Genomic DNA, 72,089 nt, shown 5'->3' on the forward strand with positions numbered 1-72,089 from the left:
ATACAAATAATATATAAACTTATATACAAACGATGATATATCACAATGTAATTGAGTGATTTTTAATTAGAGATAAAACAACATTTAATTACATAATAATATATTATTATGTATACATAAATTTATACTCATTATTTGTATACATAATACTACCCTTAGTTTTTAACCTTCCCACAGGCTTTATTGAAAAACTGACCACAACAGCAAAAGATCCCTCTGCTTAACTATTTTTCTTATCTCTTCATAATTATTGATCTTTATAATGTTTACAATTACGCATGGACAGAGTGGGATAATGAGATTATTATTATTATTATTATTAGACGTGTATAAAAATTAACTACAAAGAAAGCAAATTAGTTTTTCAGTAATGCACTCTGAAATAAGCATTTAAATCTATATGGAATTAATTAACATAACTTTTTTTTAATTGGATTAAACGATTTTAACCTAGTTTGTTTTATCAATTATACAAATGAAGTTACAAAAACAGTGTTTTGCTGAAATTGCCTACACGCCTGCTCATCTTGGTGCAATGCCTTGGCACTACCCCTACACGCCTACTGCTCAACTGTTTTCAGAAAATTAAAGTAATTTTGATTCAATCGGTTTTTCACAAAATTCAGTTTCAATTTTCATGTAGGATTTCTTTAAAAAATTTTAAACTGATTTTTAGATAAAAACATAGATTAAATTGTATTTAAGAGAGGCTAGTAATTAGAATAAAACAGTTAGTAACTTTGAAATCTTAATTGTATTAGTATAATCAACAAAAACTAAGTTTAAAATTGTTTAGTCCATATAAAAAAATTTATTCAATTAATTTAAAGGGAAATTAAAGCACCTCCCCTAATGTTAAGCTAAAATGCCCCACGTCTCAAATCCCAAGTAAAAATGTCCTCTTTTCAAAGGTTTAAGCTAAAAAGTTCCTAACTTTTTTTTAAAATATCAATAACACATTTCATCACTTTTATATAAACTCTTACCCTTATACCTTTCTCACACCATTCAAATTTTCACTTTTTACTCAATATTTGATATTGTGGGTTTGTTCGGAAGAAAAAAAATTTATGTTTCTGAGTTTGAATAAAAAAATCGATCCATGATAAAAAAATATTTATACAAATCTCAATTCAAAACTTAATTTATTTGTTAAATCAAATTCGTATATTTTATTAATGGGAAAAGGACAATTTCCCACCCAAGTTTTAGTCCAAATTCAAAATTATACTCACGAGATATGAAAAACCCAAATACCCACTCATGAGTTAACTGTCATCCAAATTTTCAGTTAGAAGCAGAGGTAAAATCGTTATTTTACTTATAAACCCTAAAACCTAAAAATTTTATATTATTTCTCCACTTAGTTTAGAAAAATCACATTTACCTTCATGATTAAACTTTAAAAAATTCACCTTTTCCCCCTTTCTAGGTTTCCTCCGGTGGATAAGGGAACCAACCGACAATCAAGAAGAAGTGAAAGTCTTCTTCGATGAAGAACCACCCTTCCTCATCTAGATAGGGAAAACTCAAAGCGTCGTCCTTTGTTGCATCGTCTAGACGCGACGATGAAGCGTCGTCCTTCATCTTTTGGATGACACGACAAAGGACAACACTTTGTCTAAATGATGCGACGAAGGTCAACAAAGCTTCGTCCTTCGTCGATTCTTCCAGATGACAAAGGACAAAGCTTCATCGTCCTTCGTTATCATGTTTGGATGGCTATCTTTTATCATTTTTTATAGCCAAATCTGAAAGATGGATAGAAAACACTAACCATTGATCAGAATGATGGTGGTCGGAGAAGAAAACAACCCTAAAGGTAAAATCTTAACTTTTCAAACTTTGAGAATGGATTGAAGTGTTAGCTTTTAAAACCTAGGAGAAAAATGATATAAATTTCAAAGTTTTAAGGTTTATAGATAAAATAACGATTTTACCCCTGTCCTTAACTAAAAATTTGAACGATACTTAGTTCATGGATAGGTGTTTAGGTCTTTCATTTGTCATGAGTATAATTTGAGATGAGGCTAAAATTTGGGTGGGAAATAACCCTTTTCCCTTTTATTAATGTAATGACATAGGGGGGATCTGAATATTTGACAATATATGGTGGTTAAATGAAATGTTAAAAAATGTAGGGACATTTTGATATTAGATAATGTATGAAGGTGTAAAATAAAAAATGTTAGAAAAATATATGGGCATTTCAAGAGTTAATGATATATAAGGATGATAAATGAAACGTCAGATAAATTAGGGAGTATTTTGAAATTAAACAACATATGAGGGTCGTAAATAAAATACGTTAAAATTGAGGGGGCATTTCAATATTATAAGAATATCAAGTTTGTATATATTAGGAAAATATACAGGACATTTTGATTTTTTTAATATATAAGGGGGTTAAATGAGATATCAAAAAAATATAAAGGGTATTTTAAAATTAGACAAAATATGAGGGAGATAAATGAAATAAGCCAAAATTGGGGGGCATTTAGATATTTTTAAAATATCAAGTTCATAGATATTAAAAATATATAGGGGCTATCTTTATCTTTGATAATATATGGGGGTAAATGAAATATCAAAAAAAAATATAAGGGGCATTTTAAAATTAGACAAAATATGAGAGTGGTAAATGAAAAAAGCCAAAATTGGGGGGGCATGTAGATATTATAAAAATATCAAGTTCGTATATGTTAATAAAATATAAAAAGTATTTTGATCTTTGATAATATATGAGAGGTTTAAATAAAACGTAAAGAAAATTATAAAGGGCATTAAAATTAGACAAAATATGAGGGTGCTAAAGAAATACACCAAAATTATGGGGCATTTAGATATTATAAGAATATTACGTTCGTATATGTTAGGAAAACATAAGAGGTATTTTAATTTTGATAGTATATAAGAGGGTTAAATCAAATGTAAGAAAAATATAAAAGACATTTTATTATATTGGTAAAGTTTAATGTGGATTTTTCTAATAAATATTCTTTTTTTTAATCAATATTGTTCATTAAAGGATTGATAATTAAAATAACAGGTTATGCTAAAGAAAATGAATTCAACATGATCAGAATATAGTAAAATACATTTGAGGTTCTAAAATAGTAGTTAAAATTCCATCTAAAACAACACTTGAAGGCTTTATCCAATTATTGAGTAAAAAATATGATATCAGTCTGATCTGAAATAACATTTAACTAGTCATGAAACCAAAACGTATTGAGCTAGACTCCCCTATAAAAATCGAAAGCGATGAAAATGTTGAGCGTTTTATTGACATGTCAAAATGCTTTCAAGAATATATTTTGGTTTTTGTTACATGTATCCCAGTCAAAGCACAAGGAGAAGAATAAATAAATGACAATGATGATAGTGAATTGAAAAGGAATCCAATGAGGAAGAATTGACAAATTTTCATAATGATGCATTTTATATTGCTATAAAATGGATTCATAGAGACAAAGAGAAGATTTCAAATTAGAGTGACTTTGATGGGAATGAGACGACTGATATTCCTCTTGATGAGTCAGACTTAGAGGATATATCACCTATTAACTATGATATAAATAGTCTCCAATTTGAATATCCTTTTTAGGGGGTGGGAATTATGTTAGTTTATTTTTTGATAATGTTCTGACTGATCTATTTAAGTGGCTACTAGATTTTCTTTCATAGCCTTCAACATCAAGTGGTACAGGATCAGTGCGAGAGGAGAATACAGTAAAAATTGGTGATAATTTTAGGGATAAAAAACACTTAAAATATGCAGTGGCTCTATTTGCGTTGGAAAAAGGATTTCAATACAAAATGGTCAAGTCAAACATGAAGAGATAGATGATTAAGTGCAATGATGAGCAATGCCAGCGGGAACCCATAAATATGATTTTTTTTCCCATGGCAATTAACATATATAATTTACAAATATACACTCACTTGGAATGTGAGTGGGACCTTGTAGGTATCATGTTTATGCATATTTATCATCTAACCGAAGTAGATCCTCTCACTCACCTAAGACATCAACTCATATGTCATATCCCACATCGGAACACCCCACAAGTATGATTTGCAACCGTTCAAATGATCAACTAACTAGAGATACTTTACACATACCTTCTTTTATCTATCATTCCCTAATAACACCATATGAAAGCAATACAATAAGACCATTTCGATAGCATTGATATCATCATCCCTCATGGCCTTGATGAGAAAACTCACTCTAAAACACGATATTGCACCTTCTGACATCCCCGAAAAGAGATTTCTCGAATCTTATCCCTAAAACCTCATGGAATATATGATGCATGGCAGTGATCCAACTAAATAGTACAACTCGAATAGGTTGAACCTCATGTCAACCCTATTAATCCTAAACCAAAACTCATTTTCCCTAAACCCCGATACAATAATCACAACATGAATGATTGCACCAACATTCCGCTAAATCTCGTATTTGGTAAGCGAAGCAAATGTCTAAAACATGTCCTTTCAAACAACCTCAATTGTGTCAGTGTTAATGTGGATTTAATCTTGGATATCGCATTTCACTGTATACACGAAGTCACCTCTACCCAAAAATGTTACGCCTTGTCCAAGATTCTCAATTTGCCATTGGGGTTTTCACGTTTCTTTTTTGGCAAACTTTCCATAAAAAAGAAATTAATGTCACGACAAAGTTGATACGAATTTTCAGAAAAAACACAAATAAAATCTAAAATTAATGTTAACTAATATCAAAATCAAAAAATGGACTTGAAATTCAAGAATTACATATCGAAAAATCTTGGAAAGACAAAAATAAAAAAAATAACCGTAAATTCAAAAACTACACATTGAAAAACTTTAGAATGAGAAAAAAAAAAAACAAACCTGAAATTTGAAAACAATACGTAAAAAATCTTAGAATGATAAAAATCAAAAAAGGGACCTAAAATTCAAAAACTACATGTCCAAAAACCGTGAAATGACAAAAATAAAAAAACCAACCTAAAATTTAAAAACTGCACGTCGAAAAATTTTAGAATAATAAAAACCAAAAAATTGATCTAAAATTTGAAAACTATACGTCGAAAAACTCTAAAATGATAAAATCAAAAAACGGAACTGAATTTTAAAAATTACACATTAAAAAACCTAAAAATGACAAAAATTCAAAAACGAACTTAAAATTCAAAAACTACATGTTAAAAAACCTAAAATGTGAAAAAAAGGGACATAAAACTCAAAAAATACATGTCAATGAAACCTAGAATTAGAAAGATATCAATTTGCCCGCTTAACTGTTTCCCTTCCTACCATAAGTCCAAAATGTTTATAACCTAACAATTTCTCACTCCAACGGGATCCTAGAAGTATCACTATTTAAAAAATCAAAATTTTCTCCCTCCCCTGTAGGGTATTGTTCAAAAAAGCACAATTTTCCCTCTCCCACGAGTTCCCCCGTGGACCCCCTAATATAGTTATTGTTTAAAAAAATCATATTTTCCCCTTCCCCCATGGCGTCAATCCAATTCGAAGGATATTTATCAAACCCAAGATTCCCGAGGGTGAAAATTTTTCTCTCTAGGTAATGCGCAAACATGAAAAAGCCATATTTTTCAACTAAAATCTCATTTCGACTACTATTTCAACACCAAACGATTCTACACCTACTAAAACACAATAGTCTTAAATTAATTCATCCAAAACAAACGAGAATCAAGCTACAAAATCAATTGTTCAAAATCAAAGACCCTCAACTAATAACACCCAAACTCTTTATCTAATCAGTAAAATTGATATACCGAAATGATTTAAACAAGATAATGGACGATATATTCACTTTTTTTTTGCCATTTTCGTCACAGAAAAATGTCAAAAATGTCATCCAAAAAGTCAAAAGTTGAAGCTGTCACAAGAATCTGTGGGAACACTTGGGATTTCTAAGGTGATGGATCAGCGATTTCAAGGAAAATATGGGTGGAGACATATAATTTGTTTTGTTTATATATGAGAATATTTTGGCAATTTCATGTTAATAGGGGTATTTTCACTTAAGTTAAATAGAACTGGACAACTTTTTTATGCCCCTAATGTTTAGGAGAATTATTTAATTTCCCTATGGTGGAAGTCAGAACCCCAAGCCACCAGCACCAGATTTCTATTCACTTTCTGATTAGTTTACACTTTACGTGATAATTAATTAATGTTATTATCAAATGCTTTCCAGTAGACATCCACATGCATGCACATGAAGGTGGTCAAAATTGAAGGAATTTGAAGTCAAGCTCAACGGAGGACAACTCACTGCCAATGGCTTTAAAATTATACCGTGATTGAATCAATTTTTTTCACTGATTTATAGTTTAATTGATTTGATTAATTTAATTTATTATTAAATTATAATAAATTTATTAAATAATATTAAATATTTAACATATGTTTTAAATATAAATCATAGGAAGTGCATTAAAAGAAAATTTGTACAATTATCAATAATAATAAAATATATTTGTTTTTTTGAAACATAAATTTTCTATTTATTAAAACAAAACAAAAACCCCTCAAAAAGTAGAATAGATATTAAAATTAAGGGTTAGAGCAATAAAACTTAGCTAATCTGATTCTATCGGTTTTTATTAGTTTATCTGGTCTATCAAGTTTGATCGGATTTAACCAAGTCTCATATCAAACGAAGTTTTAGTGAAAATCAGACTAGACCATAGGTTGATTCCCAATTGAACTAATTGGTTTAATCCAGTTTTAAAAACATTGTTTATGATAACTTGCCCTAGAAGGGTAGTTTGACTATTTAAGTGTAGAATCATTAAAGAGTTTCAAGAAAATTTGGTTTCAAGACCCGCAAATATCAAATCAAGATTAAACTCTTGAATGACTCAATATAATGGATATAAAACCAATCACCGGACTCGATATTTTACTTGTTCAATATGAATAATTTAATCCAAAAAGATGATTCAATTAGTTTAAGTTTCTTGTTAAAAGAAAAAAAAAAAAAACCTTAGAGTAACTCCCTAGTTTCTTTCTCTAGACTCTTTCAAACCATCACAAACATGAGATGGCATTTGTATTGTTTCCTATAACTAGTTATTTATGAATTCAATCAAATTATATGTACCCTATTATAAGTACATAAATAGATACATATTTGATATGTATTATCGTATAATTTGATAATTTTAATTAAGAATAAAATAATACTTAATTATATAATAACACATATAAATGTATGTCTATTTGCATACTCAAAACGTCACTCTTACAAATTTAGATGAGAAATTTCAGTTTAATTAGAAAAATGTTTTAAATTCTGAACTAAAATAATAAATCAAACCAGAGAAAGTTTAGAATACAAAGGTGATATTAGTGTGTTTTGATATCACCAACAATCATAGTTTTGAAACAAGGATGAGACCTAGCGGCAGATGAAGTTTTAAAAGCAATTTAATTAACCCAGCAAATCCGCAAGATTGTCAAAATATGCAATGCAACCAATTATTATATTTAATAATATATCTATAAAAAAAAAAGTGAGGTGGCAAGGTCTCTTCTGGTGGAAGGTAAAGCTTGTCCGATCATGGTGGTTTTAGAAAACCAAAACAGGCAAAAATCCATTGAAAAAGTCCAACTTAATGCCACTAATTACGCATAATCACTACCAAGAAACCACCCCTTCTCAAATCAGACAACTTTGAATAACAATGATAATAATAATGCAGACTCAGCACAACACAACCCAGAAGAAGGATAGGCATCCAGAGAGTGCAAAAAAATATATAATAAATAGCACTCTCTTCTTTGAATCTTAAAGAGAATTCACATAAAATACAATATAAATCAAGTTTACCTTACCTTTTTCATCTTCCGTTTATGAATGCTGACTGCCTTGAGGAGCTTTTTTTCCTGCATTTTTTAGGAAACAATGAACAAACATAGAACATTTTCTTCTCCAGAATTAGCACCAGATGTTTCTCCAAGTCTGCCGGAGGATCATAGCTTAGAAGGTAATATATGTACATATATATTTTTTTTATTTCTGGTGGTATTGAAAGAAACTGAGATTTGATTTAATGTTGCTTTGGTTTAGGTATTGCTGCCAATGTAAAGTTGCTGCTGAAACTAATTCAAGATCATAACGAGGCAAGTACAAAGGATCAAGATGATCGGAAAACGCAGAGGGTGGCAGGCATGATAAGTATTATAGATGATGTTAAAACAAGGATACAAAAATCTCAATCTGTTAGAAGAACTGCTGAGCTTAGGCGATGCTTCACAGATTTGAAGCTTAACCGTCCTCCCAAGGACAAGAGGACTACTGAGGTTCCAACCGATGAGAAAGAGAAGCTGAGAAAACAGCTTACAGAAAGCTTGGCAGCTCGAAAGAGCCTAGAAGTTATATGTAAAAGCTTGGGGAAGGAGAAGGAGATTATGGCCACAGAACTGGCAAAAAAGGTTCATGAATTGAATGAATTGGAGGAACATATCAGTGACCTTAAAGCTCAGAATGAAATATTGCTGGGAAAAGTACAACATTATGCAGATGAGCAAAAAGAGAAGAAGAGTAATGGAATGGAGATACAGGGAAATGCAGCGCTGCAAGAGCGTAATAAGACACTTTCAGAGCAGCTCTTAAGGACACTTGACGGGTATAAATCCTTGAAGAGGAAATACCAAGATGCAAAAGAAAAAAACATAGCAATGAAGGCAACAATAGAGAAAACAGGGATTGAGGTAGCAGCTGGGGTGAATCGATTAAAGGGATTGAGGCAACTAATAGCCACAGAGGAAAAGCCAGCCAAGGTTGAAGCTGAGATTTCAGCATTGGAGACTACGTTTCAGGGTCTCAAGACTAGACTGGAAAGCATGTAAAAAAATAATAATAAGAGTGAAGCTGGTAAATCCAAAGCTTAGGTCAGTGGCAGGAAGCCTTCATACTTCTCTTGCATGAGAAGAAAGAACTTTGCTTTTGATTCTTAATGGTGATGGGGAAACAAAAATTATATGCATTTCAGAATCATCAATAAGAGGAGCAGTCTAATGTGTCAAAAGTAGAAATTATTAGTGGCTTTTCTAATTATGGAGCAATTGCAGTTCCCTATCTCAGATTTCTAGCTATAGTTTAACACATACTATCTTCTAAGGTTGTACAGTTCCTCACTTCTGGAATTATATTAAGGTGTATTTGATTTTCATTTGTGGAATCTTCATAAATTTTTCCTTTGTTTTGGCATAAGTGTTACCAGCTCTTAATAGAAGCTCTAAAATTTTTACTTAGCATGATGCACCTCACCTTCAGACATATAAGCCACCAAAATCACTAAATCCTCTCCACATTTACATGATCAGACTCTGAAATAAGTGCAGAAACTGTGAAAACAGCTAATATTCTTTTGTGAAGACTGTTGTTTTACAACCAAGAATCAAACACCTACTTTTAGTAGATGATATGGAGCGGTGCAAAACAAATGCAAAGCTGACCTTGATTTAATTTCCTAAATTCAGAATCCAAAATTCTTTGCGATATCAAACAAACCTTCATTTTTCAATCTCCAGTTGTATCTAATGTACTTATCCATCAACTACCACTTACGCATTAAGCTATACATGACATGTTTCAGAGATATGATTTTAAAACAAGCTTTTAACATTCACTATACAACCAAAAAATAGCTTAATTTTGTTTGCAATAACATACTTACATACACAAGACCATAAAGAAACCAACAATATGGATTAGAAAGTCTAGCACGACTAAAATTAAAAACTATGGGTATTTTAATTTAGCGTTCATAACTTTGAAATTTGCAGGCTGCAATGCAATTCAAAACCCAAGAGTTGCTTGCTGCTTTAGCTCCAGTTGCAGTTGCATTTGCTAGTGCATCTGCTTCTGATTGCCTGCAGTTCAAAATCATAGTCTTCTTGGCGAGATCACATTTATCAAGCAGCTCAAGGCTGTAAATTATGAAGGTTGAGGCAGATGTAGATGAATCAGACGAGAGTTCTTGGTCTCTTGAAATAGGTTTACGATGTAGAATAGTTCCTCCGGCAACAACTATAAGGTCTTGCAAATATCTCTTATAGGAAGATTCAAACCCTCCCATGAAATAAAACTTTATTCCATCAAAAAGCTTTGGTAGCTGCATGCAAGAATAACTGATCAAAATTGCCAATTCATAAGCATGGATATAAGCAGGCGTGAACTGTTTGAGAACAAATCAAACACAAACACCCTCAATCTTGAAGTGTGCACTACACTATCTTCATATGTGATAACGAAATGGAATTAGAGTGATTAAAGTAACTAGTCATACACTACACTATCTTCATATGTGATAACGAAATGGAATTAGAGTGATTAAAGTAACTAGTCATACAGCTATTTGATAGAAAATTTACATGAAAAGAAATATCCCTAGAATTTGCCAGGCAGAAAAATCACAAATATCAATGAGTATTCCTGGGATGACTTAAATGGTAAAGATAATTGAAGCGTGAAGAAAATACTTTCAGAAGACACTTGAGAAAGAAACCAACCTTGTTCATGACTCTCTGTCTTCCTAATTGGGGACCAGCCCTGATTCCGTGCATATCAATAGCAATTTCATATTTCTCCTCATTAACAGGTTTCATGGCTTTTAAGCAGGCCTTCACCCCTGTAAACAGACACAAATAGATCTTTATGCATAAATGTATATACATATAAATATAAGATACTACAAAGAGAATTTTTTGCACAATGTACAAGTTTGGGTCTTAGTATGTGTGAGCTGCTTTCTTTGGTATTTTCTTTTTCTTTTCGTGTGCATGTGGGGAAGGGGGGATTGATGTATAAATTAAGAACGTAATGCTTTAAACAATTGAATATCCTAAATCTGAAAAAAAGATCGACACTAACACTCAATATTCAGTATCCATTTCCCCTCCAAGATACCCATTAAAAATTTTAGGGTTCTTCTGCCTGCTCCATTCTCATCTGTTGATGCAATGAGATGGGTGACACATGAATCCCATGTTTTCAACACTGTCGCTTTTGATAATCTCTCAAACTCAGAAACAATTCCCTGCAATTCAACTATTAGAAAAGTAATAAAAATTGCTTTTATGATCCTAGTAAATAAATGATATCAGATATTTTCTTACCCTCTCTGCTTCTGTAAGAGCTGAACAACAAAGGACCAACTTCTTTTGTGAGGAGTTCCAGTCGTAACTTTTATTAGTATCATTTTCAATAACAACTTGATTGCATCGAGGGTGCAATTGTCTGGAAAAAAAAAAGGGTGAATGCTACCGGCATATCATTAGCATTTTAAGTAGCAAAAATGATTCAAAGTCTCATCATGAAGAACACTCAGACAGATTTGATGAAATAGTCAGAACACCTTGTTGCATTGCACTTCTTTCTGTTTTCTTGAGGTCCAGAATTCTCATTAGGCAGCTTAGAAGAGGCATGAAGAGGGCATAAGATTACAAAGTTGTCCTGTTGCAAAATATAAACGAACATAAAAGCACAAACAATAAATAAGACACAAAGCACACAAGAATATTTTTTATCAATGTATAGAAAGAATCTTGGTGTATGATTTGCTTACAGTATCCCATCGACATTGTGAGATAAGCTTCGCACAAGGAACATGAAAACTCTTACGGCAACTCTTCTCATAACACCCAAGTGCTGCACCTTTGAGATCACAGCAGCAACATTTTAGTCTCTGGCTTCTAGCTATTTCAGCTTCAAGATTAATAGCAGTGTCATCTTCAAAATAAACATTAGGGGCCCTGCATGTAGTTTCTTGAATTATTACACTCCATCATTACTATGAAAAACCATTGGAAGTTAAAATAAGAAACTGATTTTTTGTTAGCTGTCCCAAGCCTGTCAGATTTGTTGATGTAAAAATTTTAGTAACACATTTATCTAGCAATTGCATAAATTACCTAGGAATAGAGATTGAAATCTATGCAGGAGAAACAAATTAAATAAACAAGTAGAAATCCTAGCTTTTATCTAATGATTTAAAAATTGCTCTTAGAAGAATTTTTTTTTACCATTCTGTGCAGTTTCTGTGGGAATGTATGACCTTGGATCCACTATTATAGTCTGCAGCAACAGGCCTACCATTGTAGTAGTGGATCATCTCTCCTGTAGCCTGTAAAACAGTTTCCAAATTAAAACTATGGATTCGGATGTGAGATTGGGAAGCGGATTGATATTGGCAATGCAAGGGAATAAGAGATACCTCTGTGTCTTCTGAAGAATGACAGAAAGAACATTGAATTTTGTTAGGAAGGGTTTCACATTTAGATAATGTCATTCCTCTTTTGTCAAGAACCTTTTTCACTCTTGATGAACCATCAAGAAATCTAAAGTCATGATCGCCCTTAACAGTTTCTGTTGATGGAATTCCCTTTGCAGAATCATTGCTATGGACCTCTAAATTGTCATCAATCGACCCACCTTTCAACATGCCACTAAAAGAAACTGTCTTCCTTTTCTTGGGAGCTTTCCTGCTAGTTTTTTCCTTAGGAGCGCAGGTTTCTTTATCATCTACTGGACAAACAGATTTAAATGATGATTTGGGAACTGCATCTTCATTTGTTTGGTCTTGAACTGCAGAAACTTTTTCAAGCACATTGACCTCAGCAGAACCCTTATTTTGCCGCTTTGACCTCAAACAGTTCCGACCATTGATCTTCCGGCTGGTTGTTCTAGTCTTTTTCAAATTAAATTCCTCGTCCCTGCCTTGCTTCTTACCAAATGAAGCAGGCAACTCAGACAACCCTTTTTTCCCACCCTGGTCAGGAATTTCAGCTCTATCAGGAACAAGAACATCTGGATCTTCAGGCTCGGTTGCACGCTTAGCCAAGACAAGCTTCTCACTCCTAGTCTTCAAAACTGAGGAACCGCCATTACAGTCATTTACATGCTGTGCAACATTTACAGATTCCTCCCTTAAATTTGATTGAATTTTGGAACCTCGAACTTTATCTCTCTTTGCACGCTTGGCTACATTAGGTGCTTTCATACCTCTCTTACCCAATTTACTATTTCCAATTTGATGGTTAATATCTATGCTTCTAGGAGAGGATTGGGGCAAACCCTTATCTCTAATTCCATTTCCTTTTCCAGAGTTCAATTTAACGTTCTCAATGTGTTGTTCATTTTCAACATGTGAAGCTGCTTCTAAATTCTTCTCTTTATAATGATCACTAGCATCACTGTCGGCCACCTGCATTTCGCAAGAACTTTGAGAAAAAAACACATAAGCTAAGCAAAATTAGAGGCCTGAAGATAAATGTAACATAATTGCAACAAAAACCTGTGTCTTAATAGGACTTGGAAGCAGTTCAGGGGAGCAAGGCCTTTGAGTCCATTCAAACATCTCACTATCAAAGTAATCCACATCACCAGTTCTATGATGCGTTTCTGCCTACATGAACATTCAAGATGTTAAAAAACAAGCCTGTGGCATAAAACAATTATCACTACACTGGTATCAAATAGCATATAAATCCCTTCAAAATGATAGAAATCTCGTGTCTGTCAACAAATCTAGTAATGAAAGCAACAAAGTCATGACATCCAGGAAAATATAACATCACTTGACATAGCAAATTCTGAAAATACCAAATCAGTAACTTTGAAGTCCAGTGAAGTATATCTTCATAACAATCTTTAAAACAAGAATGAAAACAAGACTAGACTTAGCAGCGACTCATACGCGTGCACACACACACAATCAATTAGAAATTAGTACTTACTGTTGGGGACAATTGAGGAGAACTTTTATCATATGAATCCATTATATCACTGAAAGAAGGAATCTCTGGTGGTGTTATATATGCATCCCTGTCCGACTGCTGAGTTGACTTCTCTTCATCCACTTCCTCTCTCAACCAAAAGAAAGGTTGAAGCACTGGTCCTTTTTCATTTAAAAAAGATTTTTCCCTCAAATCAACAGAGCTGTCCTTCAATTGAATGCTGCTGTTATTAACCAATTCGTCTTTGAACTTTGCAAGCTGTTCTGGGGTTTCTGGAAGAGGATACTTGGCAACCTGAACCCTTTTCTTGTTTGGAAAGGACGGCTTCACAGCATCAGGGTCAGAAATATCCAAATTGGTTTTACTTTTTCTCCCTGACCCTTTTCTTTTGGATGTTTCCTGATAATCTGCTGTGTCCTGACAATTCTTACTTGTAGCTAGCTCACTAAATGTGTGAGAGCCTTCAACTCCCTTTTCTCTATCTGTAACCAGGAGCAAGGAACATTAGAACGTTGTTTTTTTGGTGGACAAATAGAAAAAATAAACATTATCGAAATTCAGTATCAATCTCCTTGAACAAAACAGGCATATTTATTGCATACAGATGCACATGACAGTGCCAATTTAACAAATTGAGTGTTTAAAGATATTTCAGTCAAGATGAAAGGGAAACAATAAATTGATTTTTCATGAGGCATATGTGGAACTGATTGTGTCTCCCCTGATAGATTATAACACTCTTGTGGATGTTCAATATTCTTCTTAGGTTGAGGCTTTTGTTTCTAATAAATAAAGATTCAGTGAAATTTATATTTGAAATTGGTGTCTTGCTGTATCACCTAATGACATAATCGATGTTTCATTCTGTGTGACAAATATATTGACACCAGAAGCAACTTCCATGCTTTTATAGATGCCCACCAAGTTATCCATGTGAGGAGCAGCACGAACCTCTGGCAAAATTACAAAAGCTTATAATATAAGAATGCAACAAGTTCAGAAAGGCATATAATAACTGAAAAACCAAATTATATAATTCAGTCATTCTCAACTACTAACATATTAAACTTTTTGCATCAATGGCAAAGCAAACTTTTGTTATCAAACAAGTTTAGACAAATCACAGATGAAAGAAAAACTTTTACCAATGCATTAGTTTCGGTAAATACAAGTTCTCCACCGCAAAGGTACGACATCACAACAGTGGCCCTAATAAAACTCTAAAAAATAATTTAGATTTGCGAAAAAGCTGATGATCAATAACAGGTGCATAAAACAGTGATTGATTAAAACAAACTGACAACCTTATTAACCAAATTACGAATTTCAAAATTTGCCTTTAACCCTAACAAGTTGCATGAAATTTTCTGAAAAAAGATTATAGCACTATGAGCATTATAACACTATTTAGTTTAACAATAAAAGATTAGAAATCATACCTCTACGACGATAGGGCACTTTACAAACAGGACAATTGGAACCGGACTTCATCGATTTCATAATGCATGAACTGAAAACAAACACAACCATCAGATCAGCATTTCTTTTGAAATGAAAGAACGGATAAGCCAAGCCAGCCAAACAAAACTTACTTGCAGAATACATGATTGCATGTGAGTGAAACAGAAGAATTCAGCAAACTCAAGCTGCAAAAAATTTTACAAAAAAAAAAAAAAAATCTGATTGATTAATTTGGACCAAATTAATAAAGTTGTTATGAAGATGCTTTATTGAAATGAGATGTTACCAAATTGGACACTTGAGTTCTCGGCCCATTCTCTCTAGCTGTGTTCTTGGATCTTCCATCTTCGGAGAAAAGTTTCTTTCTTTTGTTTGTAAGTTGTTTGTTTGAAGAGCGAGAAAGTTATTGCGTTAAGGAGAAGAAGAGACCGGAGAGAGCGAAGGCGGCAAGTTTGTTTTGAATTTTGGGAACTATGAATTTAGTTTCAATTTAACCCGCCCAAATGTTGTCACTCTTTCGCGGCTAAAATTTGTTTTACTTACTACAATAAATTAAAAATCCGCCTAAATAAGATTGGCGTTTATGGGCTTGACTTGAATAAAGGTTGGTGTCAATGGTCAGACGGATTGATACATCAGAATGATATAGACTTGGCAACGGCAGGATTAAAAAGCCCGGCCCAGAGGCATGATCTGAAAAATTGTAAATCATATTCCGCTAAAGGACTTATTCCCACCCAAGGTTTATTGTATTCTCAAATTGATATCGATTAAGTATTGAAAATCTAAACATTTATCTATAGGCTATAAAAATTAACAAAATCAATTAAGTAATAAAATCATCATTTAAACTAGTAATATATCCATTCTCTTACTAAATTTAGAAAATTAACAATTTCTCTTAAGATTAAACTTTAATATATTACATTTTTCCTCTAGGGTTTCTTTCTTTTTTCCTCCTTTTGTTGGCATTGTCTCTAGTTAGCTTCTCTCTCCCTCCCTTTTTTCAGTGTCATCTTCATCTTTGAACGAAGATCGTCTTTTGACAAAGACTTTATCAATCTTCATCCAAAGACGACACTAGAAAATGAGAGGAAAAAATAAGCCAACTAGAGATGACACCAAAAAAGGGAGGGGGAAAAGAAAGAAAAAAAACATAACATTTCAAAATTTAATCTTAATGAAAGTTGTTAGTTTTCTAAACCTACGGGGAAAATGGATAAAGTTAGTTGGTTATTTTAATTCTAACAACCCGCAGGTGAGTATTTGAGTTTTCAATACTTAACAAATGCTAATTTGGGAATGCAACAAATTTTGGGTGGAAATAAGTCCTTGGCCATCATATTAAGGCTCACCTTTAAGATGGTTCATGTTGAAGCTTGTTAGGAAGGTTCATAGGTTGGTCTACTACACTTAATACAAAATTTCAAAATTATAAACTTGAAAAAGTATATAAAAGATCATTTTTAGTGAGTCAAATCATTAAAAAAAAAAAAAACCTACAAAGACACAACCTAAAGGGCTATAGGTTAGGCCTAAAGCCTTATTTAAATTGTATATATTTTTTATAATATTTGTTGATAAATTAAAATAAATAAAATATCAAAGAGTTACTATTATATTATATATAATGGTCAAGTCAAATGGCATTACAACTTAATTAAATTAGTTTTGTACCTTGAGTTTGATAACCTACGTCACTTCGTCTATTTGTAATCAAATATGAGTTATTTTAAAACGACAATATTCTATTCTTTGAAATTTGCAAATATTTTGGGTTGTTTTTCTTAACAATATCAATAAAGAGCTTTAGGTATTCCAACATACAAGGTTATCTTTGCAAAAATCAAACTTCTTGCATCAAATATGGTATCCACAAATCACCACATTCGGTTAAGGGGTCAACAACTATTGATTACCTAATCAGTGAGTTAGGATGTCAACCTCGGCATTGAGCAAATGCTACCATTGGAATGTGAGAGAGATAGCCCACTCATTTATCAACTATTTTTCATGATGGATGATCATAGGTCCTTAACATATAGCATATAGGACTCACAGTTTTGCTACTCATTTTAATAGAAATTAATTGCTAGTCACTTTTTAGAATAAGGGTTCTTATGACACAACTAAATGGATTGAAGTCCTTGATTTCATCATTAAGGCAGTGTATATCTTCAACTTGTAAGTCAAGGATAACACACTAAGAATTAACATCACTAGTGTGCCACCTTATAGTGCAAGTTGTAAATTCTCCTTTGAAGTCACAATAGGGATAAACTCATGCGTAGGAGATAGTGAGTGATAAAATAGAGCATGTTGCTAAAGGTTGAGGGACCTTATTCTAGCAAGTTGGAGGAACGCTGCCAATAAGCGTTCTTTGCACCAAGTGTTGCCTACCTTTGGTGGGTTTAAAATCTAGGTCATGGGAGGCACTTAGACCATAAGTTTTGTCCTCTTTAAGGTGTATATCGTCAATAGGCTAAGTCTACACGTGTGTAGGAAAATGATCATTTTGGGACTATCCTGAGATTCTCTCATGGTGTATTTCAAAAGAGATTTTTTGCCTAAGGTTAACAAGTTAAGAGAGTTTGTTTGCTTTATGGTAAGCATTTAGGGAAGTAGTATGCTAGAGATTGACAACATGCTAGCGTGTTTGGAGGGAGACCCCTCCTGTTGACACCAAACAATTGATCAATTTTTTTGTCATCAACTAATGTATTCAAAGCCCCACCCAAGATAGACTATTGTAGCAATGTTAATGATCTAATAATGGACCATGATAGTCACTAAGGTGGTGCGAAATAAATGCAAAAAGAATATTGGACACTAGACTTTTAACTTAGTTTGGTCCACTATTCAAGAGTATATATATTCATAATTATAATATTAGTAGCTGTAAGAGAATACGTCAACAAAGAAAGTACAAATATTACCAAAAAATGTCTTAAGAATAACTCGTCTTTGGAAAGAAGCTTTTACGGAAACTACTAAGATGAAGTGAAACTAATCTTGAGTTTGAATGATATGTCTAATCTCCATTTGTACTTTTGTTGTGTTTTCCCTTTTTAACTTAACAATCTTTCGAATTTATAAAATTCAGAAAAAAGATTACACTGTTATCAATCATAATTCAAAATTTAAATCCAAACATTAACTTCATAAATGGTTGCTTCAAAGAAAAGATTATGATTGAAGTTGATGAAGAAGACATTATTTTTCGTCGCGGGTAAATAATATGGAAAGGGTGTCGGTGAAATAAGTTCTATGGTCAATAGATGCTTATCCACTAGTAAAAGCACAAGTTGTTGCTTCAATAAATTAATGCTTTAGGAACGACTGCACAACTGTTAGGTTAATCATGAATTAGAAAGATTAATTAAAAAGTAAGGATAAGTGAGTAGTCTTTGTTAGAACCTATTTGCAGATGAAGAAACCCACACGATAGGGGGGTCTGTTTACAAGTTTTAAAACCTGTAGGTTTGTTGGGACAATTTGCAGGTTCATAAACCTGAAAGCTAGTGTTATTAGCTTAATTAATATTTTTCCTTTTACTTAGGCAACTGAAATTAACCTTAAAAGGGTTCAACACTTACATTGCAACTACCTTTATAGGAACATTTCAGAATTAACATGTAGTGGGGTAACCAAAGCTAGCTTCTTGAGCAAAGGGTGCAAATACAAGAATAATAATAACAATATATAGAGAGAGAGAGAGCTCTTTCATATGTTTATCTGGAGCTCATCAATTGGACATGAAAATGAATTTTCAGGGAGAAAAAAGATGTAAAGGGTGAAATAAAACGGTATCAATCAAAAAGTTCCCAGGGAGGTGTGGTCGGAGGAGGCTCAAATGTCTCCCATTTTGATGTCACAATAACTGGCTTTACTTTTTCGTTTGATATCTTCACAACATCTAGACTTTCAACACACTTCTGCACTCTCTTGCCCTGCATGAGTAAGTATTTATCAAAATTAATTGATTCAATAATATGTTTTCTTAAGAAATTAAATTTATATAAACCTGCGAAATTTTCTGAGAAGAAGCCTCTCCGTCTGCAGAAATGTTGTCCAGCTTGATAGCTTGTCTCATCAGCATCTCAATCAATGTTGTGATTTGAACTTCTGGTACCTTTATTCCATTTGAGACTGAGTTTTCAATGGCAGAAACCTATCACGTGCAAACACAATTTAATCACCAATCTAATTATAAAAAAGAAAAGCTAAATGTATTTCCCACCTCTGATTAAAAGACAAATTTCATTAAGTTTTAAAAAACTGAAGGCACACCCATTATCAATTTCCATTAGTAAATTTTGTTTATTTTTTTAATTAACTATTTTACTTTTTTATTAGAATTACCAAACTACCATTAATACTTAATATAAATATCAAATTATTGATATATCCTCATAAGTTAAAAATTTATCATTTAAACTTTTAAATATTATCAAAACTTTAATCAATCTTAAAATATTTTGTTTTGTTCAACACTACAAAAAAAAACGTTAAACTTATTTTAAATCTCCAAAACCCCCTAAAATTTTAAAAAGGGAAAAGGACTATTTCCCACCCAACTTTTAGCCCAATTACAAACTTACACCCATAGGAGATGAAAAACCTAAACTCCCACTTATGATCAAACTGCAGTCCAAATTTTCAGTTAGGGACATGGGTAAAATTGTCATTTTACCTATGAACTTTAAAACTTTAAAATTTTACCATTTCCCTCCTCCAGGTTTTAAAAATTAACATCTTAACCCATCCTCAAAGTTTGAAAAGTTTAGATTTCACCCCTAGGGTTTGCTTCCTTCTTCGGTCACCACCGACGGTCGACGCATTCTACTAATCCCTCATCTGCGGCTACAAAGGATGACCCTTCGTTGCCCAGATCTGGAGTGACGGAGAGAGACCTCTTCGTCGTACGGTGGTACGACGAAGAAATCTCTGTCTCTTCGTCGTATCGTGCCACGAAGAGATCTCCGTCTCTTCGTCACACCGTGCGATGAGAAGATGAAGATCTTTTCATCACACTACCATCGTCACACCAGGAGAAGGAAGAGGCCGGAGACGATACCAAAAATGACGTCGGAAGATAAAGTTGAAGAATGGGGGTGAAACTGCTATTTTTAAAAGTTATAGGGGGCGGCTGCATTTTAAAAAACATGGAAACCCTAGGTTTGGGGGTGGAAATGTTACTTTTCAAAGTTTAAAAACTTTAGGTAAAGGTGAAATGTTAGTTTCTAAAACCTAAGGGAGGTGAAAAGTAATAAACTTTATAACTTTTAATATAAATAGTAAAATAACTATTTTACCTCTTCATTTAATAGAAAAAATTAACGGAAGTTTGTTTATGGGTGAAAATAGGGGTTTTTCATCTTCTGTGGGTGTAGATTTGAAAATGACCTAAAAATTAGGTGGGAAATAGTCATTTTCCCCTTTAAAAACTATAATTTACCTTTTAATATACATTATTTTACAAAAGAAAAATATAATAAAAAAACTATTCAAAATAACATATGGGAATTTGTTATTTCTAACAAGCCTAGGCGGGCAACAATCTTTTAGACTTAAAAACCAGAAAAACTATATATTTAGTTATTTATTAAAAGTAATATTATGTGTTTTAGATATACGTATAATATATTATTATATAATTAAATATTATTTTATTTTTAATTTAAAATTATTTAATTATATAATAATATATTATTTATTTATTTAAATTATATATAAAAATAAAAGCACCTATAATTTGATTGAATCACTAACAAACATAAGTTCATTGCATGCACCAAATCCACGTCTAAATACTGAACGGTCAAGATTCTACACCCAATAGTGATATAATAAACCAGCCCACATCAATTCCAGCTGTATCATCCAACCACTTTCGACTCCATCTTCATTATTCCTTTCTAACGGCTGCCATTAATCCCTACTATTTCATCATTTATACAAATATGAATATGGCATGTAACAATTTAGCCAATTTTATTGGCATTAAATAATTAATATAGGGTTTACCATTAACATATGTTACAAGCTTATCTGATTTGCAAATATTAAAACCTCATCAAAGACAAAAATATAGTTTAATAATTATTTCGAAAAATGAAACTAAATTATAAATTGTAGCGATAATTTGTAAAATAAGTTGCACGAAATTTAAAGTTAGCGTTGAGGGAGGCTGACCTGATCCGCCAGCTTATCAACCTCTATGGAGACATTTGAGATGGCACGATGAGCGTTTTGAATCTTTGCATTTCGACGCATCTCAATGGATCTTCTCTCAATGCTTGATGGATCCTCCATCAGTATGACTTTTGATCGGTCTTTGACCCCGCACATGTCCAAGTACTCTCCATTTTCTCTTTCTTTCCCTCGAAAAATCACCTTCTGTTCATCCGGCTGTAGTCCTGTCTCCGCCGTTAACAGCTTCTTCACATCTCCTACATTTGTCGTCGTTTTGTTTCACGGTAAAAGAAAAAGCGAGGAGAAAAAACCATGCAGAAGCAACGTAGTAAGTATCAATGAAAGAAAGCCTTACCGACTTATTTTTCTTCTTCATCATTATATAAACTTAATCACTAACACCAAATAATTATTCCTTTAAGTTCTAACCAACCAAACAGAAACTTAACCAGATCCAATCATCTTACCAAAAGTCGCCTGAGAATTCACCGAGATCTCGTACCGGACAGCACCAAAAGCAATCCTAAGACGAAAATTCGGTGCCGCAACATCCTGTTTTTCGCTTCTCTTCTGGACCAGCATACCTCCTGGCCTCACTTCACAGTCAATCTCTCTTTCTATTGTTGTAGACGACGCCGTCGTCGTAGAACTCTTATGCATTTTACCATACACATTGGCCCTTCGCTTCATCAAGTTCATTATATAAAATATCCTCAAACTTTCCCCCCCAAAAAAAAAGAAACAAGGTTCAAATATTTTCTCGGGAAAGAGAGGGAAAATTCACCTCAGGCCATGGACATATAGTTTGTTGTATTTTAATTTGCTGCCGACACAAAGAGAAGGTAACATGGAGTGTGGGGGTTTTATATGGTTTGTCATGGAAGGTTTTGCTTAAAAGACCTGAAAAACGACAGGAAATTCTTTTAACCAATAATTCATTGACACGTGTATTTTGTCAAGTACGTCGTAGTGACAGCTAAGTAGAGAGGTTGCCGACAGCTCAAGGAAGGAAGCATCCAAAGAAGGGTGAAAATAAGGGGTCTGATTTCTTTCTATGTTGGGTAAAACCAAGAACGTGGGCGCCTGGCATCTGCCGGATCAAAATAATCATATATGGGCTGGAGATTTGACGTGAGCTATGTGACGTCGTTTTATTATCGGCTCTCAAAGTTCAACCACAATCACTTTTGTCTTTTTCGTTTTTCCCCGTTAAACTATCACGCAATCGTATTACCACGCTAAAACGACAAATTTCATTTCTTATATCATTTTAAAAATTTAATATTAATTAAAGAGGATGCAAAAACAAAAAATATTCAGGTAAAAATTTAGTTACTATGTTAAAATAATTTTATAATATTTATTAATTTATAATAATATAAATTTTATTATTTCAGAAGAATGTTACTAATTATATCTTAGCTCTCAAGCTCTAGGATGTATGTTTTAACCATTTATAAGATATGAAAAATCGATTATTCAACAAACTCATAATATAAAATTAAAATGAATAAAATAATATCTCATTTATTTGAAAAGATAATGAAGAGAATTAAGTCTTACCAATCTGTAATCTTACTGTGATTACCCCAAACGTGGTAAGCTGAAATTTTGAGAGTGTATTTTACATTACATCTTGTTATTTTATTATTTACCCCTTGTTTTAAAGTAAAATTTTTTTAACCTTTTGTAAAAAAATCACAAATTAATTTTAATTGTCAAAATTCTTTCATCAATTTATAAAATATATAAGTATTATAGGATTAATATTATTTATATTCAAAAAATATAAACAAAATTTATTTCGTTTCACTAACTTTAAAAATTATCACTTTGACTCTTATATTTGATTAAAAAATTTAAAACTGTAACATTAACTTTGATCGATCCCAAACTTGTAATTGCATTAATTACGATTAAAGTAGGTTATTTTGTCTTTTTAGTATTCTAAAAAATTAACAAAATTTACTAATTGTACAAACAGAATAAGAAAAAAAAATCATTTTTCGACTTCAAGTTATATAATTCATAAAAAAGTTAGTAAAAATCATTTAAATATATAAAAAAATTATTTTAATGATTTCACATTAATAATCATTTATAATAAAATTATGTATATCTATTTTAAATATATAAATGAATATATATTTGATGTGTATTATTATTTAATTGAATAATTTTGAATTAATGATAAAATAACACTTAATCACATTATAACATATATAAATATGTACTTATTTATATATTCAAAATAGATACGCATAGTATTATTCAATTATTTACAGTTTAACTTTATATATATTTTAATTTTAATATTACTTTTGTTTTTAGGGGTGGATACTTTGAAATGCAAAATGACCAAAATAGGTATAATTTAAATATTTTTTTTGTTTAAAAATATTAAATTTAATTTATTTTATAAAAAATAAAAAAAATTTAAATTTTTAAAATAAAAAAAATGAAATCAAGCTGTCGTTTGGCCGTATTAAGCCGACGATTATTATGATTTGTTGGTGGAGTTCAGTGGTTGGTTTTTGTGAAAATTCAAAAATAATGACCAATATTAAGGCATTTTGGTAAATGACCATTCCAAAAGTGATACTGAAATCTAAAGCTATAAATTACGACTTTTGAAATCTTTCAATAACACCGGTTAGATTGTTTCATAACCACTTTGGAAATATGTTTACCTTACCAAACACAGTTTGGTGATTGCTTAAAGAATGACTAATTATGGAAGAAACTAAGGGGCAGTTTGGTTCCAATTTTTGAAGATTCCCTTAGTAATTTATATTTTATTCTCTTGTTTAGTTTGTCAGTAATAAAATATTATAGTAATCTTCTATTACCAATGTTGATATGACATGTAATATAGATGGTAATCTGATTATCATATTCACCTTAGATATTTAAATATTATCAAAGTAATATTAATTTTATTATAATTATATTATTATTTATTAATTTTTTGAGACAAAAATAAATTTATTTTTAATTAATATGACAAATAATATAAAAAATATTTAAAAATAATTATATTTAAGGGCATTTAAGTAAAATAATTTACTAGTAATCTTTTATTATCTTTAACCAAATACAATAATTATTTTTACCTACCAAATTTTATTAAACATAGTAATTATTTATACCTAATAATCTTTTAAGTAATCTATCTTCAAGGTAATCTTTCTATTTTGATAATAAAATATTACCCAAACTAAACTACCCCTAAAGATAGATTCAAGTTAAGTGGAACCTGAATAAATATTCAATTTGAATTTAGTTTGAATCTAGATTATTTAGCTCGAATAGGTGAATATTAACATTAACAAAATGAATAATAATATTAGAGAAGTAAATAATAATGTCAAAAAGATATATAAAAATATCAAAGAGATAAATCTTCTATGAATCTTTGAACATGAGCCAAATTAGAAATCTAGTTTCAGTTCAACTAGACTCACTTTAATATTGTCAACTTAATTAGCGTTTTCAACTAATTCTTAACATGATCATATTGGACTTGCATTTCTGTAAGCGCTGGCAATCCCTTTTGTACGCGCACTGATCTTCTAATGTTGTTCTTTATTTGTTCTTGCAGTGATAAGTAGACAAATAACATCTCAGGACTGTCGTGGCATTATTGAACATAGTTGTTGTTTGGGCCTTTTGGGGTCGGCATCACAAATTAAGCTACTTTGATGTCAAGTTACATGATCATATATAATTACAAATTTCACATGTAAACCTACAGGTCTTGTTTCCTTATGTTGTTATAGGTAACGTTACTGTTTCAAATAAATTATTACAGGCCAAAAAACTTATTCCCACCTAAGGTTTAGGCAATTGTCAAACTCTTAACTATTAAGTTTTAAAAATTTAAATATATATCAATAAGTTATTAAAATTAACAAAATTCATTAGTATTAAGGGTAAAATCATAATTTAATTAATAATATTAAAAAAAATAAAATTTTATCTCATTTCTCCAACTTAGTTTTAAAAATTAATAATTTCATCTAGTCTAAGTTTTGAAAACTTAACCATTTCCACCTAGAGTTTCATTTCTTTCTTTCCTTCTTCAATGACCAAAATTCGTCCAACAACCTATCTTCTCCGTTGGTGCTCTTTCTCTCCAACCACGAAGTCAATGTTTTCTTCTCTGAATCCAGTCAAATCATGAGATAAAGGAGAAGACGGCACACCTCCCTCCATCTGTTAAAACTCTCTACCCATGTGCCCATTCATGTGTTCTCTTTGTAAGCCATCATTGGATCCTCTCCATTTCCACCTCCAAAAACCTTTCTTTGCCTATAAAATCAATTGCTTTTCCATGCTTACGTTGTTAAAGAAGAGAGACTTAGAGTTTTAAAAGAATGGTCTTTACAAGAGCTGGATGATGACAACCCTACATTAGTTTAGCTTCCTCCTATCAGTAATGAGACTCAGTTAGATCAAGTCATTGTTGAGGCTCAACAACTTAAAGAATTTGTCATTATTGTCTGGTGATTTATTAGGATTTTTGGTTCATTTTTGTTACATATGAAGCTTCTTTTTATTTTTCACTAAGTTTTTTTCTTTGTTTTGTTGAATATAATGAGAATTTGAATTCACTAGGTTTATTTTGTTGAGGGTATTGAAATTTTGTTGAGTTTAGTTGTTGCACATAGAGTTTATGTGGAATCAAGAAAAGGGTGTAAAATTTAATATGCATGAACAATTATAAAATCATGTAATCCCAATCCATAGGATTTACGCGTGGGTTACAAAGTATTGAATTAAATTTAGGTTTTAGGAATACTTGGATCGTCATACAATTTGAATCTAGAAAGCTAATGAGATTACCTGTCAAGATCACCTCTCGACATGACTTAGTCTTCTACTCTAGAAACCTCCCTAAATTATAACATTTTTATTACATTAGAATTTGAAGCAGAGACCTAGTCAATATATATAGCAAATTAATTGACTATCCCCCACCCCTACCCCCTCTAATTTAGGTCTAATAAACATCAAGACCCACACTTTTATTATACACCTAGATTATAATATTTAAGTGTATTGAATTTATCTTTATTGATCACTCAAATCTATCTGTAAACTAGCATTAAACTATTCAATTATCTGATTTTATTAAACTAAAATGACAATTAATGTTAGCCTATATTAAGAAATTTCTAACATTCTCCCATTTGAGCAACATTACTTATTTTTTTTTTATTTTAAGAAAATGAAAAACAATTTTAAGCTCTTGAGTAATCAACATTTTAACTTTAAGTGGCCATTATTTTAGAAAACAAAATAGTCCAAAGATAAATTACACTTTAATAAACAATCTAATTAATACGATCACCAATAACAAACCAATACATTACTTATGTTCTCTATCAACATTAGATCGTCCTTAACCACGATTACTAATAATCAAATCTGAGAGTGTGGTAGAAATAACACCTAACAAAGTGATCACAAACATATGTTATATCTCTCTCAGTCCTTTTTATGATTTCTCTTTAACATTTTTATGTTTTAAAAGAAATAAGAGAAATCTCTTTGCTTCCAATGAAACCTGTATGTTTCAACTTTACTCTAGACTTATGAAACATATATATACAACTATCATACTCAAGAGAAACCTTATCTTGAGACAGATGTTGTACCTTAACCGCATATTTGCACATATATCAATATACAAATGAATGAACTAATATGATCATGATCAATAATAAATAACAACAAACAATAACAACAAACAATAACAACAATAATAACAACAATAATAATAAAAAACTCCCACTAACCCTAAATATCAAAAGACCTTAAACACTCTCATGTTTTCAACGTGACTTTATGGGTTAAAAGTCTTATTCCTTTGGTTAAGGGCTTAAACTTACATCAATTTTGTATTTTTGTAATTTATCCTAATATCTCCTTTTTGTTATAAAGTTCTTGATTGTAAAATATTTTAATTTTGTATGTTTCAATTTACTTGTGGTCTTTTATCTAATTGCACTACTATTATAGTAATTAAAGTTGACACCAAGTAGTCCAAAGTTGTAATCCTTCAATCACATAACTTAAGAATCTGCCCCCATAGCAAGATTTGAGTCCAATCTCCATGGTTGAGGCTGTTACTCATGACTACTTAATACTTTTCTAAATATGGCCCATTCAACAAGTATAACAATATGTCTGAAAAAATATCTTGAATCATCTTTCCAACCACCAAAAACTGAATTTTTTTTTTTTTTTTGCAAGTATCTCATTACCTCATAAACCACGACCTAATAGTCAAAACTTTGATTTGAGAGGTAAGGATTAAAAACTTTAAAGACAAAAGTTATATCAGGTTTATGCATACTTATGCATTCATCAAACTTCAAATAACACCATCATAAAGGATATTTCACATGAATTCCCCTTCAACCTCATAATTTACACAAAGCTTGATATCGAGCTTATCTCTTTTCATAATAGACATATCGCTTGCCCTACAATCTTACATGTTGAGTCTTTTAAACACATGCTTCAAGTATGCATTTGAGATAAGCCACTCAATCCATGAGTCCTTTCACAATGAATCTCAATACCAAGATCAAATGATATATCATCAAGATCTTTCGCATCATAAGTCTTGGGTAAAATTGACTTGATCTCATGGAACAAATTAATTTCACCACTATCAGCATATTGAACCATCTAATGAAGATAAATTTGCTCCCACTGATCATCATGTACCTATTTGGTCCAATTTGTTTCGTACGAAGTCATGAACAAATGCACTTTGTTAAATTAGAGACATCACTGTTAATACGTCTATTTCAATCATAGATTGACTTCTTTAGATTTTATACCAAAAGCTTAATTCCTTATGCTTTTGATAAAATTGATTACACCATACATACTTCATTACTAGGACTTTCATTTATAAAAATAACTTTGACATTTATCTTGCAAAACACTAATCCAAATGAGCTACCAATGCCATTAAGTTGTTTCATGAGATCTCACACTTTATTATCAATCATAAATTTTATCTTTTACTACATGACTATAAATACTTGTTGGATTGATATTTCATGAAAGCTTTAGAAGGGATTGATTTAATATTATGACAATTAGCATAATTTCTCTTATTGAGATACACATAATAATACTTAGAGATAACAAATCTTCCTTCTATAATAAATTTGCTCATCAGAGTTTTCACAACTATATCAATTGTATTTGACTCATCTGCTATAAGATTAGTTATTAGTTATTTAATAGGAACATCCTCTAAAATGATCTCATACTCCATAAAACTTTTTAAACCTTATTGACTCCTACTATTATTTTAGTCATGACATTATCATGCTATATATAGGGGAAACATTAGATGGATGTATATCATCTTTTCTAAAATTTGAAAGAATGTCACTTTTGATAGTGTTAAGATCTCATACCTTTGCTATATAGAAGTCAACTACTTTAGTATCTTGATTTAGGGCAATAAATGTCCTATCCTTTATAGTGCTCTAATTAACTAATGAAATGATAACAAAATTTTTGTTGGATCTTGCATTTTCTTAACAAAATTATAAATCTTTACTTAAATGAAATGCCCCCAACTCAACCAAAACTTTAGGTTAGGTTCTCTTTATGTCCAAAGTGTAACACCCATAAGTATGTCTTAAAGGCAAAATGATCTTTATTCATGAGTATATATGATGTAAGCATGATTAATTATGAATTCTAAGTCAAAGTCCAAGTTTTGAGGGATACATGATAGTGTATAGAGAAGTCATGTCCTTGTGTCATGCCACGTCAGCTATATAAGACTGATTCCATGTAAATTTCAAATTTAAGTAACACACGGTCGTGTGCCTTAAACACATGCCTGTTTGTGCGTGAAACATAATTTCAGATTATAAAAGGCACATTGTTGTGTTTTAGGGATCATTATCTCAATCCTTAAAGACACATAATAAAGAGAGAAATTTCAACTTTGATTATCCGAATTTCATTTGGCAGCTCTAGTGACATTCCCTGACATCTTGATCATTGGCAATTCTAAAAAGAAAAGGGTATGCTCATGCGATCACTTTTCTACAGAGTTAAGATAAGTAGGACCTATTATATTTGTGCGATTCATGTTGGCATGATTTTGATAATTTTTCGAAGTATGAGATGATATTAGTTTTGAGATTAAAGCATGATTTTTATGTGAAATCGATTTTGTCTTTATAGCTTGATATTTGGATGATCATATGGTGTTTATTAAAGAACCAAGTCTTGATAGTTACTAATTGGGGCTTTGCCATGTTGCGATGCATGTTGAATTTAATAATGTTGATAGATTCCTATGATTCAAATGGCTTGAAAGGCTATAGTAATGCCTCTTTAGTTTTTTATGGCTTTAATGATTTCATGTTAGCTAGATATTACACCTATGAAGAGATGAAGGTTGATTCGATAACTAGAAGATCGTGAAACAAATTATGAATGAATTATAGATGTGTTTGATAGGCCTGAAATTGATATTCAGTCACATTTACTTCTTATCATAACTTTATTGTTATGACTAAATTTTATAGTAACGACATTTTGGAGTCTCAGAAGCTTGGAAAAAAAACATCCATTATGCTAATATTAATAATTTCAATGTCCACATAATTTCCAAACCAAAATGTGGACTCTCGGTTATTTAGCCTTTATTTATTAACCAACTTCACATCTAAAACTTATAACCTTATCTAGGCAACAAGACTAACACTTCTTATTGTTGTTCATTCTTTATAATCAGCCATTAATTGAGCAACCAAACCTACCATTAAAGACTCTTTCATTTCATGCTCCTTTATTCAAGAACATTTAGATTTCAAATTACTAATTCCTTATATTTAATTCTATACCATACACTGGTCTTAATTTGACTGAAGTCAAATGAGTGTTATAGTTCCATTTAGACTTTAACTAACACTCATTATTGTTTTGATTTCTTTAGTATCATAATACCTTATCCAAGTCACATCACTCATTAAACCAGTAATTCTAATATTTTCAAATGTCTAGTTAATTTTAGTAAGAACCTTCTTAACACTTATAGTTTAAGGTAAACCTCTAATGAGGTAATTAACAATGGATTCTTTATGGCAAACAATCTTAACATAATAGGTTTTTCCCACTCACCATAGAATTCTTTCTATACAATTGAGTTGTTATCTTGGGCGTGGGTAGTTCATTATCTCGTAGGGCCAAAATAATATTTTTAATCAGTAATGTAAATTCATATTTTATCTTTAATTCTTTAAAGCTAGAGCTAGTTGGGACCTCTGTTGTGAGATTATTATTATTGTTCACAATAGTGGATTATATTAGAAATAGGATGCAATAAGCAATATCATTGATAATAAATAGCTTGAAAACCTTATAAGCTATTATCCATTAGGTTTTAGGTGCATTATTATATAATCACCTTTGGGCAAGGAATACGACATGCAATTAGAGCGTTCAAGCATACGGTTACAAATAAGAAGAATAAATAACTTTTAGAAAGTCTATCACCTTTGGATAGGTAAAACCTTTAAATTACTGCTCCTTTTCACACCAATGGAAAAAATATGTCAATTGAAAAATCATAACTACTTATGGGTGAATTGAATAATTCATGACCAATATAATTCCACAAACATCTTATACAACTATCAATTTTAACACACACAATAATCACCTTCAGGCAGGAATGTATATGCATTAAATTGAAGAATGTCTCTATCTTTGAATATAGAAAATTCACAAGCTTCAATGAATACACTGTTTTAGCGATTAAACATTTTGATAACTTACAATAATTTCTACTAAGACTAAATAATATTGTCAAAATTAAGATTTCATGAGATACAATACCAAATTATCTCTAAAAATTTTAATGAAGTATTGCAACAAATTCATATTAGACAATAATCAAAGTAGCTTTAAAACCATATAAATCACATCTTATAGGGATTTCTGGTGTATCATCATTAAATCACCTTTGGGCAGAAAAAATGATATGCTATTAGGATTTCAGACACAAGGTTATATCACCATATGAACACCTTTAGAACATATTGTTTTTGAAAGAAATCACTTTTGGGCAGATAAAACTTCCTAGACCATTGTTCCTCCTCTATTTAATAGGAAAACACATATTAATTGAATAAGTCTAACCATTTTTGGGTGTATTGAGTTCTCCATGGCCAGTGCATTTCTAAAATTAACCTTATACATTAAAAATTGAAAAATATATTATTACTGAAGGGAAAATTTTGTAAGCCTCAATAATATACCATTTTGGTGATTACATTATGAAAACTCACAAAATTATTCCAATAATATTAAATATTACTACCTTAATTGAGATTTCATGAGACACAATGCCTACTTGTTTTTGACAATCTTTCTTAAAACTATTGCATCTAACCTAGTGATCAATAGTTTTGATCTAATGTGGTAACTTAACCACACATAATAGAGTTGATATTATACTTAAACTTATCACTCCTAAAGAGGAGAATACTTTATGCCACAATATTCATCTTATAATTAAATTCTCCTTCAAATGAAGACCTACAAGTGCCTTATATGTTTTTACATGCCACTCTATAAAACCTTTCACATGCACTTGCGTGCCCCAGGAAAGCTTTAAAACCTTATCACGTGTAATAACATGACTTAGAGAACTTTACAACTTTAAACAGCTCTCACATGTTAATGTGTCCAAAAATCCTATACACATGCACACATACTGCTAAGAACCGATTACACACCATTACGTGCAACTACTAGATATAATTCACTAATTACAAGCATTGGCACACTTTTATAAGACTCTACTTCTTATTTGCACCCACCATAAGTTGTTACTTACCTCTGGTGACAACCAACATGCCAAAAGAACCCTTCACATGCTACAAGTGCTCCTAGAACCACTTCATACGCTATCACGTGCGCTCAGATTATGTCCACATGCCTCCACTATTGTGCACATGGTTTCACCGACTCTAAATCTTTTACACACACTTGCATGTGTTATATGTATCAAGTTCGTAGGGTTATGGCGCGTGTACTTCACATACCCTAAGGTTTAGTTATATGTACAAAGGTACAAACCTATTTGCGTTAACAAGTTTTGACCAAATTAAGTCTAACCTAATTTGACTTAGATTGGGTCAAGTGATTTATTTGGCTTTGTCGGTTGGGTTTCCAATTTTTCCTAACTCGATTTTGACGTACATAATTCATAAAACCTAATCATCAATTTTTTGACTGTGGCAAGTTGATTCCCTAATCTCCAATCATCCAATCAATATCCAATGAAGGGTAAATTAAACTAGGGTTCACAATGGTTGCTATACTAGAGACTTGGTCATTGGATTCGAATTGGTATGTCACAATAGAGAAAGGAAAAATACCAATGTTGATGACTCTCTATCGCCATTTCTGACCACTAATTTTGTTCCTGGTATTAGGGGTCTTATTGGGCATAAGCTCCATGGCTTATGTTGACTGAGGATTAAGCGATGTCATCGCTTGTCGCTACCAAATTATGGTAGGTTAGGGAAGTTTGGTTGCTTTATGCCATAGTGATTTCAATCCAATTTCGACTGGAAAAAAAATGTTGTATGCTAAAAATTGAATACTCCAGATCATAATTTATTTCTTAATTTTATAATTTAGGATTGTTTGATCCCGATTTCAAGATTTGGTTAATCAATTATAACCCCAAAATTGAAATGAATCAATCCCTAATTTAAAATTTCAATCACTAATTCTCATTAAAACCCTAGTTTAGAATTAAAGTTTTCTGTTTTAATTTCTAGAAAACTCATATTTTTATAACCTAAGGCATCAACTCTAATATCACATGTAAGATTTAATATGTATGAGCAAATATAAAATCATGTAATCCTAATCCATATGATCAATACACATGTTACAAAATACTGAATTAAATTTAAAGTTTTAAGAAAACTTGGATCGCTATGTAATTTGTATCCATAAAACTGTTGAGATCACTTATCGAGATCAACTCTTAACATTACTCGATCTTTTACTCAAGAAACCTTCCTAAATGATAACTTTCAATGGGCTAAACTATACTGCATTGTTATTGCATTAGATTTTGGAGCAACAACCTAACCAATATATATAGCAGGTTAATTAACCCCTCTATCTAAGTCTAATAAACCTTAAGACCTATACTTTTGTTGTCCACCCAAATTATAACCTTTAAGTGTATTAGGTTTTTTTTTATTGATCACTCAAGCTAATCTGCAAATTAACATTGGACTATTCAATTATTTGACTTTATTAAACCAAAATCATAATTAATGTTAGCCCACATTAGAAAATTTCTAGCAAAGGGGTATAAAAATTTCCCTATTTTAGAATTTGGTTGCTAGGCACTAGACTCCAAATATGAGAAATTCATTGCACTAAATAATATAATTGCCTTTCGTTTCTTTGGAAATAAATTCTGATATTCGAACATTGTTTTTTTTTTCTTAGGAAAGATTTTTGTAGCTAATTTTAATCAGATTAAACCATCTTCAAGTTGGCAAGTTTGACAAGTGCATCATCTTTAGAAACCAAGCGTTGTTAACCTGGGAATGCTACTTTAGTACTTTCTTGGTGGACTGTTTTGGAATATGATAATCTTAAAAAATTTTAGTTTTTGCTATGTTGAAATAGTTAAGTTGGACTAATTAGTTTGTGAAATGAAATCCTATGAGGGAAAAACTAAGTTTTCAAAACTTAGATTAAAGGGAAATTGTTAGTTTTTAAAATTAAGGTAAAAAAATGAGATAAAATTTTATTTGTTTAATATTACTAGTTAAATGACAATTATAACATTAATATTAACAGATTTTATTAACTTTACTAGGAGATAGTTGAATATTTGGATTTTCGAAACTTAGTAGATAATAGTTTAACAATGGACTAAACTCTGGGTGGGAATATGTCTTCTGTCATTATTATAATACAACAAACACCATCTATATATTATAAACAATAAAATTATATGCATCTATTTTGAGTACACAAGAAAGTAAATATATGATTGTGTCATTATGTGATCAAGTGTTTTGAATTAATGATAAAATAATACATACATTATGTGTATATCAATTTGTTAAACAAAAGTGTGTATGTATAGTATTGCTCTATTATAAATGAATAATGTTATGTATACTTATAATAAGTATCAGTTTAAGTATCAATATAATATGTTACAATATGATTAAATATTATTTATCCCTAATTTTAAGTCATGCAATTATATAATCATACATTATTATTAATACCCAGATTCATATTTATTATAAATATACATACTTTTATTATTTACAAATATCTATTGAAAATCAAAAGAATATATTCCAATTATTGCTCTTCCTAAATTTGTCATCTTTTCTTACATCATTATTAATTAGAAGGCTTCATACTCTTTATTTGGGGAAAAAAAAAAAAAACATTTCTAAGAACATTGGAATAAACTTTAACTAACTATATTGATTCAAAATAAAGCTAAAGAGCCAAAACATGAGATGGATTGGAGTGGGCTCATGGGCATTACCCACTTAATGTAATTTTTTAGGGTTAAATAGTAGTGATGATAATTTGGGTAAGAGTGATATTATACGTATTTATTTTAAGTATATAAATATATACATACTTATATGCATCATCATATAATTGAGTATTGTTTTATCTTTAATTCAAAATCACTCAATTATTTAATAACATACATAAATTGTTTACCCATTATGTACTCAAAGTAAATGTGTTATCTTAGGATCATGTGGTTTCAACTAGGGGAAATTCAATTCAAGCCGCACTTAGAGCTGATTTGAGCTCAGATTGAATCTATGATATCTAATTTGAGTTCATTTGAATTGGTGCATCATATTATTGGAGGCTTGTCGATAAAGTAAGATAAATAATATTACTAGATGGATAAATGAGTAAATCTCAAATCGAACTGAAACTCTAATTTAAAATCGATTTGTTCAAATCAAATCAGTTTGGATTGGATCCACCAATAATTTCAACCCATTTAGGGTGTCTTAAACCCAATCCAGTTATAAATGGAATGAAATTGGGTTGTCACAACTTAAAACTTAATTAAGAAAAATATATTGTAAAATAGAAATTAGAGAAAAACAAAATTTTGCTTGATTTAAAAAATTATAGTTCGAAATTGGTAATGTATTTAAAATTTTTTATGAAATATATCATAAAATTAATTTACAATTTAGAAAATTTTAAAGTGAAAGCAAGAAAAATTTGTATGAATACACCATTGTCAGTCTGATCAAGTATTGATGGCGCTGAATTATTATACCTAGTAACTTGTCATACTAGTTTCAGACTAAAAAAACACAGCTTGAGGCGTATGACCCACAAAATTGCCGGTCGTGGCAAAATCTGTTTCTCACAAGCTTGACATGACATGCAAAAATTATAAAAAAATTAAAACTAAAAAAATAATTTTTGGTGCGCTAGCCCACAAAGCACATCGGCTAGCCAGCGAAAGATCCAAAGGGACAAGCATAAATATATATTAGGTATTTCAAGAAGACTATATCAATGAGGTTCTAGATAGATTTTGCATGAGATAATGTTCACGGAGTGTAGCACCAATTGTGAAAAGGGAAGAGTTTGGTCAATTTCAATTAATACGCAAGAAACAATTTGGAAAAAGAGTAAATGAAAAATATACTATATGCATCTTTTGTCGGGAGTTTGATATATGCACAAATTTGCATAATACTTGACATAACTTATGCAATTGGAATGTATCAAGCTAATCTTGACATTAAACAATAGAGAGCGATAAAAAAGGTCATGCGATACCTCAAAGAAACAAAGGAAGACGTGTTGACATTCATAAATCTAACTCGAGGTTATCAATTATTCTAGTTTTGATCTTGCAAGTTGCCTTGATAGTAGAAAATCTACATTATGATACATTTTCTTATTTGCAGAGGAGCCATTTCTTGGAAAAATGCCAAACAAACCTTAGTTATGACTTCGACTATGGGGGTTAAGTTTGTGTCATGTTTTAATGAAGCAAGTGGGTGAATGTTAATAGTTTTTTATTTTATCTATTATTTGGACAAATAATATAGTTAAAAACAATTTTAATTATATTGAAACTGATAAATATTTGAACATATGTAGTGGTCCATTAATTATCAAAAATTGCTCTCATTCGTATATGATTATTCCCAAAATTTAATGTGACAGATATAAACACCATTTGAGCATGTTTGTTTCTCTAGTCTCGCAAATTTTGTGCCTTTGATTATTATTGCTCTAGGCAGTAGGTTTTTTAAAGGTTTAGAAAAGGGAAATTAATTAATTTACCCATATTTTATGGGTCAGAAAAAAATTACCTATAATTTTGTGGCTTAAACAAAAATATCCAAATTTTCAAGGAGTTGAACAAAATTGTCCTAGATATCCAAAAAACAATCCAAACTACCCTTTATTTATTCTATATAAAACATAACTCTATAATTATTCAACATATATCATTTTACTTATTATCTGAAAGAGATTTCAAGAGAGAAAAAAGTTTGTGATCGTAATTTTGAGTGAGAGGAAAGCAATTCGAGATATCAAGGTATTTATATATACAATAACTCTAATTATTATTATTTTAATTGATAATACAATTATATGTGGTATCTTATATAATAATTTAAAATTGTGTCAAAAAATTAAAATCATAGAAAAATATAGGTGTATTTAGTGATTATAATAATAAGCGGTGAAATAATATTTTATAATGAAACGTGCTAAAGATATTGAATAATATTTGGGGTAAAATAATATTTTATAAAATTAATATCAAATTATTTAGAATATATTAACAGTTACAATATATAGTAGAATTATGGAATATATGTGATTGTATAATATAGATAAAATCATAACACTCGAACTTCTTAAAATAATGTAACTCAAATCTTTAAATAGTATTTTCGTTCATGTTATTTATGTTGATTATATTTGTACACTTTCTTATGTTATTTTCAAATAAATTGGGTTATCAATTTTGGTCATTATAGGATCAATCTAAATGGTGGGATATGCTTCAATTAGATATTAGAGGGGGGAGGGGGTTGAGGAATGGATAGAAAATGACAACGTAATAAAATATATTAGAGGTAATAGGAAATTGATTAAAATTCCAGAGTAGAGATTAATCCAAATGGTGAACGAAAAGTGTAACATAGATTGAAAAGTAAATAACATTTAGATAAGCATAAGACTAAGATATCTTGATGACGACATTCTTGTTAAAATCTCAAATGATGAAGATGTTGAGATTCTTAATGGTTTGTCTAATTTCTTTAAATAATGTGTTCCAATTTGTATAAAAACCACACTTAATAACGATGGTTATGAGATTTAACAAGCAGATTAAAGTTTACAAAGAAGTGAGTAGAGTAGTTATCCACAAGGTCATGAGATTGGTTTAGGAGACGTTCAAAATGTCGGGATAAATTTGAAACAAGAATTTTCTGAGAAAGTTCAAGTTGATATATTGTATAGTACAGAAGAATTTGTTCATGGCAATGAAGAGAAATTTCCAAATTTGAGTGAATTTGATAGGAATGTTACACATGATATTCCCATTGAGGAATTAGAATTCGAGGAGAAAACTCATGTTAATTATGATAATTTCCCGTATGCAAATCCTAATGTTGGGAATATTCATACTGGTGCATTTTGTATTGATTAATTTCATTGGTTACCCAAATTTCCTGACCATTCATCCATATCCACATCCATATCTATAAGCTGAGGAGTGTAAAGAGATGGTGATTCTTTAAAAATTGGTATATTATTTTTTAGTAAACAAGATCCTATTGATGTATTAACTTGGGATGCTCTTGAGAAAAGATATCAGTTTAGGGTACAGAAGTCAAACACAATCAGATGGAAGGTTAAATGTCATCATGAGCAATGTAATTAGCATACATGGGCAAACAGAGTGGGAGATAGTGACAGCTTCGAACTACGTTCTTTCGATGGCTAACACACATATCCTAGAGATTAGATATTGTCACATTATAGATAAGTTGGGAGCTGAACTTTAGGCCAAATTTTAAAGACAAAATTTACATTGGTTGATTATGTGTATCGACCTAAGGAGATCATTGTGGACATTGTTGATTGATATAAAATTGATATATCATATGCACAAACATGGTAGATGAGAAATTGGGCACTTTAAGCATTAAAAGTTACACTAAAAGAGTCTTTTGTGTTGCTACTGGAATATTGTTACAATTTAGTGCATTATAATCTGGGGACTGTGACGCATATACTAATGGATGAGAAGGAATGATTTAAGTACTTTTACATGACATTGAGTTGTAATATCTGTGCATTTTAACAACATATTGGCCCAGTAATTTGTATTGACGTTGTCTTCTTAAAAGATAGATATCTAGGCCAATTATTTATTGTTGTTACATTAAATGGTAATAATTAGATATACCCATTGGCTTTTGACATTAGTCATAGGAAAGATCATAACACATGACATTGGTTTTTAACAAAGTTGAAGGTTTATTTTAGTGAGGTAGCTCATTTGGCATTAATTTTAGATCAACATGTCAGTATCTTCTCTACAATGGTTGAAGTCTTCCCAAATGTACACCATGAATGTTATTGTCGTCACTTTCACTGTAACATGTGATCCAAGTACAATAAGAACACAAAAATCACATAGATGTATTGGAAAACAACTAAGACATATACAGAGTATGAATTTTAAAAGATAATAAAGTCATTGTCTAGTATGCACCCTGATGCAGTAGCATACTTATGTGAGGTAGGTTATGATCGATGGGCAAGGGCATATTTCATAGTTTATAGGTACAGTATAATGACTACTAATATCACTGAGTTATTTCATGTACTTGTCAAACACATTTGGGGTTTACCCATTACTATGCTTACCGAGTTTATCTAAAGTACATTACAGAGATGGTTTTATAAAAAAAGAAATCATGCAAGTAAGTACTTAATTACTATTTAACATATGTGTTGATATTTATATCAATTGTAGATGTTTGCACTAACCTGTTAATACCTTGGGCAGAGAAGAAGATCATTAAGAGTGTGCGAAAATTTTCAAACTTAGAGATGCATCCTATTACATCTCAATGATATGAGGTTTTGGGTTGTGCAACAAAACAAGCCATCACTATCATCTAGTTTTGACAGAGTCATAAATTGTGAAACGAGTGAGACCAAAATAAGGTCACTGCTAACAAGTACAGTATCATAGACGTATACCCCAACATTTTTGCACTAAGCATCTTTGGGGCAACAATAAAACTCTATAACAAGTCATAAACTGTGATATTCCATTCCTTAAAATTCATGATGCCAGCCACCCAATGTGTATTGTCAAAGTTTATTGGGATAAAAACTTGCACACATTGACAAAATATATTTAAGAGCCCTTACTTGAATGGATATTAATTAATTAATCCTCGTAAGGTAATTGATTATAGAATTCATACCTTATCCACCATATCCTAAGGTTTTAAATATAGGTCGGGGGGATAATTTGCATTGACCAATCTTATTATTATATCAACATAAAGAATCCATGTTTTAATAAAATATGTTGTTGAGGTATGGTGGATAACTTGGTCATGTTATCTCAACGACATACTATATTAAAAAACTAAATTAAATGACCAAGTGAACTCACCTCGTTGGATAACCATCCTAATGTTTTAATAATTATACCTTAAAAGGAAATTTTGGTCCTCATCTTTATGTTGTACACCTCTCTTTTCTCAAAGAATTTAGGTTCATTATACCATTTCCTAAAATTTTGCTCATGTTCAGTCCTCGATAATGGCATAATAGACCTCGTTTATTGGACCTTTGGTTTCAATGGATTTGTGTATGTGCTACGAATGAGCAATCCCTTTTTTATAAGTTGACCATGAAGTGTGCAAAAATACTATAAAAAAACAAATAATATGTCATTTAAAAATATATTAATTCGTGAGGTTTCCAAATATATTTAAACACCTTATGTAAGACATAAGTTATAGCAGAGAATTCTTAAGAGAGGTAAGATTGACTATATCAAACTTTTGGACCAACTGGTGCTAAGACATAAAAACAATAAATAAATAATATACTTTTCATTTATTTAAGCATAATAAAAACCTTAATGAAATTTGTATAACTCAATTACCGCCTTCTGTGACGAGACCTGAACCACCTCGTCACCTTGAGAGGTGATATCAATCACCTTTTTACCTTTGCTTGAGGTGTTGAGATGAAACAATTGGATATCCTATAATGATGACAAATAAAAAGTGAATAACCGAGAATCAAATGTTGAATTCAAACATAACATATATAGACGACATTGTACTTACCTCAACTATCAAAGAAAGTGATAATGGGAAACCCTTATGTGATAATCTCTCATCACCAACATCTTTAACTATATTAACATTTATAAATATATTTGTTAATCAAAGTGCTTAAAAAATATTATAATGTATTTAATCGATGTTGTATGTACCTCGAATGATAGAACAAATATCAATATGGGATCCCTCATCGATAGGGTCTTATCAACTCTGGGACACTATCACAATATCGACAATTATGAGTTAACAAGGAATAAAATGTTTAATTCAAATATAACTTATACAGATGATGTTGTACTTACCTTAACTATCAAAGAAGGTGATAATCGGAACCCTCATGGGATGATCTCTCATCGCCAACATCATGTAACAATACTAATATTTTATATTGGTTAATCAAAGTGTTTAACAAAGATTACAATGTATATAGTTGATGTTGTACATACCTCAACTATCAGAACAAATGTCAATATGAGATCCGTCCTCGATATGGCCTCATCAACCTTAGGACATTGTCACGATATCGACAATTATAAGTTAATAGGGAATCTAATGTTGCATTCAAATATAACATATATAGAGGGCGTTGCATTCAAATATAACATATATAGAGGGCGTTGCACTTACCTCAACTATTAAATAATGTGTTAATGAGGAACCCTCATGCAATGATCCCTTATCACTAACATCTTGTAAATGTATTAACATTTACAAATATATTAGTTAATCAAAGTGTTTAAAAAATATTATAATGTATTCAATTGATGTTGTACTTATCTTGACTGTCGGAATAGAAGTCAATATAGGATTCTTTCTCGATGGTCCCTTATCAAAAAATCAACATTGTAACAATATCAACAATTACGAGTTAACAGATAATCAAAGTATTTCTTAAATATCCAACATACTTAACAGTTTAGTACTTATCTCATTTGTAGATAGAGAAATGAATATAGGACCCCCCCTCATCGGTCCATCATCATTGTTATGAGGAGACTATAACAACATATATAATTATTGTAGGGTTTACATGTTAAATTAAAGTGTCTAATAAATTTTCATTAACTTTTTTACCTACACAACAGTATATCTGTAGAGATAAGTCAGTGTGTGCTTCATACGTGTCATCCTATCTTTCATACAAGTCATTTTATCCTCTAAACGAGTAATCCAATCGAGTCAATCCAACATCAAAATAAAGCATGGAGAAGTCCTATGTAATGATGTAGGGATTGTCTAATGTACACTTAATGGCAAGGGGCACAACAGGGACTCTAGTGATATGTGTTTGATGGCAGGGGTCACAAAAAGGGTGTCAACAAGAGTGGGCTCAGTGATAGTACGCTGAATAAAAGCCTAGACATAAGCAGAAGCAACGACCAGAGAAGCAATGTCAGGAGGAGCAGATAATGCTTCTCTCGATGAAAAGAAGAGGATGTCGATGAAGAATTCCTATGTATCAGATGATGTCATCAAACCAATATGCAACTCTGTCAACCAGAGTTAAACTAGTGGGAAATTAACATCATCCTATTCATTAAATTAAAATTATGCAAATTTTGTTTAAGTAAAATTATATTACCTTATTCATATTTTAATCAATAACATATTATTACTTACTGCATCTCCGATGATAATAATTAGGATAGCCTCCTATGTCAGGATGTCTTTTGTGTGCCACTTCAACATGTGTGGAGATCTTGAAACTGGTGTGAAATCCATCTATCGATGTAGTGTGTCCAGCATCTCATATATCCAAAACTGCAATTTCAACTTAAATGTGTTACTCTAAAAAATTACAATTGCATTAAATCGTTTCTATTTTAATCACAAAGTTTTTTTTTAATTACTAAATGATACATTACCTGGAAAGCTAGCGGGAATCCTATGATACCATATTGTTTCTTAAGGTTTTCCTTATTCTTTATAGGGTCAAACTTCACATAAATTCGAGTGATATAGTCACAAATTGATTGATTTGTCATTTGCCATACTCATACTCCCCACAAGTATGCATTGAATCTATCAAGATGATCAACCAATTGTAATACCTTTTGGGAGATTATTTTTCTCAAATCACTCCCCAATAACCCCATGTGAAGATAATACAATAAAATCAACTTTACTACATCAGTGTTGTCCTCCCCCTAAAGCCTTTATTAAAAATTGTGACTTAGCTCGATATACGTAACTAATTTATAGCCATTGAAATATTTATGTTGGATCTTTTCTATGGCCCTCAACAAAAGATACATGTCAATATCAAATAATTGATTGAATTGAAGGCTTGTCATAATGGTGAACATGTACAGGCTAAACCTGACATCAAATCCATTAACTCTAAACCATAACTCATCGCTCGAGTTCCCTTTGTTTACCTCTTTTCGGATGAAAGAGTGTACCAACACTCCACTGAATCGGTTATCTTTAAGGTCAACAAAGTGCCAAAACATGTATGTTGAAACATTTTAAACTACTTCTTTGTCAATGTTTTCTTAATCATAGCTCTCACATCTCTATGCCCACGTGTACTAACCTGAGTCTTAAAGTGTTTTTTGATAGAAAATCTTCTTTCACCCTTTACATCATCCATTTTTCTCTTTTGTGAAAGTCTCTGTGAAAAAAATAAATTACAATTACATCAATTTTTATATAAAAATGAGTCAATTCTTAAGGTAGATGCATTATTCAGGGTAACATACTCCAAATTTAAATTTTACACGTCAAAAAACCCTAAAATGAAAAAAATTTAGTTTGCCCCCTCAAATAGAAAATATTAGAAAATACCCAAAATTTGAAAATTTCAGTCTACCCCTTAACACACAAATTCGTGTGTCAACATATTTTGTATATTTACACTTTTACCCCAACACACTTTGTACCCTTGTGACACTATTTAAAACTCACACTTTGGCCCCCAACTGGTGTGTTTGCATATTTTGCATAAAACATGACAAGGATTGTTTTACTAACCTTTTCATCCATTTTGGTTGGAAAAAAAGTCATGAAATTTGCCGAAAGAAGTCAACTGGTGTGTTTGCAATTTTATGCACCTGAATACAAAGGAAAATGCAGTTGCTTTCTTCATTTTTTTTCTAAAAGGGCATTTTTGTTTTCACAGAAAAATAGGGCATTTTCATTTAAATTATAAAAGTTTGGGCAAATTTGTTTTTGACCCTTTAAAAAAGTAGTGCTTTAGATTTTCATCCATATGTAGAGGTATATCTAATCTGTTTTTTGAAAACTTAATAACTATGGCAAGTGGAGGTACTCTTTCTATTATTTCCATAAGGCCAAAAAACCTATTACCACCTAAGGTATAGGAAACTCTCATACTCACACTTACTAACTTTTAAAAACCCAAAGTCTCATTTATGAAGTAATTTCTATTAAAAATTTCAGTTAGGGTTAAGGATAAAATCGTTGTTTTAATATTAACATTAAAAAAAATATAATTTATTATAGTTTCCCCTCTAAGTTTTAAAAAGTAATAAATTCACCTTTACTTAAAATTTTTTAATTTCGAAAAGTAACATTCCCCCCCAAACTTAGAGGTTTTTTTTCTTCACCTCTCTGACTGCCAACAACCTCCCCTTTTAACCCTAAAGGACTCGCTCTGACCACAAAGAGAAAAGATGACAACAAAAATCTTTGGCCATGAAAAGAAGAGACGAAAAGATGATTTCCAAATCTTCGACTACCAGATGAAAAGACAAGCATCATCTCTTTATTATGTAAAATCGTCTAGACAATGCTGGTATCATCATTTGGTACTTCCAATCATCTCTTTGTCATGTAAAATCGTTTCTTTCTAGGCAACGATTTGGTGTCTAGATGAAGAGACAATTTTACATGACTAGCATCTAGACGACGCTCATCTCCTCATCCAATGGTGAAAGATCTAGAAATAATCTCTCTATGGCTAAAGATCTAGAGATCTGCATCATCGTTCCTTCTCTTCATGGCCAAGGTTGAAATGGGAGGTCCTAGGTGGCCAAAGAGGTGAAGAAAAAAACCTAAGTTTAGGGGAAACAATGTCACATTTCAAAACTAGAAAATTTTAGGCAGAGGTGAAATTGTTAGTTCTTAAAACCTAGGGGGAAATATAATGAATTATATTTTTTTTTAAAACTAATGTTAAAATAATGATTTTACCCTTAACTCTAACTAAAAATTTTAACAAAAATTACCTTATAAGTGGGACTTTAAGTTTTTGAAAGTTTGTGGGTATGAGTTTGAAATTTCATTATACTTTGGATGAGAATAAGTCTTTTGGCCTTTCCACAATTTTTATTTTTATACATGTATATATTGGTTGATAGACATCTAGCACTTGCATCAAAGTATGTGTGTATGTTAGTTTTTGGAGTATTTTATAGAACTGACTACTTTTTCAAAATATATTAAAAAATTTATATTTAATGCAAAATAATAAATATAATTATAAATTTTTCTTAAAAGTTTTGAACATGTATAAGAACAATTATAATTTTTTTCTTCTAAATATTACCCCCCTAAGGTAGAATATAGAGGTTATCATCTTAAATAAGAGTTTGAACCAATACTTGGAATAACCTAAGTTTATTTTTTCAATGAATCTCAACTAGAAAGAGATTTTTTACCACTGAAAATATAATTTAAATTAGGCCAAACTACGTATTCTCACCTAGGGGTGGATACGAGTCGAGCTTGAATAGGGTTTGATGAATTTTCAGATGGTCTAGCTTCAAGCTTGACTCGGGCTATCTAAACATAGACAAACACTAGTTTGTGTTTGACTTGTTTTATAATTTAAGAATTTGTGATCGGCTCGCATTTGGTTTGAGTTCATACAAGATTGCTTTGTTGAAGTCATCGAACACTACAAGATTATTAGAGAATCGTTAGAGAAATGTTAGAGAAAGTTGAAGGCTTGGAGCAACATCAAAGCAATGCGGACGGTGAACGAGAACACTAGATGGCGAATGATGTCAATGATGATTGACAAAGCTTGAACTTGAACACTTGACGTCGTTTGGTGGTGATTTTAGTCTTTAGGTTTGATTGTTTCTATTGAAACTTGAAATGCGTTTTATTGTGTAAACCTTTAGGTTTAGGCTCAAATTTTTCTCAATATCTTGCCACAATGTTGTTTCAACTTTCAAGAATGGGCACAACATATTTTAAACAAAAGTGAGTCGAGCATGACACCTGTTCTAGCTTTCTAAAAAATTTTTGTTTCACCCTTATTCAATTTCAGTTTTTAGTTATGCATCTCTAGTGATATCTCTCTCGATCGGTGCAGTCCCTTTCCTCTCTAGCCCTCTTTGTCATAAGGAGGGAAAGGAGTGAGACTAAGAGAGAGAGAGAAGGTGAGAAGGAAATAGTTGATGGCTGGAGATGGTGAATGCTCATCGGATAGGAGAAAAAAACCTTAGGGAGGAAATTGTTACTTTTCAAACTTTGGATAGGGGGAATTGTTAGATTTTTAAACTAAAGAATAAATATGATAAAATTTTATTTGTTAAAATTTTTTAGGTAAATGATGATTTTACTTTTAACAATAACAATAGAATTTAATAGATAGATAGGTATTTGGATTTTCAAAAATTAGCAGATGAAAGTTTGGGATTAGATTAAACCTTGGGTGGGAATAAGTCTTTTGGCCTTTAAATTAAAAGCTTAGGAACCTTGAGAATATGCTCAGGTATGAATTTGAGTCCTACAATAACAAATTGTCTATGAAAGTTGAATTGGTCATAGGCAAATGTTTCATCTTATCTCTGCAAAATCTCTTGTTTTCTGATTGAAACTCCAATTTTTTTTATTTATGCAAATTTATAGGTAAAAGTTTTCCCAATTTATTATAATAAAGCTACATGCATTTATTATGTGCACTAATTTATGCATTAATAATAACGTATGCATCACCATGTGATTGAATGATTTTGAATTAAAAATAAAATAAAATTTAATTATATAATAACACAACATAGTTAAAACATAAATTAATAGTTACTATTTCAGCTATCTAAGAAATTATAATCAGAACCGACAATACAAGAGGTAAATTTACATTGAATATCATCCTCTTCTGTTTAACATATTCACACTTTCTATTTGAGCAACATAATACCTTTTGTATTCATTGCCAAAGATGTTGCTTGAAAACTAAAAAATGAAGGCCAGACCGTTAAACTAAAAAATGAAGGTTTAATTTATATTGATGTTGATGTTTTTGTGATGGTGGAGATCTCATGTGTTGGTTTTTTATGCTTTAATATTCTTAATTTATGTGTGATTGATGAAAACAATTAAATTGCATTATTCCATGTCAAGTTTTGTCCATTTGATTGTTGAGAAACTGAGAAAATATAGGAATAAAGTAACATTTGATATTTTAGTTCTAAAAATAGTCTCTTGATTCTAGTGTCAAGTTTTACTTTTCTAGTGCATAAACATCTTATGATTTTTTTAATGGTTGAGTTACTTGTTGTGAGACATTGATAAATTGTTGTTTCTATAATTGTTTCAACAAAGCCAACATGACCCAAGATAATTAAGAAGCTCATATGATATAAGTACTTTTGGTAGTTTCATGTGGTGTATAATTTTATTATTATTGTTTTATTTTTAATATTGTCAAGGAATAGGTAGTTTGATAAGATAATGACTAGTGTCTCCTGCCATTGTATTATAATATATGTTTTAGTAGCCTATAGAGTGACTAGATATGCTAGTAAGTATTTCCTTCTTTAGGGGTTGTAGAGATTAGCTACTTATGTCATGGCTAAACCATGACAAAATATGCTTACAAATTAAGTAAATAATGTAATGGATATACACTTTAAACTTTCTTATTTTTGCTTCAGGTTGTAGATTGGTATTGATGTAAAAGAGAAGAGCAATATTTTAGCTTTTGCAAAACATTTATAGATTGGTATTGATGTAGACCAGTAGTGGGATATTAATTAAAATAAGCAGCCGCTTTCCCGTCTAAACCTTTTTCGACAACAAATTTGATGTTTTACCTTTTTAAGCAAATTGTATTTTTCAATCCGAAAATACCCCTTGTTTAATTTTTCAACCTTACCGTACTATTTTGCCGATTAATTGTCTACCTTCCGTGAAAAACATTAAGATTAAATTATCTGTCATGAATAAAATTTATAAATTGAAAAACAAATTAATTTTTTATAAAATAATTGATTGTTATATATCCAAAATAATGGATATATCGAGAACGGTAGATTTTTCTTGAAACAATGTGTTTTCTTCTCAAATAGGTTGTCTGAATTTGGAAAGGGGTGTCGGAAGGGAATGAGTGCATTAAAAGCTGCGAATATTTGAAAATGGGTGCGAAAATTTGGAAAGGGGTGCAAAAATCTTGTAAAAGGGTACGGATACGGGTGCCGAAATAAGGGTGCGGGAAGAGGTGTCGGTGCGTGAAAGTGTGTGGCAAGCATTTCGGGTGCGTTAAAGGGTACGATAATTGCTGAAAGGGTGCGGTAATTATCGAAATGTTACGTGGAAGGGGTGTGCAGGCAACAGCACGTGCGCGCCTGCACACAGGTGCCCATTGCTAAAAAGGTGTAGGCAACAGAGCCCAGCGCACGCACGTGGCAAGCATTGCTGGTGCGTGAAAGGGTGCAACAAGAATTGCGGGTGCGTGAAAAGGTGCGACAATTGCTAAAAGGGTGTGTGGAAGGGTGTGGGTGCGGCAAGTATTGTCGAAAGGGTGCGACAATTGCTGAAAGGGTGCGTGGATTGCTAAAAGGGTGCATAGATTGCCGAAAGGGTGTGGCAATTGCTGAAAGAGTGCGTGGATTGTTGAAAGGGTGTGTGGATTGTCGAAAAAGTGTGGTAATTACTGAAACGGTGTAGCAGTTACTGAAAAGGTGCATGGAAAGGTGCGGGTGCGGCAAGCATTGCTGAAAGGGTGCGTGGAAGGGTGCGACAATTGTCAAAAGGGTATGACCATTACTGAAAGGGTGCGATAATTTTCGGAATGGGTGTGGCAACTCACTGTGTTGCGCGTGGCGTGGTGCGCTGAGTGAGAAAATTACTAACAACTGTCAGACATGCAAATCAAAACGTCAACCAAACCACGAAGATCGACAGTCTTGCCAAAACCAAAATTTTACTCACACTCGATTCACTTTCAGGAAACCGTCATCGAAAAAGTATAACAATGTTGTTTGAGTCGTCTCAGGTACATATTTTTTGCTAACATTGATTCGGCTTTGGGACATTGCATGAGATTTAGGTTTTCATTTCGTATTTTGTTGGATGTATGGATGTCGATTGGTTGATTAAAGTTTTGATTATGCGATTAATTTTGTCGGTTTAACTGTGTTAGTTTAAAATATGTGATTTTGTCAATTGATTGTGTTGGTTCGTAGTTATGGGAGGACGAGATGTTATTTTGGAGTATCGATTTCCTTATTCACATCGTTAACACAGTCACGCACACATTCACACCTACACACCACCATTGACACCTTCCTGGCTACTCCCCTTCTCCCGCACCCCTTCACACTTTACCGCACCCTTTCACATATCCATGCACCCCTTACACTTCCATGCACCCTCAATGCACCCCTTACACTTCCATGCACCCTCAATGCACCCCTTAACATTTTCCCGCACCCTTTCACATATCGACGCACCCCTTACACTTCCACGCACCATCAATGCATCAACGCACCCCTTCATGCATCCACGCACCCCTTAACACTTTGTCACACCTTTTCACACTTTCTCGTACCCTTTCACATTTTGTCGCACCCCTTTAACACTTTGTCGCACCCGTTTGCATTTCCACACACCCTTTAACATTTTGTTGTACCCGTTTGCACTTCCACGCACCCTTTAACATTTTGTTGCACCCCTTTGCACTTCCACGCACTCTTTAACATTTTCCCGCACGCCTTAACACTTTCCCCCACACTTTTCACATTTTTTCTCACCTATTTGCAATTTGATGGATTATATTGGTTGTAATTTGACTAGTATAAAACCTTTTTGACATTTTCCTGATTTTTGGAACATGTTTTTGGTTTTTTAGGAAATTGGAGTTAATGAACGCCCTGGTGAAAGGAGGTATAACGACGGTCATTATTTTTCCACGAAGTTAAAAGTTAGAAGTCATGTGGACATTATCAAAGAAATCAGAAATACTCTTACTCATGCCCAGAAAGGATTGTTCAAAACATGTTGTTTCGGGCGATTTTTAAAGATGAAGACTTTGAAGCATAGCTTCAGTTTATTGCATTATGTGTTTTTTCGGCAAATCAACAAAGGAGTGGTGGGAGAGGAATTATAGTTTCGGCTTAATGGGGTGGACTGCAGATTTTGTCCTATTGAATTTGCTCTTGTTACAGGATTAAAATTCAGTAGGGAAATGGGTAAGAGCAAGGTTATCGGAAAATCACAATTGAAATCTAAGTATTTTGCGGGTAAAAAAGTTGTTACCTATGGTGATTTAGCAATAGTATTTAAAGAAAGAGCATGGGTAAGCAATGATGAGGATGTCATTAAAATATCTACCCTATATCTGCTTCATTATGCATTGTTGAGATCAGATAATAGAAAAATTGTTTCAGAACACATTTTATGTATTGTTGATGATTGGGGTACTTTTAACTCATATCCCTAGGGTACTCTTGTTTGGAGGATAACCGTTAAATCTTTAGGTGAGGCTTTACTAAAACAGTATAATGAAGTTTCTAAATTGTATCCACCGTATTCAAAAGATATCCCAACATTAACTTATGGGATATGAGGATGTACCTTAGCATTTCAGGTAATATTAACCCTTTTTTAATATTTCATAAGTATATACTTTTGATCATTTTATTTATTTACAGTATATGCATTTTTGAATGACAGATTTGGATATATGAGACACTTAATAATTTGGAAAGTTTTGTGATTTATAAATCGGTGAAGAAAATTCCTCGAATGTTGAGGTGGAGAAGTTTAGAAGGTCCAAGCTGGGAAAAGATGGATCGTATTTTAAACTCTTCTGAAGTAAGGTATTATGCTTTTCAACATTATTTATTGTTAGTTTACCCTAAACCTCTCTTAATAAACCTAATTTGAATATCTTTAGGATGTTGTCACCCCTCATATGATTGCATCCAAAGTTGAGAGACAATCACCGTATTACGAAGATGTTATGGATTACATTGATGATCCAGAAGAATCTAATACTACTCCTGTCGTTATAACATCGCCTCTAGACATCCTATCTAGCGTAACATCCCCTCCAGATATCCTACTTGCACCTGTAAGTTGGAATACTCCTGTTCATAGGCGACATAGTACATTTGTAAGTAGTCATGTGCCATCAGCTATGCAGCCACTTGAGCGTAGTGTTTTTATATCATCGCCTCAGCCGACTGAAGAAACACATACTTGCATGCATATGAGTGCATCTACCCGGATAAATAAAGATAAATTTGATAGACTTCAAGAGCTTCTACAAGGGTTCATGCAAAAAGTTGATGAACGACTTGGAAACATCGACGAGCGACAAATACTACTTGAAACACATCAAGCATCCATGGAAGCCAAGTTGACAGAGCTTCAACGTACGTACCATGCAAACCCAACAAGCCCAACATAAGTGGTATGTCTTTAAACTATATTCTAACATATTATATTTCTGAATAATTGAATAATGTTATTTTGAAAATTGACAAGTGTTTTGTTTTCTATTTTCAAGATGAGCCAACAGAAGTACTGTTTAAGTATTTTGATCAGTTTGATGCAGCTATCCAGCAGACAACAAATGTCACGGACGAAACTCTATCAGAGCACTGTTCCATTACTCGGAGGATATTACGCAGAAAGATAATAAAGAAGGGTAAAGCACTTCGGAGCCCATACACTGATCCTTTCAAACATCGTCGTGCACAGGAGGTGTATCAGCCATCATGTTTAGAGGAACCAGAAAATAATATGTATGAATATTTGTAATGGTACGGGGACCCTCCAGAACCGGGTTTGGGCAACACTTAATTATATAGACCATGTGATAAAATTAAATGGTGGAAGCCATTATGTGAAGATAACTAATGGCTATGGATCAGGTATATTAATTTTTAAAGGCAAAAGTTACATTGTTTTTACATTACATTTTTATTTTACAATGTTTGCTCACTTGTGTTGTAATATTTTACTTTTCAGCACATTGATAGTTATGTAGTGGTATTACGACATGCGTTTCCATCAGCTAAATGGACTTGTGTGGAAACTTCTTTTGATGGGTGGTTACCGCATATAATAAAAGAACGAGAAAATTATGGATTAGATAATTATCAATGGCCACGATTATTATTAGATCCGATCGAAGAGATAAATGGTCCAAACTTACATAGAGGTTATATCTCATGGGTTGATGTTGATCGGGTTTGTACCATTTAAATTGATATTTATATATTATGTTGGTAAGTATATTAGAAAAAATTTGACTGATGGGATTCATTTTATTGTATTACAGGTTTATATTCCGATCAATTATGAATCTCAACACTGGGCATACGGTGAATTGGACTTAAATGCGTGGACTTTGACGGTGTATGACTCATCCAAGGCATTTTTTGACTCTACAGAGAGGTTTCTGGAGGCTATGAAACGTTATTCTTATCTTCCGTCTATTATTAGTGCGACCAACTATTAGGAGTCACGGCGTCTTGAGCCAAAGTTAGAACCATTGACCATTACGAGATGCATAGATGTACCACAACAAGGCACTGCCTCCGATGATTGCGAGATATTCTCATTATATATTTTAGAGTATCTCGCCACTAGCAAGAGATTAAATTTTAGGGCAAAAAATGCTTCCTATATGCGTTGCATTCTTGCATCCAAGATATGGAAGCATGGCGGGAATTCACTCTTTTCCTGATTTTTCGTATTATAAACTTATGAATATTCTCATTTTTTTGTATAGTATGTAAATTTTATTTATTTATTTTGTATTGGTCGGTTAAGGTGTATTAGGGTTTAGGCGTATGCATAGGTTGATTAATTGCATATCATAATTTATATTACATATTTTTATTGATATGTTGATGTGGCTGGAGTTTGGGTTGACGAATATATATATATATATATATATATATATATATATATATATATATATATATATATATATATATATATATATATATATATATATTGGAGTGTAGTTTCTTTGATTTTGCTATATACAGGTTGGGAATTGTTGAAATTACAGAGGAAATACTGCCGAAATTTTTACGTAATAGTGTATAACGCAAGACGAAGATGACGATGAGTTTTTATAATGTTGCCTAAATGATTCTGTTAATTTGCTAAATTTGTATTCCTAATCTTTATTGACAAAATAATGAATTAATTCCAGGATGAGAATAACGAAAAGGGAAAAAAATAACAGCCCAAACGGTGCGGTTTATTTTCCGCTGAAGAAATAGAATTTGAAATCATTGACATTCAACATATACCATATGCGAAAATGCAGTTTAATATACCCATTCAATATTATCTGAATTTATATTCTTCATGACAAACTCATACCTACTGAAGATGTTGTAGCCTCAGTTAAGGGATTTGTATAAACTAAACGTGTGTGCCCTGTTTGATGACATTTACTGCATTCAACTTGACGTATTTCTTCTTCTTCTGACGATCTTCTATTATGTTCTGAGGGACGACTAGAACATCACTATTGCATTTGTAGTGGATTAACTATACGGATATATTCAGGTTCCACCCATTCGGAAGGATCACCCAAAGGTTCAACAACCTCCTAGTAAACGACTTTCTAATATTCAGCTGAGTAATATTTATTTACCCAAGGATAACAATTTGAGAGGTTTTAAAATCTGGCAATTGTCGCAACATATGTGCATGCTATTTGTGATAGTTGAAATTTTTTACAACTACATTATTTTGTTGCAAGATCGACTATAGCGACAGGTCTACTGGAACTATGCACTTCATATCTATCAATGGTTATTGGTTTGACAATCATATTAGCTGATTTGCAAATATGATTAGCTAACTTTTCTTCAGTCCACCTAGTCAGAGGATAAGTGCAGATATCTGAAAGATATTATAACCATTGAAAAATTAGTAAAAACTAAATTGATGGTTTGTACCTGTCATATTGCGAAGAGTAACAAATGTATGGTGGTTTGTACCTGCCATATTGCGACGAGTATAAAACCATTTTTGTAAGGTCGAATGTAGGAATTCAATAAGCATCACCACTAGCAATTTATATGCATGTCGTGTCAAAGCATTAAACGATTTAGTAATATTTGTGGTCATAATGTTATATCGGATACCGGGAAAGTGAGCACAAGCCCACTGTGCGTAGTCAATTCCTTCCAAATAAGCTGTTGTAGTGGGGTTTTCAGCTTTCATCATATGCAAAGCCTCCTCAAAATCTTCTGTTCGATAAGCCTTCGCCGCTCTCTAAAATAATCCCTCTATATGTTTTGTTTGCTTGTACCGAACACGCATATTTCCTTTTATATGATGGCAACACCAGCCATGATGCGCATTTGGAAACACTTCTCTCACAGAACGAGTGATGGCATAGTGCCTGTCTGAAATGATTGTTAGATTTGTGAGATCACCGATACATCTGTGTAACGCTCGGAGAAACAAGGTCTAAGTCATCGTTTTCTCCCTTCCGCCAACTCCGAAAGCAATTGGATAAATTTGATTATTTCCATCCTTGCCCACAGTAATAAAAAGTGTACCCCAATATCGACCTTTCAAGAATGCCCCATCAATACAAATAACAGGACGACAATACTCACAGAATGCTCTAATAGAGCATCCTAAAGATATGAAAACTAATTGGAATCGATTATCCGAGCCAGTTTCAATTTCTGTAATAGTACCAAGGTTTCGTTGTTGAAGGTTATAACAAAATATCGGTAATAATCTAAATGACTCTTCGGGTGAACCTCTTATCTCGTTCAACGCCCAATTCTTTGCACGTCAAGCTTGTGCATAAGATATATCAATTTGAAACCTATCTGCCATATCTATTATAATTTCTTTCGGCCTATACACACGGTCACCAGCAGTAAATAAGGTCTATAAGATTTTTCCAAGTGCCCTTTTACCTGCCTACTTGTGGTGAGGTCTTATGATATCGTGAGGACAAATATGTGTTCCTAATTTATGTAACACAAATATATTGCTATTACTTAACTTGACCCTTCCCGCTTTCCATTTGCATTGTTGATGTAAACACTTTATATCTCATCTCTTCTTGTTTGAGCTCGAGACCTTGAATTGATAACCATTTTCTATTGCATCTCTATATAATGTATCTATTAAAACTTGTTTAGAGGCAAACTGGTCTGTCACTTTGAATTTTTCGTCTGATGGTGCAATAGTATAAACTTCAATTCCTTCATTTTCAACATCTCTGTAGGGTTTTGGACCACCAAAAAATGGATTGCAACTACGATGTATTGGAGCAATGTCAACTAAACTTTCAGGTGCTGTCACTGACGTACTAACCTCTGCATCATCAATAACATCATCACACATTTCCGTACCATTATAATCTCTATCGCCCTCATTATCACAACCACAATATTCACCATGTGCCAAGTCTTTACAAAAAGGATTCCAACCAATATCATTCTTAAGACCATCATCATAATCATGGTTTATATTTATCTTGCTACTTCCTGGTACACTTTCTGGTTATGTATATATATTATCCATGGAATGAACTTCGGTTGATGGATTTTGTTGAATCCTTTGATGAATCTCTCGATCTGGTTGTGAATATTGCTGATAATTATCTCAAAATTCATTTTGCTAAAAAACCACTTCAAGAAATAAAGGAGACTTTTTGCAAGACTTACATAGTTGCATCATCATTCGGATATCATAATCATCTTTCAATAAATAAAGCGAATCGCTAAACTTTCTTGGATTTGGCATATAAATTTTAATTTCATTAAAACTTTGATTGATACCTAAACGAGAACATACTCCTTCCATAAATCCTTCGTAATTGATTCTTCTATTGGCTGAAAATAATTTCTAAAATCCACCGATATATTTGAAGTTATTACCCTCTTCGTTGTGCTATGCTCCACCGAATCTAAACATGAACATCACTCCTACCATTCTTTCTGATGGATAGATTCAAGAACAAAAATATGAGATTAGTTTAGAATAAAGCAGATTTGGACTATTAAAAATAAGTGAAAAAAGAAAGAGATATTTGTGAAATAACAATAAGGATTTCTTTTTGGAGAAAGTAAATAATCGTAGTTTTTTTATTAATATTGTAGTAAATACTTTCATCTGCCGGAATATCTACCCTAACTAAATATTAATGAAGAATTGAATTCTCTTCTTATTAAAATTAATTATTAAATTCTTTTAAATTTTCTTAATAAAGGGTTTTTATTACAGATGATAAGTTGTGCATGCATGCACACGTCCACACATTAAGGTTTTCCCGCACCCGTCAGATTATAATGCAATGCACCCATCCACGCACCGTCGCACCCTTTCAACAATTCCTGCACCTTCCACGCACCCATAATGCTTGTCGCACCCTTCCACGCACCCTTTTGGTAATTGGCACACCTTCCACGCACTCGCAACGCTTGCCACACCTTTTCAGCAATTCCCGCACCTTTTCAGCAATTCCCGCACCCTTTCAGCACTTGTCGCACCCTTTCAGCACTTGTCGCACCCTTTAGGCAATTGTCGCACCCTTTCGAAAACTGTTGCACCCTTTCAGCAATCCACGCACCATTTTCGTAATTGTCGCACCCTTCCATGCACCCGTAATGCTTGCCGCACCCTTTCAGAAATTCCAGCACCCCTTTCCAGATTCCCCCACCTGTACCCCTTTCCAAATTTTCGCACCATTTCCACACCCTTTTTCAAATTTCCGCACCTCTTAACGCACCTATTCCCTTCCCGCACCCCTTTCTAAATTCCCGCATCTCTTCACGCAACCTGTTTGAGAAGAAAACGCACTGTTTCAAGAAAAACGTACCATTTTCGATATATCCATTATTTTCGATATATAAGAATCAATTATTTTATAAAAAATTAATCTGTTTTTCAATTTGTATATTTTATTCATTATAGATAATTTAAAGAAAAACGTACCATTTTCGATATATCCATTATTTTCGATATATAAGAATCAATTATTTTAAAAAATATTAATCTGTTTTTCAATTTATAAATTTTATTCATTACAGATAATTTAATCTTAATGCTTTTCGTGAAAGGTAATCAATTAATCAGCGAAAAGCAAGCATTGCGTTTGAGAAATTAGATGAGGGGTATTTTCGGATTGAAAAATATAATTTGCTTAAAAAAGTAAAACGTCAAAATTGTTGTCGAAAAAGGTTTAGACAAGAATGTTGCTGCCTATTGTAATTAATATCCCACTGGTAGTTGTACCTATATTAATAATCAAATTGTGATAAAAGTGACATATTTTGACACCCAATTAATGAAGAAAACATAGTTTTTTTCTTACTACTAGGCAACACTTATGTGTTTTTTTTTTAATGAGTTAATTATAATTAGATGTTTTAATGATTTCATTTATAGATTTACAATATATTGTTAGTATTTAGTTATTAATTGATTTGTAATGATAACAATTTGATATAATTAATCATTTTTATTTGATTGAAAAAATGTTTTATATGAATTGTTGGATTTCAAATTTTAATATAATTATTAATATTAATTTATGGTCAAAAGTTTTGTATCAAATTCATCACATAAATTAAAACAAAAATTTGTGTCCTCAGTTCCCAATATAATTAGGGATTACATTTTTTATTTTCAATGTACAGCAGAATTAAAAACATAAAAAATTGTCTTCAATTCACTACTTAATCAAGGAGAAAAAAAATTTGTCCCTAATTTATTATACAATCAAGGATAAAAAAAAATTGTCCTCAATTCCTTACACAATTAAAGACAAAAAATTGTCTCTAATTCAATACAATTAAGGACAAAAATTTTATCTTTAATTCATTACATATTCAAGGATGAAAAATGTTGTTCTTGATTCATTACACATTCAAGGACGAAAAAAAAAAATCCCTAATTCAATGTATAATCAATGATGAAAACTTTTGTCTCCAATTTATTATATATTCAAGGATGAAAAAAATTATCCCTAATTCATTATGCAATCAAGGACGAAAAATTTTGTCTCTAAATGTGATCTTTTTGGGACGAAATAAAGTTATTTGAAACAAAATTTATTTTATTTATGGATAAAATATTTTGTCCCAAAATATGTATATTTTTATGACAAAATATTATTCGTTTATAATGACTAGTTATTAAGGACAATCTCATTTTTTGTGGGTATTACCAATTGCTAACGTATCTTTTTTGACAATTTGATTTTTTGTCCCAAATGACTTTTTAAGATGAAATTTTGATTTTTTAGAACAAAAATTTTTGTCCTTAAATTGAATATTTGTTGTAGTGGGTCATTTGCCAATCTTTGTAGTCTACTACTTGCTTCGATTCACTGGCCTTATTCCTTGGATATTCAGGATATGTTGAAACAGATTTTATTAGGGCACCCGGATTTTGTGCATTGAGACTGAAGGAGTCTACATCCTCGATACCATCAAGATAATGGCGAAACTCCGGGCAAATACAAGCAATTCCGGCATATGCAGCGTCCACATGGACCCATATGCTATATCTTTTTGCTATGTCACATAGCGGACCTATTGGATCAACAGCAGCGCTTGAAGTCGTCCCGACTGTGGCACAAAGGAAAAATGGAATTAGCCCAGCTTCAAAATCTGATTCAACTGTGGACTGTAATGAATCTGGGGTTAGCCCAAATAGTGACAATTTGGTTGTCTTTATGGCTCGGAAATTCTTGGGGTTGATTCCCAGCAATTTGAGCAGCTTTTTGGATTGCACTATGAGTTTGATCAGACCCATAAACAACAAGCTTCGTTATGTTCTCTCTTCCGATCTTCATGAGAATTCGATCTCTTGCAGCAGTTATTGTGCACGAAATAGCCTCACAAGTAGTTCCTTGTAACACACCCCCTCCATTGCCAGAGAAAAGGAAAGGCTTAGGAAGTTTCAGCATTTCTCCTAGCCAATCCATAACTATATTCTCCAGTTCGGTTGCAGCCGGCGATGACATCCAGTTAAACCCCACAACATTGAAGCCCGTGCTGAGAATTTCACCGAGAATCCCAGCAATGCTACCACCTGAAGGAAAGTAAGCAAAGTAATTAGGACTTTGCCAATGCGTTATACCGGGGACTATATGTTCCTGAACATCCGGGAGGATTTGTTCAATAGGCTCTGGATTATTTGGTGCAGATCGTGGCAAGCATTTCCTGAGATAACCAGGCTTAACTTGGCTTCGAATTGGGTATTTCTCTACATTCTTGTAGTAATCATGTGTCCTTGTCTCCTGATTTCCTCTGAGTCTAACGGGGTTAGTCACTGAGACAGCTCCATTTTGAAGCTCGTGGTCTTCCTTGACGCTCCCCATTGATCTAAAGAGCAAACAAAACTTTCAAGTGATTTTGTGTTTTGTATTAGTGATAAAGAATCGAGGCTGAAATGAAGGTTTTTGGAATTGGGGATGAAATTGATAGTAAATGAACAAAGAGAAATTAACTATTTACAGAGTTCACATTTTACTATAACATAATAATCATATGGTTCATGGCCATAAAGCTGAAATAAAACGAGCGTGCATGTATTAATTAGTGTATTTTAAAACCCTATACATAGAAAGTTGACCGTACGATAATTATTATGGAATAAAACTTAGATGGTTGTATATTTCCGAATCTAATGAAATAGGCTATCATATGGAACATATGTATAGATTACACAATACAACAAAGAGCAAACCTCTGTAATTAATTGGGACAGTCTTCATCAATGAAAATAAGTCAAATAATATAATAATAAGATTATTTGTACAACAAAATCAAAAATTTATTTATACAAATAAATCTTATTAATATATTGACACAAATTATGATGCTTATACATGATTGTTTTTTTTTTTTATAATCATTTAATTATATGTATCACATAAGTTGGAGATACAAACTGATAAGATTTGCTGGTATGCCTGTGCACACTAATCAACACTTACAGTTGCCAAACCCGTCGTTATCGTATCTGCCCAGCCTGCCAAATTTTAGGGTTAGTTTTATTAGATATACACTTCGAATTAAATTTCAAATTAAGGTAATGTTTAATGCATCTTTTTGGTCTAGGAAATTTTGTGTGTGTGTGTTTATCACGTACGCACTACTCAAAAGATTTTTATAAATAGTGCTTAACGCATTTAAACTACCTAGAAATAAAAATAAATCTGGTTCAATTAGTCGTTGTTGGATCGCATATATACTGCACAAAATTGTCTATGGCTAGACTTATCGTCTAGCAATTTAGAATGTAATATTTAGGGGCGGATTCGATTTAAGTCGTGTCTAGAGTTGGTTCAAGGTTGAATTAAATTTATAATGATCAATTCAAATTTAAACTTATTTTAATTTGTATATAGTATCATCAAAAAGTTGTTAGAGTGAACAATATTGTTGAAAACGGATCCAAAGGTTAGCAAAATTGATAGAGTATTAAAACTTTTAGAGAAAAGATTTGGATTCGAATTTTTGCTATACTTGTAAAATCTCGACTTATCTGGTGTAGTGATTGTGGGTTTAGTCGTTATGCTTAAAGTTTACCTTTCTAACTGATACAGATGGAATCCTTGGTTATTAAAAAAGAAATATTATCGAAAGAGTTAACAATGTTGTCACAAGATTAATAGTATCACAAAATGGAAAAACGAGCCGATCTCTAGTTAAAGCTCTAACTTTGTAGCTTGGCTAATTGAGATTAATTGGTTTGTTTATCTGATAATATTGTTCATTTTATTGACAACATTGTTCATCCCGCCAACAACATTTTGTTGACATTATACCATAGCTTGAACGAGCTCGAGCTCTACTAGGCATTTGTAGATTTGATTTAATCTTGAGCAAGCCATAAACTCAAATCAGTTCTTATCGAATCTACTTCTATCTACCATTGTCAACACTTGAACTCCCAAGTTTAAGAAATGGTTAATGCACCCACTTTTTTTTTTTTTTTGGGTAGGTAAATGAGATTTTCAAAGTTAATAGGAGGAAACTTGGGAAATGCGCATATTTTGTGTGGGAAATATCCTTTGGCCTAAAAAATTTAAGTAGAGTAGCAAATAAAGCAAAAGTCTAAGTGTCACTTTTGGCTTTTACTTTATCTGATATACCACATGGATTTTTTAAACTAAAACATCTTTGTAATGACGTATGAGAATTAGATGTTTGATTTTACTCTTACTTGTTCTTACGAGGTCTCTCATATTGTGTTTACATTAAACCAATTCTTTCTCATTTGAGCCTAAAGAAATGAATTTGTCCCAATTGTTTGAGCACATTTTTTGTTTAGAATATATTAAGTTTGTTTATTATCAAAGTATTCTAAAGGAAAAAAAATTGAAAAAAATACAAAATTGTTAAACAAATAGAAACTAAGTTGTTAGACATAATTAAAATTTGATTCAAAAAGTTTGAGATTAAGAGATTGAAGAAAATGTAAAGAGAGAGACTAAGAAATTATGCTTTGAATTTGATTTACAGAGTTCGGGGGTAAGGGGTAGGTGGAAGAGGATTTATATAAAAACTTTTGGCCCAACAACTACCATTGCCCTGTATTTCATATAATTTTTTTCATTCTTTATTTTGTAATTGTAATATCTCACTCTAAATACACACCTCTGATGGAAATATACCAAAAGATATGCGCACAATTGGATTATTTAAAACTTTAATCTATGATCATAACTATAAAACATGAAAAAAGGTAATATAATAAAAACTAATTGTTTTTTAATCAAACTCATAAAACAACAAGTATCTGAAATCTCTGATAGAAAGAATGACTATATAAATCTCAGGTAAACCATTGTGTCTAAAGATAATAATAATAATAATAATAAAAATTTTATATATATATATATATATATATATATATATATATATATATATATATATATATATATATATATATATATATATATATATATATCTCTGATAAAGCTAACATGACATAAATGCCTCTCACCTTGTGCAGTTGTTGTTGGACCCCTGTTTGTCCGCTACTCACCTCTATCTGTAAAACATACAAAAGAAAATGCATGAGTAAAACTTAGTGAGTGGAGACCTTTTAGCATCCCTGGATATTAAATTATCTAATAGTAAAGCTTAAATTCCATTTGTAAGCTAAATGTTGTCACATTGCGACACCTCAGTGCCTTGACATGGATCATTTATGAAACCTATATAGACCCAAGCTGGAATCGACATATTTGATGCCCTAGTGAAAGCTATTATGATGTCTCGTGTACTTACCAAACGAACTATCAAGCTATCTAATTAGGAGACTTTGATCACACGAGAAAATATTTGATAATAACTTCTTTTTTTACCACATAAGCTTATCAAAACTGTTGACTAACCATCCAAAAATGGCCCATACCATGAGTATATATATGGTGCATCCTATTAATCACGTGAGGAATATCTAAAAGTCACATCCTTACCATACACACCTGAACTGAATGGGATGGCTATGCACCTTGGTGTCGAGTGTATAATGCATCTCATAGATATCCAGCTCTATTACTCTCACAAATATTGTCACTTACACACGTAGTTAGTGACTATCTAGTTATGTGACACTAGCCTTAAGGTTGCTAACTTTTTGACTCAGATTTGATTTGATCTGAGTTTGTGTCATCATTTACATAGTTGAGCATCTCATTTATCTCTTTCTTGAATTGTTTATCCTCTATTAGCTCATTATTCTTTCTATATAAATCTCTTTTTTTATGCATATAGCCTAGGGGTATAATCATTTTTTGACTTTGTCTAGAGGTATACAGTTGTGTACTTCTCAACCCACACCTCGTGTGCCTCTTAAACCATATACATAGGCATGTGACACTTAACACATGGTCTTGTATAGGGTAGATACGCATGGGGAGTTAACTTGAACACACTCTCATGTACTCAGATCCACGTATACGAGTAACATGTCTTTTGGTGCATGTCATCCATTTTTGGAAAACCATACATGAGTTTGTGTCCTATACTATAGGATTATGCATTTCTTTCCTTAGAACGAGCATGGGATCTTCGAGTTTTCAAAACTCTAAAACAACACACGGGTGTATAGGGGCCACACACAGTCGTGTGTTGCATCTAGAAATCGCACCCTACGGCTTTTTTATTGTTTCAGTCGTGCAAACAATCAATCAAACACATATTCAATCTAATAAAAAGAATCTCTAAGTCCCCTAGACAGTTTATTTACTGAAAGTCATCTCATACAATCAACATACACATAACATCCATGACCTTATTGATCTATCAAGCCAAAATACACAATATTTATACAATCAAGGGACTAAGCTTTTATGCAATTTCTCATAATCGAATATATAGTCACATACATTATAAAACACATTTTGTTCATGTTTAATTAACTATGGATTATGGATAGAACGGATAACTTCACGAATTTCATAATCAAGTAAATAATTTTGCTCCATTTACTTGGATTCCATGGAAAACATCTCCCTTGCATGGTTACGACGATTTTGATGATTGGCGATGACTCTCTTACGCAACCATAGACTCCTCTCTCACACTCTCTCATTTTTGAGTGGCTGGGAATGTAAAAGAATGTGTGAGAATTATGATTGATCGTGTTTTATTTTTATCTCTAGAATGTTATACACAAGCATGTATGGACCATACACAATCGTATGTTTAGTTGCACAACTAAAACAACTTCTTGTTTTGTTGCGATCATAATTTGATCCACTTATTGACTTTTGCTGATCATACATAGTTGTGTATGCCTCTATACATGGACGTGTACCGCTAAATTCATTATTCGTCATAATTAAAAACAAAGAAAAGATCGAAATACCTTTGAACTTATCTGTAGGTGCTACAATAATATACCATTAAAATAGTGAGTTATTTTAGGTTAACCCATAAGCTTGATTTCCAGGCCTAGAATGCTCATTGGCTAGGCCAAATAAGGGGAGTTTAGCCTATGTCATGGGTTGACATGGCCCCTTAACCATGTCTCATTGAAACTCGAGCTTAACTTTCTATATCTAACTTGAGTTTAAACTAGGTTTTGTCAAAACTTGTCAAGGTTGAGTTTAGGCTCAAACTTAACTCCCTTAAACCAAACCAAAATTCAATAAACTCAAATTTCAGCTTGACTTAGTTTGAATTTTAGGTATTTACAAGGCTCTAAATTCTCTACCCAAAATCCAGACCAAATTTAACTTAGACAATTTCATGCCTATAGAGTTTAATAACTCCTTTAGTGTGTGACCCATAGACTTTCTACTAAGTCTATAGTGATCGGATTTGTGTCGAGCTCTCAATCTAACATCTATTTAGACATAAACCAAGATTAACCTCTAGTAATACTTCATGGCCACTCAATTAGTATAGGTCAACATGTGACTTTTTTAACCTATCAATTATACGGTTACTCATATAATTCGATCCTTTCGACATATGATATTTTCTTCGAGGCTGAGGTATAGATTAAGTGTTTCTTTCATGAATCCCTGAATAATATAAATTGACTTCTATTAATGACTGAATAGTATTGAATCAAACATCAACTTAATCTCATTGTGACCATAGATTTAATTGGTCATTGACATTTGTTAGTAGACCCTAAATGAAATATCAACTCTTATGCTTAAGAGTGATAAATCTTTTATTGATCCATCATAGCTTTTGTATATATCTTATAATGAGCAATCACTACCTTTATAGCAATCTTCTAACTGAACTATGTTAGGCTAGTGTCAAACTATATTAATCCTTATACAAGACGATATGGTGAATTCAAGTCTAAGGATCACATGTATCTTTGTTCACTAAGAGGATACTTTTCATAGACATTGGAACAACCATCTATATGAAATTTTCTTAGCGAGTGAGTATGGTGGACACATCTATAACATGCACTCATATGTTGCAACAAGTTGTCAATAAATAACTTTGACATATGAGAATTGTCATCATCTTTCGATGAGGTCATTCAACACTATAATAACTTTATCATTGTTACCTATGCCCTTGGTCATGTTAATATTAGAGTTACGAATGTTTTAAAAACAACCACCTAATATGCATATAGAGTTCTCACAATCAAGTGCTATGCACTGATCCTTTTATCACGATTCAAATATTCTTAAGACATTTATCCGAGCATATATTAATATGCTATCACAAAGAAAGAAAGTCATAGGAAATTATAAATATCAAATTTATTAATGAATTTGTATTACCCTGGGATTGGTTATAGGGCATCAATCCCAAAACTTGTATAAAAAATTTCACCCTTCCATTGTAGTAAAATGATATTAATTAAGCATAATAAAGATAAGGAAGAAGAAGTATAGAAAATAAATGGATATAAAACTGAAAGAACTTAATGATACAAAAAGATTATTACAAGGAGGAAAATTAAAGCAAGAAAAAGGAAAAATCTCTTTGTTTCTTACAAACTATTTTGGAAGGGTGAATTTCAACACTAGTGAAATACAAATGAAGGAACAATTATTAGTAGTAGTGAACTACAAGTTTCATGTTAATTATCATACGAATGTTGTTTAGGTTTGAACAATAAAGTTGTATATATTTTTCCTTATCTTTCCATAACATCCAAAATTAAATATTTTTTTTAGATTTGTTCCTATACTAAGAGGTGTCAGGTTAGCCTTTAGTTGTAGTCCAGTTATGTTATAGTCCAATTTTTATGCATTAAATGTTGGATTGGATCTTCAAAGTTCCCTTTAACATTTTAGAGCACTAGATTATTTTACAACAAGTTCAAGAGCTATTTTGATTTGACTTTTGGATCAAAATTAAGTACAACTCTGCGTAACGAAAGATTACAAAAATGCTTAAGTAAAGAAGTTAATGACACTCTAAATGTAAAATGATGATTTAAACTCTTAGCATATGTACATTTTTGGTATTCATCACATCCCCAAGTAGGACTAGATACAAACCAAGTTGAACCCAAACACCTCCTAGATTGAATTTGGCTTGAATGAAAAACGAGGTGACTCAAGTTTGGCTTAAGTTTGACTTAAATGAAAACTTAAGTTTGAAGTTCAAAGCATGACTTGAGTTTATGGTTGGGATTCATAGTTTAGATTTGTAGCTAGTATTTATGGTTTGAGCTCACAACTCATTGATAAAACGATATCGTTTTATCCAATAATAAACAAAACGATATCGTTTTGATAATTATTTGACATGATTCAAATCAAGTCATAAGCTAAGCTCAAATAGATTTGAGTCATCTACTTAGATTGCTAGAGAGCTAGATCAAGCCAAATTCCTTCCAACTTATGTTTGACTCAGTTTTAAAAACAAACTATCCCTCTAACTCAAGCTTAAATAGACGCTACCCCCAACCAACTTATTACCAGTCCTTAATAGTAAAACATTATCAAAATTTACCTTCAAGTTTATCATGATATTTAAGTCATTTATCTATCCAAATAAACAAATCCTCATAAATGACTAGCCATTGTCTTCACAAGCCTCAAGAATAGGTTTTTCAATAACCTTACCATTATGAAGAATGATGGCCCCAAGGGATAGTATGATGACAAAAGTGGGAGGTGTCCAACCATGAAAGCATGAGTTCGAAACTTACCAGTGATATATCAATATCAAACTTTCGACTTCCTTGATATAGTTGTTGTGGAGTCAGTTACTAGACCTTCTAAACCGTTACCATTATAAAGAATGATGCCCCTAAGAGATAGCATGAGTGGCAAAAATGGGAGGTGTCCAACTATGAGAGCATGAGTTTGAAACCTACCAGTGACATATCAAATTTAAATTCTTAACTTACTTGATACAATGGTTGTGGGGTCGATTATTAGACTTGAAGTTTCACTTGTCTTGCCTATGAATAAAATTAACCCTTAATGTTGGCAAGAGTTTCTTTTTTTTTTTTTCCTTTTTTGGTAAGTAAAAGTATATATTAACAAAAAAGCAATGAGCCTTCCAATAGGAGGACTCAGGAACAACCTACACTTCTAATAGGAAAGACAACCCAAGATGCAAGCTAAGGCTAACCAAGGCCTCCACAATAAGAACTAAGATAGATTAACATGATCTCCTCTACAAGAGTTTCTTTCACATATGTTATAGAGTTTTTTTTTTTTAACGAAAAAACTTTTTTTTAAAACTGGGGAACTTTGCCCGACTTTGCTAGACAAGTAAACCCTTCCTTGTCTATTAATAGACTCAAGCTAACCTCAAGGAACCCTTCACAAGAGAGTCTTTTTACTTAACCACTCAAGTTAACCCCTAGGGTCTACTATATTTAGAGTTAACTGAGTATTGATAGACTCTTGCTTTTAAATGAATTCATAAGAATTTGAAAATTTTGCAGAATTATCATTCCTCTAGTTAAACTTTGGATAATTTCTCTAACCAAGATTGTAAGTTATTGAATATTAGTTTGAATGGGCTTGTTCATGAAGACATTCCCTATAGTAAGGCAAGGTTAGGCAATTGTTGGTAGAATGATCATTGATTTCACGAATATGACATCGTTTCTTGAACAAAATTTAGTTGATCACCTTTTTTCATTTCCAATGCCTCCACACCAAACGATTTCAAACTTGATTATGAATATAAAAAAGAGAGTTGTGGGTACTTTTATAAAGCCCCTAAATTTTGATTATTTTATTATATCCCCTAAATTAAGTCCATAAATTAATTTAAAAAGCGTTTTAAATAATATTAAGAAGTTGGTTCTTAGAACTTGCAGAAGAGTTAAGTACAGAACAAGATAAAATTATATTTAATTTAAAATTTTGTGAGAAGCCTTCTCTGGTAGATGTGGAAATTAATAAGCCTTCTAATTTGACCCAATCAAATTATAAGATGAGATAACAGCTTGCATCAAGAACTTGTATTCTTATTAATCTAAAGCCATTTCCTAATCCACAATACTAACATTAATAAAAGGCCAAATCACTATTACCCACCTAACGTTTGATGAAATGAGATCTTCCCATCTTTTAGCTTTGAAAAAAGTCAATTTCACATTCATTTGTCAAATTTTTTATAAAAATATTGAAAAGACAAAAATCCCACTAAGTAAATAACATTGTATCCCTAAAATTTTATTAAATAATTATTACACCCCTAATTTATATTAATTTTAATTAAAAATTACTAATACAAGTATATATAAGAGTGTCAATGACATATAATTGTATATTTGGGTAGATTGTAACTTTTAAAATTTTAAGGGTGATAATGAAATTTTTAAGGGATTTCTAAAAATTCTAAAAAATTTTGAGGTGTTTTTTAAATTTTTATATACGTCTCAATAGTTTTAAAAATTATAGCTACACCCCAAAAAAATGAATAGAATGCACATATTAGAGATATAAATATTATATTAAAAACTTTTAAAACTATAAATATATTTGCAAAATATATGACGTTAATATAATAATTTTCTAAACGAGATAAGAGAATGTACATTTGTCATTAGTAAGCTTTAAAAAATAATATTATACCCCCATTTTTAGTTCATATTATGATATTTGGATAAAATAATATAAATGTTTTTAACTATTACAACTAATGGTTCATTTAACAGATGGGTGGGAAATTGATTTTTTCAAACTTGAGTGTAAGAGAAAGTGGTTCATCAAACCTTGGGTGGGAAGTCATTCGGCCTTAATAAACTGGAGTCACTGGTTCAAAAATTGACAAATACAAATATAAAAGTTAGCAGCCATTTGTCCATCCTCTAATATTATAGTAATTAAATACAATAAGCTATTACCTAGGCTGACCCTGTTGTAAACGTTTTTTATCTGTTTCTATTGACTATTCAAAATTTTCAAGGCAGAAAAACTTAGGTCAAATGTCTCAGATATGTAAATTCATATATGCATACATACATACATGCATACATATATATATACATATATATATATATGTATGCATGTATGAATTTATTTATATATATATATATATATATGAACCCAATACAAAAACTTGATCAGTTTCTTTTTCCTCTTCAAACTTCAAAGGTTTTCCATTTTCTTATAAATAACAAGTCTTTCTTCTTCAAGGATCAAACTTGTGCTATAATGGAGATGTCACCTATGAGAAATGTAAAAAGGGATCAGAAATCGAGTGCAGGAAGAAGCAGAAGGAGGGTATGGAAGTTGAAGATAAGTCTCACATGGAGCGCCATCAAGAAGGCAATAACTGGGAGCTTTAAGCCTCATTATTTTCATCTAAGCTGCGGGCCTGGCATCAACCAACTCTCCGACCTCCGAATCCATCAAGATTCCATTAACGCGCCTCCTCGTGCTAAAAAAGATCCCACCAAAACACTGGCCGCCCTCCTCCTGAAGCCCTATTCAGCTTCTGATTTCATCGACTATGGCGACCACATGACTCCTACTAAATCCCCAAGAGAAAATATCTCAACAAACTGGCGTGAAATCCACGGCCAACAAAACTGGAATGGACTTCTTGAGCCTCTCCATCCGTCGCTCCGCCGAGAAATAATCAAATATGGAGAATTTGTTGAAGCAACTTATGACGCCTTTGACTTCGATCCCTTGTCGGAGTTTTGCGGGAGTTGTAGATACAATCGTCACAAGATTTTTGAAGAATTAGGCCTCACTGGAAATGGCTACAAGGTAACCAAATACATTTATGCCATGTCTCATGTAGACGTGCCTAAATGGTTTGAGAGGTCGGGATTGGGGCGAATTTGGAGCAAAGATTCAAACTGGATGGGGTATGTCGCCGCGAGCAGCGACATGGAAACTAAAAGAATTGGCAGAAGAGACATAGTCGTGGCATGGCGTGGCACTGTGGCGCCAAGCGAATGGTTTATGGATCTCAAAACAAAGCTAGATCGATTGGGACCTAAAAACTCAAGAATCAAAGTCCAACATGGGTTCCTCAGTATCTACAAATCCAAGAGCGAGAAAACAAGGTATAACAAGTTAAGCGCCTCGGAGCAAGTGATGGAAGAGTTAAACAGACTAGTGAATTTTTTCCAAGGAAGAGGCGAAGAAGTGAGCTTAACGATTACAGGCCACAGTCTCGGCGGTGCATTGTCGCTGCTTAATGCATATGAAGCTGCAAATACATTTCCGAATTTATTCATTAGTGTCATCTCTTTCGGGGCGCCAAGAGTCGGCAACATCTTCTTTAAAGAAAAGCTGAGTCAATTGGGAGTGAAGACCCTTCGAGTTGTTGTGAAAGAAGATATTGTACCGCAACTTCCTGGAATTGTGTTCAACAAAATTCTTCGGAAACTGAATCCGATAACAGAGAGGTTGAACTGGGTTTACAGGCATGTTGGGGTACAGCTGAAGATTGTTCAAGTGATATCCCCTTATTTGAAACATGATTCGGATTTATCAGGGAGCCATAATTTGGAGCTTTATCTCCATCTTCTAGATGGGTATCTGAGCAAGAAATCAAAGTTCAGATGGAATGCAAGAAGGGATATTGCATTGGTAAATAAAAGTAGTAATATGTTGATAGAGGAGTTGAGAATTCCAGAGTTTTGGTACCAATTTCCGTATAAAGGACTTATGTTGAACAAGCATGGAAGATGGGTGAAACCTGGAAGACTACCTGAAGATGTTCCTTCTCCATTTCCCACTGAAGCATCAACTCATGTCTCAGTTATTTCTGCTTAAGTAAGTCTTTCTGAATTAATAATAGGTATGAATTTTAAACAAGTTTTTAATTTTGCTTTATTTTTTTATTTGATTTCTAATTCACGTGGAAGATTGTACTCTTTCACAGGAAATGTTTATACAGTGAGTTTTGGTTGCCAAAACTTGTAATTCTTGCTCAAAATTGCAGTGGATTTTTAAGAGTTTTTCTCTTTTAGTTTATTACTATTAAAATCTTAGGAATCAATGAAGATTGCACAGAAGATGGGCAATGGTTCAAAAAAAAAACAAAAAAAAGGAGATAGTGGGAATGACATTTCAAAACTAAATTAATCATATTAAATAAATAAAATTTTAAATTTAATTATTGATTGGATGAGCAAAGTTTTATTAAAGGTCAAAGTTCATTTAATCATTTTCAATTGAAAAAAAACAAAGCGCAATAAGATAAAAGATAATAGAACTTCTAAGATTTGTGCCTATAATAAAATTATGCTTTTAATGCATAAAAATTGCATTAGATGCATGTTTTAAAAGAGAAGCACTATTTCACACCCCTTTTCGAAAAGATCCCACCCTCAAATTTTGACTATGATATTTTTCTACTTTAATCAAGTTAAAATGGGTTGTTTTTAAGATAGTTCGCTTAAGAAATTTATAAAAAAAGAAAATCTATTTACCTTGGTTAATAATTATAGAGAATTAAAAATTATAAAAAGTTATCAGTAAGATTAGAATCTTGTTTCTAATGGTTTGTAACTATTCCTCTTAATTGTTGCTATCCTTGCGTGGTTGCCAATCAACCTTTTCCCATCTCTAAGATTACATTAGTAGTTGCTCCCTTGTCGTTGCCACCTTCTCCTTCTCCTTCTCCATTGATTTGTTCTTCAACTCCAGCAACATCTCCCTTTTCGATCTTCTTCCCATAACTCACATTCAACCCACAATTCACATCTTCCTCTTTGATCACCTTCCCATAAGTCGCATCCAACCAGCAATTCACATCTTACTCTTTTGTCTCTTTCCCACCTCGGCAACTTCTTCCTTTTTGATCTTTGTCGATTTACTTTCAACCCACAACTTACATCTCATATCTGAAAGCCACTAACTCTCCCTTGGTGTTTTCAATGGTCAAAAAATGAGGGGAAAATAAAGAGAGAAAAAAATATATAAAGCAGTTAGGATGAAAATATATTTTTTTTTTGTCAAAAGACTTGTTTCCACTCAGAGTATAATAAAATTCTAAAATTCTATTCTCTAACTTTCAAGAACTTAAATACCTACCCATAAAACAATTTTTGTTAAAGATTTTATTTAGAACAAGGGATAAAACCATCATTTAATAAAAAAATTTAAAAACTAAAACTTTATCACATTTC

General features: G+C 31.9%; 4 protein-coding genes and 1 pseudogene across 4 annotated transcripts; 2 read left to right on the forward strand and 3 right to left on the reverse strand.

The window, feature by feature from the left end:
• Positions 1-7,745: 7,745 nt before the first annotated feature.
• Positions 7,746-9,225, forward strand: LOC123228334. Its single transcript, XM_044653690.1, has 2 exons — positions 7,746-8,018; positions 8,102-9,225. The coding sequence occupies exons 1-2, from the start codon at positions 7,937-7,939 to the stop codon at positions 8,881-8,883; spliced, it is 864 nt and encodes a 287-aa protein (XP_044509625.1). The 5' UTR covers positions 7,746-7,936; the 3' UTR covers positions 8,884-9,225.
• A 391-nt stretch (positions 9,226-9,616) lies between these two features.
• On the reverse strand, positions 9,617-15,656 carry LOC123227406 (protein BREAST CANCER SUSCEPTIBILITY 1 homolog). The gene is made up of 14 exons (XM_044652195.1): positions 15,521-15,656; positions 15,366-15,419; positions 15,213-15,283; positions 14,613-14,726; positions 13,774-14,255; positions 13,332-13,442; positions 12,252-13,241; positions 12,061-12,161; positions 11,604-11,790; positions 11,394-11,491; positions 11,155-11,275; positions 10,910-11,075; positions 10,549-10,667; positions 9,617-10,151 (listed from the first exon to the last, which is right to left on the reverse strand). Exons 1-14 carry the CDS (start codon positions 15,577-15,579, stop codon positions 9,795-9,797), a joined length of 3,030 nt encoding a protein of 1,009 aa, XP_044508130.1. The 5' UTR covers positions 15,580-15,656; the 3' UTR covers positions 9,617-9,794.
• Positions 15,657-18,803: 3,147 nt separating this feature from the next.
• On the reverse strand, positions 18,804-22,271 carry LOC123227148 (BAG family molecular chaperone regulator 2-like). Its single transcript, XM_044651831.1, has 4 exons — positions 21,897-22,271; positions 21,430-21,686; positions 19,259-19,405; positions 18,804-19,184 (listed from the first exon to the last, which is right to left on the reverse strand). Exons 1-4 carry the CDS (start codon positions 22,126-22,128, stop codon positions 19,044-19,046), a joined length of 777 nt encoding a protein of 258 aa, XP_044507766.1. The 5' UTR covers positions 22,129-22,271; the 3' UTR covers positions 18,804-19,043.
• A 36,069-nt stretch (positions 22,272-58,340) lies between these two features.
• On the reverse strand, positions 58,341-59,403 carry LOC123226748 (annotated as a pseudogene).
• Positions 59,404-69,153: 9,750 nt separating this feature from the next.
• Positions 69,154-70,731, forward strand: LOC123226749 (phospholipase A1-Igamma1, chloroplastic-like). Its single transcript, XM_044651278.1, has one exon. The coding sequence runs from the start codon at positions 69,154-69,156 to the stop codon at positions 70,729-70,731; it is 1,578 nt and encodes a 525-aa protein (XP_044507213.1).
• The last annotated feature ends 1,358 nt before the right edge of the window (positions 70,732-72,089 follow it).

Source organism: Mangifera indica, chromosome 10, assembly GCF_011075055.1.
Source record: "Mangifera indica cultivar Alphonso chromosome 10, CATAS_Mindica_2.1, whole genome shotgun sequence".
Classification (NCBI taxonomy): Eukaryota; Viridiplantae; Streptophyta; class Magnoliopsida; order Sapindales; family Anacardiaceae; genus Mangifera; species Mangifera indica.

Excerpts from the sequence above, each read along its gene's own strand:
- LOC123227406 (XM_044652195.1), bottom strand. The coding sequence starts at position 15,579 with ATGGAAGATCCAAGAACACAGCTAGAGAGAATGGGCCGAGAACTCAAG. Across the intron at positions 14,727-15,212 it reads AGTGCCCTATCGTCGTAGAG|AGGTTCGTGCTGCTCCTCAC; the intron begins GTATGATTTCTA and ends TAATTTTGCCAG. Across the intron at positions 11,276-11,393 it reads AAGAAGTGCAATGCAACAAG|ACAATTGCACCCTCGATGCA; the intron begins GTGTTCTGACTA and ends TTTTTTTTCCAG.
- LOC123226749 (XM_044651278.1), top strand. The coding sequence starts at position 69,154 with ATGGAGATGTCACCTATGAGAAATGTAAAAAGGGATCAGAAATCGAGT.
- LOC123227148 (XM_044651831.1), bottom strand. The coding sequence starts at position 22,128 with ATGAACTTGATGAAGCGAAGGGCCAATGTGTATGGTAAAATGCATAAG. Across the intron at positions 21,687-21,896 it reads GAATTCTCAGGCGACTTTTG|GAGATGTGAAGAAGCTGTTA; the intron begins GTAAGATGATTG and ends CGACAAATGTAG. Across the intron at positions 19,406-21,429 it reads TTGATAAGCTGGCGGATCAG|GTTTCTGCCATTGAAAACTC; the intron begins GTCAGCCTCCCT and ends TGCACGTGATAG.
- LOC123228334 (XM_044653690.1), top strand. The coding sequence starts at position 7,937 with ATGAACAAACATAGAACATTTTCTTCTCCAGAATTAGCACCAGATGTT. Across the intron at positions 8,019-8,101 it reads GGAGGATCATAGCTTAGAAG|GTATTGCTGCCAATGTAAAG; the intron begins GTAATATATGTA and ends GCTTTGGTTTAG.